The sequence below is a fragment of the Mustela nivalis genome, assembly GCF_964662115.1.
Source record: "Mustela nivalis genome assembly, chromosome: 17".
Classification (NCBI taxonomy): Eukaryota; Metazoa; Chordata; class Mammalia; order Carnivora; family Mustelidae; genus Mustela; species Mustela nivalis.
Genome location: NC_139036.1, coordinates 9938489 through 10008823, shown reverse-complemented (window position 1 = coordinate 10008823; position 70335 = coordinate 9938489). Strand labels below are relative to the sequence as shown.

Sequence of the window (70335 nt, the reverse complement as noted above, 5' to 3'; positions counted from 1 at the left end):
GTTCTCATCTAATCTAAGCGTTTCTTTGGGTAGACCTCTCAGATTTCTAAGTTGTTCTTATCTAGAAAAAAAGCATTCAGGGAAAACAGGTAGTCTGCATTGGTGAACCCCACCTCGAGAACTCGTGAGGAGGTTGGAGTGTATTCTTGTAAATTAAAAAGTTCTATTCTCTACAAAAGTGCATCAGTAAGAGGGAAAAGTCAGGAGAAGCTTCATGAAGGAGTTGATTTTGGAGATTCCTGGTAGATAAGTCACATCCTCACCAGGGATGAGAAGGACCCATGCCTGTTTAGAAAATACTGATAAAAAAGCTTTTGCACAGCAAAGGAAACAGTTAACAAAATCAAAAGACAACTGACAGAATGGGAGAAGATATTTGCAAACGACATATCAGATAAAGGACTAGTGTCCAGAATCTATAAAGAACTTAGCAAACTCAACACCCAAAGAACAAATAATCCAATCAAGAAATGGGCAGAGGACATGAACAGACATTTCTGTAAAGAAGACATCCAGATGGCCAACAGACACATGAAAAAGTGCTCCATATCACTCGGCATCAGGGAAATACAAATCAAAACCACAATGAGATATCACCTCACACCAGTCAGAATGGCTAAAATCAACAAGTCAGGAAATGACAGATGCTGGCGAGGATGTGGAGAAAGGGGAACCCTCCTACATTGTTGGTGGGAATGCAAGCTGGTGCAGCCACTCTGGAAAACAGCATGGAGGTTCCTCAGAATGTTGAAAATAGAACTGCCCTATGACCCAGCAATTGCACTATTGGGTATTTACCCTAAAGATACAAATGTAGTGATCCAAAGGGGCACATGCACCCGAATGTTTATAGCAGCAATGTCCACAATAGCTAAACTATGGAAAGAACCTAGATGTCCATCAACAGATGAATGGATCAAGAAGATGTGGTATATATACACAATGGAATACTATGCAGCCATCAAAAGAAATGAAGTCTTGCCATTTGCGACAACATGGATGGAACTAGAGCGAATCATGCTTAGCGAAATAAGTCAAGCAGAGAAAGACAACTATCATATGATCTCCCTGATATGAGGAAGGGGTGATGCAACATGGAGGCTTAAGTGGGTAGGAGAAGAATAAATGAAACAAGATGGGATTGGGAGGGAGACAAACCATAAGTGACTCTTAATCTCACAAAACAAACTGAGGGTTGCTGGGGGGAGGGGGTTTGGGAGAAGAGGGTGGGATTATGGACATTGGGGAGGGCATGTGCTTTGGTGAGTGCTGTGAAGTGTGTAAACCTGGTGATTCACAGACCTGTACCCCTGGGGATAAAAATATATGTTTATAAAAAATAAATTAAAAAAAAAAAAGAAAATACTGATAAAAAAATCAAATAAAAGAATTTTAATTTCTGGCCAAGAAGGAGTGATAGGGACTGGATTTACCTTCTGACTAGAAACAACCAAAAAAAAAAAAAAAAAAAGACATTGATCCTAGAAACCCCCTGTATATAGAGAGACATAATGAGAAGGTAAAGAAAGGGAAAAGACATGATATACCAAGACTAATTTTCAAAAAGCTGAAGTGATTCAGTTAATATTATACGGTTCCTATGAGACTTCAGAGCAAAGAGAATTTATAATCACAAAATGATCAATCCATTAAGAGGACATAATAATCCTAAATGCTTACGCACATAATAGAACTCCAAAATAAATTAAGCAAAAACTTGTGAAACTGCAAAAAGAAATAGCCACAGTTACCACTAGAGTTAGATGTTATAACACCTTTTTTCAGAATTTGACAGGAGAAAAAGATAGACAGAGGGGTACCTGGGTGGCTCAGTCAGTTAAGCGTCTGCCTTTGGCTCAGGTCATGATCCCAGGGTCCTGGAATTGAGCCCTACATAGGGCTTCCTGTATTGTGGGGAGCCAGCTTCCCCCTCTCTCGCTCCGTCTCTCAAATAAGTGAAAAGAAGGGCCATCTGTACCCCAATGTTTATAGCAGCAATGGCCACGGTTGCCAAACTGTGGAAAGAACCAAGATGCCCTTCAATGGACGAATGGATAAAGAAGATGTGGTCCATATACAGTATGGAGTATTATGCCTCCATCAGAAAGGATGAATACCAAGTTTTTGTAGCAACATGGACGGAACTGGAAGAGATTATCTTGAGTGAATAAGTCAAGCAGAGAGAGTCAATTATCATATGGTTTCACTTATTTGTGGAGCATAATGAATAGCATGGAGGACAAGGGGAGATGGAGAGGAGAAGGGAGTTGGGGGAAATTGGAAACAGAGGTGAACCATGAGAGACTATGGATTCTGAAAAACAATCTGAGGGTTTTGAAGGGGCGGGGGGTGGGAGGTTGGGGGAAACAGGTGATGGGCATTAGGGAGGGCACGGATTGCATGGAGCACTGGGTGTGGTGCAAAAACAATGAATACTGTTACGCTGAAAAGAAATAAAAAATTAAAAAAAATAAAATCTTAAAAAAATAGAAAATCAGGAAGGATGCATACAGAAGACTTGAACTAGCACACTATCGATGAAAGGATCCAATTAACATTTATAATTGACATTTTTCCATCCAGAAGCAGCAAAATATGTAAACTTTTCAAGTGTACATGGCACGTCAATCACAATAAGCCACAGGCTGACCATTAAAAAGTCTCAGTGAATTTAAAATGATTAAAATCAGACAGAGTATGTCCTCTTACTACAAAAGAATTAAATAAAAAATCAGTCATCAGATCCGGGAAAAGTCCTTGCATATTTATGAAGGAAATGACATACCTCTAAACAATCCATAGGCCCAGAAAGAAATTAACAAAGAAAGTATTTGGAACTGATAGAAATAAGCAGTGCTGATCTAGACAGCACTGATCTAGAGGATTTTTTTTTTTTTTTTTTTTTTTTTTTTTTGCAATTCTGGAAGACCTTGAATGGCTTTTCCATCTTCTGATTGATACTAAGTAGCTCCTGAAGGCTTTTAGTCTGAGGGTCTCATTTTAACACAGAGCACAAGGGGGGAAAAACGGACCCTTAATGAACCACTTTCAGATTGTCCCATACAGGTAAATTCTAGTTTATAAAGCTGTGACAGCCAGAAACATTCCTAAGTTGGTGGCTTGCCCTTGAAATGCCTTTTCCCATAGCATTGGTTGGACGTTTCATTCCCAGCTAACCCGCAGGCAACTGTCTCAGCCCCAAGCAAGAGGGGGTTTCAGTCACATTCTGTGTTAAGTTGGTTGTGCGGCCTCATTTGGAGACACAGTCACCATCGTATACATTGTTGCCTGGGAGCGATGCTGGGTGACAGGTTGAGAAAAGACACTATGTTTGTTCAAAAAGTCCTTTTACCAGCAGCCAGATGTCTGTTGAAATAGAAACAGAGAGGTGTGGGTGAAAGGTTTGGCCTCTGGGAACAGCTGAGCGTCACTTTTGTCTCTGCAACACGTGTGTCTTGGTCAGTGGATGGATGGTTTCTCTAAGGGCTTGGGGGATTTTCCACCCTGGGGACACCTGTCCAAGGCTCCTGGCTATATCTGGCAGCAACAGTTCTGAAGGAGGAGCTGGGGTATCCTTATGGACCCAGAGGAGGATTTCTAATTTGATAAATTTCCTTTTAACCCAGGGTAATCGGATGAGCCAACAGGTGTAGGATGATTAAGGACAGTGTCGGGAGGTAATAGAGTTTACAAATATTTGGCAAAACAGAGAGCTCTGCCTGTGTGCCAACGAGACACTGAGTACTCTGTTGCACTGAGTCTCCTTCACGGTGCAGCTGGGTTCAATTGATTCATTTTGGCCAGCGGATGCTGGGTGGTTCTGTGCCAGCGTGCCTCTTTTCACCTCTCCTGCCTTCCCACAGTGATCTTGGGTGCTTCTTAGTTACATGATGTTTCATAAGAAGAAGCAGAAATCCTGGATCCTTGGGTCATCAGTGGGACTAGGGCCCTCACCGACTCCGACTGGACTCTGAGTAAATGATAAACGATCGTTGTTGGGTTAAGCCACTAAGATCTGGGATTTTATTTGCCATCTCATGAAAGTCCGTTCCATCTTCGTTAATACACGATTTACGTTTGAGCCGCTACTCACTGCGAGTGGCTGCTGCTGGTCAGTGATGTGGGCTTGGTGTTGCCAAATGTCCCAGTTTTTCAAGGCCAGCCCGAAATAGAGATTTTCACGGGACTCCAGGTTGGAAGTGCGGGCAGTGAGTTCAATCTGAGAACATCATGGCCTTATGGCGTGTAGACCAAACATCCCTGGGCGGACGTCAGCCTATCATTTGCTTATTTTCCTATCTCGGAGGTCTCTTCTAGTGTATGTGAGTATTTTACAAACTTAGTGTCCTATTATATTTGTAATTTCAGACAACAATTATGTGGCACAGTGGCGTGGTTGTAAACGTCTCAGAAACTTCAAGCTAAAATGAACAAGATTACCCAATGGAGGATAATCCAAAGTGAAAGGATTTCTCATTCTCGTCCCACACCTCCCTGTCTTTCCTGCCCTTTCCTTACCTGCCACCTTTCAGAAAAAGGTGCCTTAGATTGGGTTCTCCAGAAGCTGACATTGGGATGGGGACTGGTGAGCATGTGATTTACTGAGTAGATCTCCACCTCCCCCACCATAGCAGACTTGGTAAAGGATGGGGCAGTTGAGAGAAGCCAAGAACAGGTACCACCATCTTGGGCAACATCCTGTGGAGAACAGCTTTAGCCTTACCCTATAAATACTGGAGGGTAAGATGAACCTCAGAGTCACCCCAACCCAAAGCAAGGGGTCTGTGCTTTCATTCTCCTTAATCTGGCAGTCTTGTTAATGGCCAAGATGGGGGTGGGAGACAGGCACGTGAGCACCCATGCATCTCCAGCTCTCTATGCCTACAGGTCGAGAGTTCCAAAAGGCCAAGGGCAGCCCTTCAAAGAAGAGCCTGAAGGTACTGGCCATGGGAAACACAATGATGGAGGAAGGTTGAGGAGCAGGTGCCCAGAAATGATAAGACAGAATTTGATAGTATTTTGGTGGAGCACCAACCTTATCCACTTGAGGCATAAAAAAGATTTCTGGGGGAAAAAGTTCCAAAACGGCACCATCAATCAGTGGAAAGGACTTATTTTGTTGGGGGCTCATGTAGAAGTAGTGATTGCAGTTCTTTACAAACAGTTGCTAACTGCATGACTCTGGGCATCTCATTTAATTTCTCCAGGTCTCAGTTATCTTGGGACTGTATGGGTGCTGTGAAGAACACAGAAATCATATATCAGCCACTTAAGGCCTGGTACCTTCTGGTGCTCCCTAAGTGTCCTCAGAATCTTCCCTCTGCATGCTCCTGGCACCCCTATCCAATGCTGCAAGACCATCCCCCAGGAAAATGCTCCAAGGGATACTCCTTAAAGCACTCCAGATTTTTTCCTGGGATTTGCTTATGCTTCTCCTATCTGCAGAAGAAGAAAGTAGGGGCTCCATCAAGGAGAATGGCTGTTCAGAGTCGGAGTTCATCATCTCATTGGCTGGAGTGCCATTCCTGCAGCTCCTGGGGCAGACCGTGCCCAGCAGACCCCACACTGGCATTCAGGGTAGGGCTGGCAATGCAGACTGGCATCATTGTCAAGACCATGACTCACCGATGGTCACAGAACAATGTCCTTAAGACATCTGTATCTTCTGGCCAGTGAGATGTTAAAGGTTGAGAGTTATTATTTTATTATTCAGAGCCTCTCCCAAGTAAAGATTCTGTTCTTTACAAAATTTGTCTGATTATTTGACTTTCAATAGCGTTTGCACCAGGGGTTAAAGAAATGACACCTGGCTTCATGTCCAGAGAAAAACTTTATAGTTAAGCTCCAGCTGCAAATGAAAGTTCAGGGTTCTGGGCCAGGGGCTGTGTGCACTGTAGGGCCAGCCTCAGCCTTCTTTGCAGAAATTCGACTAAAGCGTGGTACATACATGGGACCAGACCCAGCTCACTGATGTTACAGGATGGTGGTGAGGTCAATACAGAAAATGAGAATAAGAATTTAGATACTTTTGTGGCAATTTTATGTTGCATGACATCCAAGTACACAACCAGTGGGTGCACCCATCTTGCATGTCCATCATGCAGCTGACAGCAATGGCTCAGGAATAAAGGAGAAACAAGCTTTGCTGCTGTTAGTTTGAGCAGTCCTGCTTGACTCTGGGTCTCGGAGCACCATACAAATCCACAGGGCTCTTTACAGACCTTTAGCACCTCCAGAGAATCAGAAGACCCTCGGAAAATGCCAGAGACTTTCCAGAGAGGCCAAGCAACTCCCACAGAGCCCCAGGAATCTGTTCGATCTCCCTGACTGTGCCACTTTCCTCCCTTAGAGAATCCGTTGAGCCAAGTGTGAAGGTCAGTTTTCCAGGCCCCAGAGCACCCCAAGGGAGTGCAAGTCCATTGCCTCTGTCCTGCTGGCACAGAGCCCTGTTCCTAAAGCATGTATTTGGCATCTAACCCCAATTCTAGGATTGTTAATGTAGCAGTAAGCTCTTTATGTGTAACAAAGCACCCCAAAACTTAGTGGCTCGAAACACCAAATCATTGGTTTTCAGCAATGAGTGCTGGCTCGGTTTTGTGTGGCATCCCTTATGGTCTCAGCCAGACTCAGCTGCTTTCCAAACCCCCACATCCCACCCCAGGCTGGCTCACATTTCCAGGGCCTTAGCTGAGATGGCTGGGATGGCTGGGCTTGTTCAGATGATGGAGGAATGTCCCCAGCAGGAAAAGGGCAAGCCCCAATGAGAAAGCACCCTTGAAGCTTCTGCTTCTGCTGAGAATGTTCCATTGGCCCAGACAGGTCACCCAGCCAGGTCCAGAAGCAAAGAGTGGAGGAACAGGCTGCACCTTTTGATGGAGAAAATAGAAAAGCTACTTTCAAAGAAGCACATCTAGGAGAATGGGAATCTTTTGCCTTCTAATGGAGAAAGAAGGGGTCAAGCAATGTTACTTGCTTCTGGTCTAAGCAGTTGCTCAGTAAATCCCTGTTGAATGAATTTAGTTGCAAGGAGTCTTCATTTCCCTTCCCCTCACATAGCTGAGGTTAGGATGTTCAAAATACACATCGCCCAGAGTCTGGTTCTGCCTGTGGATGGCCTTGGATGCCAAGAACACTGAGTCATCATCTGTTTACTCTCTCATCATGGAAGAAGCCAGCAAAGTCCAGTGACCTTAGTGAGAAGAGAGATACGGCTTTTGTTTCCCTTATAGAAGCAACTGATGGTGTAGACTGGGAGCTGATGTCTTAGTTGTGTGGTTGTTAAGACCACACCAGCTGTTTTCAGCCCTACCAGGTAATCATACATAGCCTTGTAGAAAAGGACCGGCTGCCTAAATTGCTGGATAAATAATGGGTCCATCAGTCACCTGAGTGGGAGTCCACCTAATGGTGTGCTGTCTGGGTGCAGGGCTCTTGTGGGCTGCCACCAGATGACATACAGGTCTATTCTTTTTCCACAGCTGCATAGCAGAACAATTCATGCCTTCAGCTTCGTGAAAGTGTTTTCCCCCCAGCTTGAGACTGAGAAGGGTCTTCCCGTTGGCAGCCCACCACTGGCAATCCATGTCAACTCCTTGCACCCTGAGCTCTCTGGAAACAAACCAACCAACCCACAAAGCTGGGTATTTGAGGAAGCTGGAGTGGCCAGTGTGATGTTATCCCTGGGATGCTTTGGCTTCCCTGGAGGATTTTCTACCCTTCTGTGCGTGTGTGAATCCTAGGGCCATTGCTGGGTTTCTGTGTGCTGGCTCAAGGATTCTTCTGGATCTCACATCTGTCCATGTTTATGTGGAGGTTAATCTGAGGGACTCTGGGGTGGACCTAGAGGGAAAAGATATGACCAGTAGAGGGAGTGACAGGTAACATACTTTATTAGGTGGTGCTTGGCTAGGGTTACATGAGAGACGAGATCCCTCCTAGCATGAGACAACCAAGAGGCTCTGGTGGGTGGGCACACAGGCTACCACCCAAAAGGAAGAGGGAGAAGGAAATCCTAGAATATAGGATTCTAAAAGTGGGCTTACATGTGTAGGCGATGTTGCTCATCAACGTGCTGGGAAGCCTCTGGAGTGGAACTTGGCCTCTATGTCATCAATGGCCTAAAGATATGCAGTGAGGTTTCACAGGGTTTGAAATGGATAGGAATCTGCTTATTTGGGCAATTTTTAAAACAATTTGATGTGTAAAAATTTGACTTAGCAGCAGACTTTTGAGCTCATGGGTCTCAGTCTGTAGTGAGAAAAATGAACCTAGGGACCAATACACAGAGGCCACTCTTGGGTTATGAGTCCATATAACACCATAACTGTTTTCTGCGGTGTTCTTCCAAAGACCACAACGAGGCCACCCTCTGCGCTGAAACACAGTGGTGTCTCCAAAAGGAGAAAAAAAAAACACATGACAAGGGAGGGGCTGAGTGGCCACTGGAAGTGACATGGCATGGCATCACCTCAGAAGACATCCACTCAATTCCTCACTCAGGATCACAGGGACAAATTTGGTGACTGACCTCCATGGATGTTTTCTCTTACCTGCTTGGGGAATGTTAGCTGGCCTAGAGTCCCTATCTGAAGCCTCCTGCCTTCAAATCTATCTCTTCATTTCTTGAAATGTCCATAGTCAGTTTGAAGGAATGCCATTTTTTTCTCTTTGGGAAAGACGAGAACATCAGAGCTGGAGAGGTCATGAAGTCCAGTGTTTCAATAAAAGTCTTCTCAAGGGTGAGTTCCATGGAACCTATGTCTTGGAGAGAATTTAGTAACAAAAGTTCAATGGTCCAATAAATTTAAAAAATGCTTCATAATCTAGTTCCTGCCTAAGGGTTCTCAAGGCTCAGTTATATATTCAATGATCCAAGATTGTATAGGAATGAGGCACAAAACCATATCCAGTAGACCACCCATTGGGAAGGCTCTTATAAATACTTTACTTGGAAGGTCTCTCAGTGGTTGAGGTCTCCCAATGGTTGAGGTCTCCCAATGGTTGAGGAGGTCACAAGGTAGTGAAATTCAGGTAGTAATAATATTTTGACTGCATTATGGTTGCATACCATAATGGATGGATGAGGCATGAGAAGGAGAGAGAGAGAGGGAAGAGAGTGTGGTTGGAGATAGAGCATTGACAACCACATAGGGCTTTCCCCCTTGGTCGATGGACTATAACTGGTCAGTGCACTTTTACTCATCTGAACTACATCTGACCATGTTTTTGCCATGAGTCATAGGGATTATCAGATTCAAAGTCACATACCTAGACCAAAGGACTGTTGTTGGCTCATTCATGGTCCCTCAAGATCCATAGGGTTCAGGATACTTCCTTTGTTTTCTTTGAGTCTCCTGATGTATTTAAATAAGTACAAAATAAGGTTATGAAACTCATGGTCCATGGAAATGCTTACATTATACCATCAGCATTGTAAGATGCACAATTGAATTCAATACTGTCATACTACCTCCGGGTCTGGATGTGTCACTGCATTTGGAGACAGCACAAGAGTTGAAGCAAGGCCTGGCCTGTGCCTCTCCTGATCCCTCCCTGGGGCAGGCCCGGTGCCCATTTCCTCCACTTAAGCCAGAAATCCACAGATTCAGCTGATGGAGGCACAAGACTCAGATGGGTGGTTATTACTCACGATTGGCTCTGGGATCAGTTCAGTTCCACGCAAATGTATTTTTCCCATGTGATGTTGAACTTGGAAGCACAGTGTTGCTCTGCATTCTCAAACTTGGTGGGCTTTCAGATTTTGCTTTCATTTTTTTGTTACCGTGGAACTTGGGATGTGTCTCCATTTGTTGGAGTCTAGGGATTAGGAACGCAGGGTCTTGCCTTCGGATTGTCAACATTTGTATTTTGGCTCTACCTTTCCAGCTGTGTGACCTTGGCACTACTAAACCTTGTAGCATCCTAGAAGTCAGTGATATTCAGCCCTCCTGGGATTGTTGTAGGTAAAATGGGAGGGCTAACAGACTGCCTGGTAAGCACCCCGTAAATCACAGATATATTATTTCCTAACGTTTTCCTCATTAAGTACGCATCATTGAACTTCCCTCATTTCATTAAATAGCCTTCTTCAATATTATTATTATTTTTTTAAGATTTTATTTATTTATTTGACAGAGAGAGATCACAAGTAGGCAGAGAAGCAGGCAGAGAGAGAGAGAGAGAGGAGGAAGCAGGCTCCCCGTGGAGCAGAGAGCCCGACGCGGGACTCGATCCCAGGACCCTGAGATCATGACCTGAGCCGAAGGCAGCGGCTTAACCCACTGAGCCACCCAGGTGCCCTTCAATGTTATTTTTAATGGCTACATGATATCTCATCTTCCGACTGCAGCAAATTCCCCCAGTCATTTCCCCACGATTTGAGATTCAGGACGTTCCCATTTTCCTTTGTGGTAAAAAGAGTTCTAATGGCCAACTCATTGCCTATCCATCACTCCTGTGAGATATACTTTTAGAATTTTAATTTCTGGATCAGAATTCTAACGTAATTGTCACAGGAGACCCAGGCTTACCACTGAAGTCCCCTGGATCGATATTCCCCGGTCTTTAACAAGGAGGAGTAAACATGTTTGAAGCTTTGCCCACTTCTGTCTTGAACCTCTCAAAGGGATCTGGCCTTTGTCTGTGAACTCCCCTGGCTTGAGCTGAGGTTTCACACTTGATAAGTGGTTCAGGGACTCAGAGATGAAGAAAACATCTGTGTTCAAGTTCATTTGTAGTGCTACTGCTGTCCCTCCAACTCAGAGGCACTTGTTGGATGATGCATTGCAAGGACAATGATGCATCCTGGGGCTTGTTCACTCAGATTGTCTTGGGGATGGCTGGTGCACACTTCGTTTTTCTTGCAGGAGATTAATGCACCCATAGCTCAGTGTAGCCTTGTCTATTGAATCCAGCATTCCCTTGGCTTATAGTGGACTCTCCTAACCACCTCCCTGAGAAAGGAGAACCTCCAACTTGCAGCCTGGGCTGCCTTCCTTGGCACTATTTTGCCTGGTCTGTGGGGCTCAGAAAATATGTTCATTCCCACCTATCCCAGCCCTATCCGTGTGGCCAGATTGACCACCTTCTTCACCTCCATGAGCCTGACCCTGGCCCGAAGCAGAAAATGTCCCGGAGGAGTTCAGAGTCTTAGGAAGGTTTCATAGTTTTCCATCCCAAGGGCATGTCAGTTTTGGACCCTCTTCTACTTAAATCGCTCCCAGATCCCTCGTCCACTAGCTCACGGGATGTCAGAAAACCCCACTTTCTAACCCCCCCCCCCCCCGCTTGCATCTATGGAATCTGGCTTTCCTAAGCAACAAACTTTCGGGAACAAAGAATTCTTTGTACTTTGTAACGTTCCAAGGGCACAGCATAATCGTTCTGTGCTCTCTCACTTCCACAGGTGAAGGAGCTTAAAGATGAAATTTGCCCCCAGAAAAAATTGTGAATTTTAAAGACAGTAATTGAGGTTAACGGGTCCTGTGCCAACTTGAGTGTGTGTGTCTGCAGGTGGTTTTCTACCTGCTTCTGCTGGTCACAGAGAACATCTTCTGGAGGCTTGGATTTGCCATCGTTCTGATGTGTATTTATAGGGATCTGCTCAGGGAAGTCAAACTGGCCCCTTCCATTCCTTCTCTATTCTCTTCTCCTCCTCTTTCCTTTGTCCTCTCATTTTCCCTCCCTCCTTCCTTTTTTCCTTCCCCTCTGCCTTTTTTTCCCCCCTGTGCTTGAGCTTTTAAAACTAAGCTGCTCAGAAGAGTCAAGAGGAGTGTAGATGAGGCAGTAACCTCACTTTTGAGGACCTTTCCAGACCAGATGTGTGCAGGCCTCGCCAAGAACGCCCACACAGGCTGCTGACTGCAGTGAGACAGGAAAGGCTTCATTTATGGTGTAAACACCTCACCAGATACTGACCCAGCGCCTGGAGACACCGAGGCTCTGATGACAACTTCATCAACGGGACAATTGCCCAATTAAGACTCACCTCCCCCCCCCCCCTTGGGGAGTCCACATGATGGAAAAATCACAGGTTTGGAAATCAGAGGAACTGCGTTGGGGCCCAGCCCTGGCACGTACGCGCTGGTGGCTAGAAGAAACATGGCAAATTCTCCAAGCCCTGCCTTCTTCACATAGAAGATGGTCAGAACCTGTCCCCCTGCCACTATGGGTGGCAGCATTTCCACAACTCAAAATGCAGAGAAAAAGGGGCCGCGTCACACTTCCAGTGCCTGCTTAAGTCCCAGTTCTGGTGAGGATGACCGCGATGGTCTTATCAAATCAAACTGTCAGCAGCGGAATGCGGGACTCGACGGGTGTGTGAGACACAGAGGCCGTGCCCACAGAAGTAGGCAGGACATCTGCAAGGGGAGCTCATAGGACTGGTGCAAGCCATGGAGGTGCTGGAATATTTTCCTGGTTTTTTTTTTTTTAATGGAAAAAAGGAATGCAGATGTAGAAATAGATAGGCTATACCAGGAACTTTGGTGGAAAAAGGAAATTGAATTATTTGGTGTGTATGATGTGTATGATATGATTATATGATGTGACAAAGGACAGATGTTCTGTGAAGGCCAAAGTTAGGGTACAAGATAGCATGGGGTACAGAGTATGGGCTCTGTAGCCGGGATGCCTACTTCGCGTCTGGCCTTTGTTGTTTTCTCGTGGGGTGGGGTGTCCTGAGAAAGCCACTCGGTGTCTTGTTCTGTGCCTCAGTTTCCCCTCAGATGGAAAAAGGATGATCAGAGTGCCTATTCATAAGGTTGTTATAAAGAGGGATGCCTGAGTGGCTCAGTTGGTTAAGTGTCTGCCTTTGGCTCAGGTCGTGATCCCGGGGTCCTAGAATCGAGCCCCATATCGGGCTCCCAGTCTGCGAGATTCTCATCATCCCTATTTATAAAATGAACAGAAGTAATAATAGAAGTAAAATAGGACTTGATCAATATGCTATTCCTTTTTATCGCAAGTGACCCTGGGGGATATTCTCCATGGCCCCAAGGATGCAGTGCTCAACACAGAAGGACTGGGCTTTCTTTTGGGCAAGGAGGGCCTCCAGATCAGGGAAGGGAGAGGCCCAGGAGGAGACAGAGAGCCTGGCCCAGGTGTGTAGGGACAAGTGTGTTGGTGCCCGAAGGCGGACACAGCAGGGACCAGCTCTGGTGCCTGAATGCCCCAAGGAACTCCTCAAACAGGTCTCAGCCAAAGCCAGCAAGTTTTCAGGGCTAAGTTGTAGGCGATAGGGGGATTGGAGAAGACAGAGGGCCAACAGAGCTGGTCCTGGAACAAGCAGCTCTGGGGAGGATGGAGGGCTGATCCGATTGGCACTATCCAGCCAGAAGAAAAATCCATGCCTGTCGCAGCCGGCACGACAAATCGACCAGGAAACGTGAGGGTCAAGAGGATGGTGAAAAGAAATTAAGAGACAAAGAGATGGGGGCAGGAGGGACACTGAGGAGGAGGTCCAACAGTGCCGATTTTATTCCACCTCTTACAAACATTTATAAGGAAGACCACAATAGAAGGAGTAATACATCAGTACCTAGTCAGATGACCGCAAGTTTCTATAATAAGTTTACATTAACTACAAGCAAAACCTCCTGATGCCAGGTAGTCTTGGCTAAAGCCATTAGCAAGACAATCAACCAGGGAGTGGGTTATGGGAGGTAAAGGAACAAGGACCAACTAAGAATTCATGACCCTGACCACATTATTCCCTTCTGTAGGGAGAGCGTGTGGGAAGTCACGTAGGTGAGCGCACGACACATAGCACAAACCCTTCCTCAGTGTTACTCAACTTTCCCATCCTTAACCCCTTGTCAAGCTGTCCGGACTTTGAAAGAGACACAAGTCAGGGCCCGGTTTGATTCTCAACTCCATCCATGCCGTAGCCTCCAACACATGCTTCCCACCTGCACACTGGCCTACTCTTTTTCCTCTGACTTCTTAGCCCTGGAGCAGATATGATGTCAGATGTCTTCAGGTTTAGTCTGGCCTGAGGGGCAGAAACCTCATCCTGCAGTCTTTAGGTAGGATCACAGGCCGGGGTGGGGGGTCAGATAGGAGGGGGGTTATCTGGAAAAGCTCACTGGGCACTCCCTCACCCTCTGTGTCGGGGAGGATTGAGGGAGCAACTCTCTGTCTGTCTGTCTCTCTTTCTCTCTCTCTCTCACACACACACACCCTAGATAGACACACACACCCCTGTGTTACCTGGTAAGACTGAACCATAACTTGTCTAACCCTACAGCTCACACTGGGCCTCACTTCCATGTGGGCTCCACGAGGGAAAGCAGCTAGAAGGACACCGGGGACCACCTGACACCTTGTGACAGTCTGGCTGGACACAGGAACATTTCGAGGAATGTAAAAAATGGCCCACACCTGAGCTGCATCTCAAGCCACTGACTCAGTCGCTCTGTACACAAGGCCCAGGCCAGGCCGTATGCAAAACTCTCTGTCGTTTTAATGAGCAGTCAGATCTAATGGGACCCAAGGCTGGGTTACACTGTTTCACCGGGACCGGAGAGATCCTGGCTGGGAGCAGAATGGGGAGAGGGCCTTTGGGACCCCCTTCTGCCTGCGGAGCCCAATGAAACATAAAGTGTTTGTGACAGAGAAAGGCTTCCCCAAACTCTACAGAGCACTACAAGGGGCCTCGCCCTCCCCGGACATAAGGGGTGGGGAAATTGCCAGAATTCCAAGAGACTCCTTCAAAACAACCAAGTGTCCTTGTCTCAGTGTTTCTACCCAGGAGAACTTGCTAGAGATGCAGGACACTTTCTGAGAGCCTGAAGGAACAGTGCAAAGAGCCCGAAGAAGATGGCACCTTCGTGTGTCTGCCTCTTTGCGACTTTTGCAATCTGCAATCTAGCCTGTCCTGCCGGACGGGCTGGAAGAGCTTCATCAGAGACTTGTTTACTTGAATAGGATTATCTCAGGAAGGTCAGCATTATCTGTGTGCAATGTTGGGGCTCCTGCAAACCATGATGTTGATTAAAAATGAGACTCATTCTGCAGGTAACACATATGACACGATGCACACCGACCCTTTGCATGGTGGATTTCCTCCTTGCGGAATTCCCCGGAGGGGTGAGAGGTGGGGTGCTGGGAGCTGGCACACAGGCTGGCACAAGTGGGAGCAGGCTTGGCTTCCCAGGTTGCAGGCAAATCCCAAGTCCTTTCCCTGTTGAGCCCAGGTTCTCCATGCTCCGGGAGGCCCCTTGGGATCACTATGTTTTGGCAAGTATACAAAACAGGACGCTGTCTCTTTAAGTAGTAGAGGCTGAGAAGCTCTCAGGCCACCATGACATATCCCAGCATTGGACCAGCCCCTGAATAAACTGGAAAGGCGCCTGGTCTGGCTTCAGTTACAAGGAGCACCACCAGGGAACATCTCGGGGATCCTGGTTGCAAGCAGTGGGGCTTAGAGTCTGCCTGCCCGTCTCTCCGTCGCCCTGCGGGGAGGGCCTTGCCTTGGCGTCCCTTGTGTTTGACTGCAAAGAAATCCGCGTGGAGGAAGGGGTTACACCGTTTGGCCTGGTGAGTCTTCTTGGCAAACTGTCCCTCTGGATAGTATGTGCTTATGCTTCTGGGAGAGCTGCCTGATCCCCCACTCGCTGCAAACCACGACTGGAAGGGATTGCAGTGGAGATGGTGCATTGTGTTGGAACTGACAGAAAATCAGAGGATGTTTTAAATCCCTGATGAGGAACTGGCTGTATACTCCGGCTGGGGAGGTGAGAAGGACTATCTGAGAGCATCTAGAAAGACCAGCCCTTCCAGATGTGAAGGGAGAAAGGGGGCCCGATGCTATTTCCCTGATGGGAAACAGCTCTGTACACACAGCTGGCAGGGAGACCTCGGGTTGGGAAGCAGGTCAGGGAGAAGTTTCCACCTGTAGCAAAGCACTGACTGGTCCTTGGGTGTGGCCAAGCCCCAGGCAGTGTTTCCTTTTCTGCCCTGGGAACCGGACAGGCAGGAGGCAGGCGAGAGGCAGTAAGGGCTGGACCAAAGGATTCAGGTTCACATGCTCTGAAACCCACCACGCGGTACTACCTGCTCATTGACTAAAATATTGGGTTCAGGGAAGAGGAAGGAAACATGCCGTGCTTTACAATGTGTGTGCTTTTCTAGATGTATGTACTTCACGAAAAAGGTTATTGGGAACAAAAAAAGGAAGAGAAAGAAAATCCCGAGTTCAATATGCTAATATTTGTGAAGTGCTTAGAATAGTCCTCGGGACAAAGTGACCGCATAAATGTTGGTTAAATAAATAAAATAAAAGTCTGAATGGTATAAAGTGAGGCCATGATTCCTGGGGCACTGCTGACCTATAAAATGACCCAGGAGGAGAGAACACAGTGATATTCCTCTGGTTGTTTTTTCTACTTGCATATGAACTTCAGACCTGTGGGATTTCTAAGCTATTTTAGCTTGGTGGAGGGGGCTGTGTGTCTGCCTTGCCTTGAGGGCTAAAGATGATATAATAATAACCATGGTGACAATTTACTGAGTCCTGGTCCCTATGTTCTAGGCATTATGCTAAGTGCTTCACACACCTCATTCCTTTTACTCAACCCCATAAAATAGGCAGTACCAGATCTGCTTGGGGATAGGAAAGCAGAAGCTCATCCAACTTCACCTACTGGCTCAAGTTCACAATCCTGAGTAATCAGGTTTGTCTGAGCCCAGAACCAGAGTCCCTAAGCATTGCCCCATACCCCCCTCTCCCAGGGCGCGTGTAAAGTCCTGTTAAAGTTCCTGCCACGTAATGGGCCTTGAGTGAAATTTTTACATGTTACCTTCTTTTTAGCCTCATAATATAAAAATTTTAAAAAAACCATTGTTTGAAGACTATTTCAGATAATGTACTTTTACTTAAAGATAAGAATATGCCATCAGCTACCCCAAGCAGCTACATTCAAAGAGTAAAGTCTTATGGAATCGTTTGACTCATTTAAAGCGATAAGGTTTTATGACACAGGACACTAGCAGGAGCGTGTGTGCCCGTGGGTGTGAAAGGGCTGCATTAGTAAGCAAAGACATTTAGAATCCACATTAAGTCTCCTTGTTGGTGCATCAAGAGTCTCCCATGGGAGAGCCTCACTAGGGCCCACCTGTGCCACGCCCAGAAGGGCTAGCCTCTCTCCCCGTGACGCTGGGCGGACCACGTTCAGGCGACTATGAATCAGCGGATTTCCCTGGCCGTTCTTCCCCGACCTCCAATGGCCAACTCCCCACCCTATGGCCGGGATGCCAGCCGAGGCTGGGAGCCTGGCCAGGAGCTTACCCACTTGTGGTCTGGTTTTGCCCAGGTTAGGAGGAGTCAGACCCCCGTCCCACCGCACCGCCCCCATCCCGCACCCAGGGATGCTGTTCTGTGGACGGCGGGACTCTCCCTCCTCCCGCTAATTCTCACCCAAGCAGGGCCCGCCAGTGGGTCCCCCTGTGTCCTCGGAACCCGGCACACCACCTAAGTGCAGACACTGACAGCGCGGGCACGCGGGCGCGGGGCAGGTGTGCCCCGGTAAAATGCCAGGGCAGGTCAGGCGCGCCCGCACCCTAGAGGAGGGAGAGGCCTTCCAGCGCTTAAGTGCCTGCTCCCCCCTTCCTGGAGGAGAGGAATCCAGCCTTGGCCCCCAGCGTGGGCGCAGTCCGCCTGCGCGCACCCAGAAGCCCAGCGCTGGGCACCGGCGGGGGCGACCTCGGGAGGGCTCTTCCCACGTGGCTGAGGGGGCGGAGGGACCAGTTTATTGGCCAGCACTTGGTTCCAGGAACTCGGGGAGCCAGAGGAAGCGGAGGTGAGAACGCTCAGCTGCGCCTAGTTGCGAGTAAAAGTCGCAGCGGTTTTGCAGGGATCGACTTTCTCCTGGGGCGGATTGAAGGCCGAGTAACTGTCTCCTGCCTGCCCTCCCTCCCTCCTGCCCTCTCTCCTCCCGGAGGCCCGCCCCCCTGCACACGCGGACCCAGGGACACACCCTACTGCAGCGACGCAGACAGGGCGTTGTTCCCGTTAAAGGGGAACGCCGGGAGCCTCCCCCTGGCCCCTCGCTTCGCGCGCGCAGCCCCGCAGCGCAGCTGTCTTCGGGGACACCAGCAGCCGAGCAAACGCACCGAGAGTTTGTGCCGGAGGCAACTTTGAGGATCAGGGACAGCCATCCCCTTTGGGCTGTAAGTGCTTTGGTAGGGGAAAGTGGATGAGATGGAGGAGAAACGTGGGCTTCTTCCGTCGATGGTGCCAGAAGGCGCGGAGCAGGCGCGGGCTTTGGGCTGGCTGGGTCTTCGAGGTGTCTTTCTGAGCTCAGACAGACAGACACGTCTCACGGTCTATCTTGCATAGTTCTTACGGGACTTGCAGGGATACGGCGTGGCCTGCCTTATGGTACATAAATCATAAGGGGCCGAGTGTTGGTGTCCGGAATGTGGGGCAGGGACTGAGCAGCTTTCCTCTCGCTGGAGAAGCGCCTACTTGGGGACTCATTGGAAAATCGGTCCCTGCGGTGGACACCTTGGGAGAGGGCTGCTGGACCCCTGTGGTCCCCCAATTTCTAGCCACAAACCTCTTTCCGATTAGCCTTCTCTGCCCCTCTCTGGCTCTAGGAGCCACTGGATTTAATTTAAACCTTCTGGGAGACATCGGGAAACCGGGCTTTCTTCTTCCCGGACATTCCAGGGCTCTTTTGAATGTATTGCTAACGGAGCGCAGCGGAGGGGCCTGGTACTCTGGGTACTTTAAAAACGGAGTTATTGAAATGTCGTCTCTCTGGCCCAAGGCCCTGTGCTGAAACGGTCCCCCCAAGTGCAGCAGGGTTTTCACAGCCATACGTATCCTCTAACGGGTCACCCGGGTCTTCAGTTCCCCAAGGTCTGTAAATATGAGGGACTAGGACCGCACAACTGCTCCGAGATGTCCTGCCAGCTCTGGTAGGCTGCGGTTCTCCTGGGACTCAACCCTGCGTCCTCCGCCTCTCCCTCCCACCGGACGTCTGGCCCCCTCCATGCAGGCTCCTGGGCGCGCGTCCCGGAACGCAGAGGCTGGACCGGATTGCGTCTGGGCTGTGCATGCCGGGGGCGCGGCCGGGACCCCGGCGATCGGGCAAGTGGCCAGCCCGGGAGCGCTGGGCCCGGCCCGCCGGGTCCGCCTGGGGAAGCGCGCGGTGGGCGGGAAGCGTAGGGTCGGGCCACTCTCTGGGCCACTCTTTCCTGCCCACACTCCCCCGGTCTGCGCCTCCTCTCCGGAGCCGCCCGTGTCGATGCCAGGCGGAGCTGGGGCCAGGACGGCTCCCCAGCGCTGGCAGAAGCGGGTGGAAACTCGGAAACTAACGGAATGCGGAGCGCGCCGGGTCTGGGCAACCAGCTTCCCGCCGCGCGCTCTCCCTCACAGCGTGCCGCCGGTGTCCCCAGGCCTCCGGCAGAAATCTGGGCGCCTATCCCCTGACCCTCCACCTCCTCCTCCGTAGGAAAAGGGGCAGACTCTTCTTCTGTCCCCTTCCCCACGTGGGGTTGGGCTCGCAGGCAACCCCGAGTGGGTGGACATGTGCCGCGGCCTCCGCTCGTCCTTCGGGGAAAACCTCTCTTCCCGGGATGACTTAGACGTGCGTACCCCTTGTTTTGTTCCCAAAGCGAAGGGATTTTTTGTCGCAGGCAGGCCCCGCGGCTGCCGGGCGGGGATGCTGCGGTCGGCTGCTGCCCTCTCTCGGCCGGCCCCTGGGAGGCGTGCAGGCGCCCGGGCCCGGCCGGGCCAGGCGGGCGGGCGGGCGGGCGCGGTGCCAGCCCCCTGCATTCCGCGGGCGCTGGGACCCTCCCTCCGCGCGCTCCTCCTCCGTCGCTCGCTCGCGCCGGTTGGTTCGGCCTCACGTCCAGCCTCGGCTCTCTTTCCTGGCAGTCAGGAACTCCGCTGAGCCCAACTTGCCGCCACAATGCTCCTCCTGTTGCTGGGTATCATCGTCCTCCACGTCGCGGTGCTGGTGCTGCTGTTCGTCTCCACCATTGTCAGCGTGAGTGCCCGGCGGGCGGCGGGCGGGGCACCCCGAGCTCCCCTCTCCTCCCCACCCATGCCCTTCTCTCCCCCCAACCCCTGTCCCACTCTTCCCCCCACCCTTGTCCCAAGGCTCCGGCCTCCCCGGGGCGACGATTCTGGCCCGGCTCCCTCTAGTTCAGCGCCGCGAGACAACGTAAAGTCTCAGACGTCCCCGCGGGACGTTTTGCAGTTTCTGGCAATCCGCTCCCTTTCAGTTGTTTTGAGAAAACCGGAGCAGAGTCAGGGGTAGGAAGGAAGCAATCGTTGGCCCAGGTTAGCTGCGCAGGCCTCCGGATAATGTCGGTACGGAGCCAGAGCTCTCCGTCTTTCCTTTGATGAGATTGCGTAGCATTTCCCCCCCCCATCCCTCGCTGTAGATTCATGGAGGAAGGAAGCAGAGTATTAATGAAGTTTTGTTTTACTTCACATGCCACAGGTCAGCTGGGCAGCTAAGTTCATAAAACACCCCTGGAGGGCTGGATATTGGAAGGTTAACATGGGCTCCTCCAAAAAAAGAATTCACAGTCCTGGGTCTGCTTTATGATGGGGACCCAGAGCCTTCCTCTATTAAGCCTCCAGTATAGGAACAGGTCATCAGGGTATAACTGATGTCACACACCCTATCAGACATCTAGCACATTCGATTTGAGACTTCAGGCAGTGAGGTGACTGTGGCTTTAACTTTTTTAGGTAGGGGCAAAGTCCAGGCATGCGATTTTTTTCCCCTCTGGTTGAAAGGTTGAGAGAGAATTATGTCGGAAGGAGAAATATTGATGTTGGGGACTTGTGGGTTGTGCTATCATTTATAAGCGTCTTTACAATGTCTTAATTAATCTTGTTGGATTAGTAGGAATTATGGGTAGGGAGACAGTCTCCGAGGGGTGGTGGTTTTGGGGCTGCTGACACTCAGGAGATCAGGGAGGGGAGCTGGTTTGAATGTAGGTGTCCTGGGCTGAGTCCGAGCCTTGTTCTTCTATGGTACATATTTCTGCACATACTAGCTCACTCGCATGTGCTATTTTTTTAAAAAAACAAAGTGCTTTTCACTTGCAAACACTGCCCTCTGGCAGCACCATGTCTGAGCCAGCCCCCATCTCTCCCATTTCCCCCACCCCCGCATGACTGTGGCCTCTGGCCAGGCACAGCAGGCAGGGCAGGGGGCAGGCTAGAGAGACAGGTGGGTGGATGAGGCTGCTCTTGCCTTCCCTTGGTCTTCACCCTCCCCTTCCCTTTGCTCCTCCCCAGCTTGTCTGATTGATCATGTCTGGTTCTTCCTAGCAATGGGTCGTGGGCAATGGACAGGCAACCGACCTGTGGCAGAACTGTAGCACCTCTTCCTCGGGCAACGTCCTCCACTGCTACTCATCATCCGCGAACGGTGAGACTGGGGTTTTGCTTGTCCAGATCTGCGGGTGCTGTGTTTCTCAGTCCAGACCTGGAAACACTTGTTCTTAGAAGACACAGCTCCAGCGATTTTGCTGGGGTGGGGCGGAATGCAATGGGGACCAGGAATCCAAGATTAAAGGAGAGAGATAGCAGTTTCCCTGGCTAAGCCAAGACCCTGGTTATCGTTGTACATTATCTCTGCCTGGAAAGATGCCCTGGAATTCACCCAGGACTGTGAATTCTTTTTTTGGAGGAGCCCATGTTAACCTTCCAATATCACTTGATGTAATGCTCCTTGTAAACAAAATAACTCAGATACAGATAAGTTAGCTCAATGGCAAGACTTTAGACTAACCCCATTGGGACTTTGGCCCCAACCGGCATCTTTGGTGGTTGCTGTCTCTATCCAGAAATGTCTTGCTTCTGCCTTTTTCAGTGATGGTCCCAAAGGTAGTTGTTGGTCCAGCATTTGGTCCTCCATTTACAAGACTGCTTTTCTAGGTCGTGGGTCTCACTCCTGCCATTTAGCATCAAAACCTTAGAGTGTTTCCTTGTGGCAAGATGGGGACTCCAAGCTATTTGCAGAATGCTAAATTCTGGGAGGGTCCTTCATCCAGAGGATTTTGTCTCTTCTCTGTCCGCCTCCCACCCCCGCCCCCGTGTCTCGCCCCCCATCGCTTGTGAGATATTTGAAACCAGGCGTACTTGGAATCAAGTGAAGGGGATAATTGGCTGCGAAACACCCACTAGACACCTTAAGTACTCAGAGAGAGCATTACAGGGGATCAGGGAGTCCTGTGTCTGGATGTGGAGAGGCCAAGGTAAAGAGAGTGCATTCTTTTGGGCAGCTAGGCGCTGTTTAGTGGCATCATGGCCCCTGAGAGGGGCTGTAGTGCTTGGCTTTGAGGATATAGTGGGCGTGGCTTGGCACAGTCTCGGGTTTCAAAGGAGGTGCCCTCAGCCTGGAGAGGGACATCCTAGTAGGATGGGCAGAGAGAGCTTTCTGGACATCCTGGGTTTTAAAAGACCAATGAAGTACGGCTCTCATTGCTGCTGAATGACTGTTCCTCATGATCCAGTTTCCCTGTTGAAGATGCTACAACTGATGAGAGAAACCAGTTTAGACCCAGGGCAATAAAGCAGGCAGTGAAGGGAGCCTTCGTTCTGGCTTTGCACAGTGCAGGTTCTTGGCTGGGCTTTGCGTCCTGTGGGCCCAGCACCCGATAATACCCCAGCTGTCGCCAAAGCATTACAAACCAAACATCTCCAACCTCCGTATAAAGAGAAAGTGCTAGAACCGTTATTTGGTAGTTTCTGTGGGGAGGCTAGGCGAGGAGTAGAAAACCCTGGTTTATGTTGTCACTTTCTTAGGTGGGGGGAGGGAAGAAAAGAAAGACCTCTGTCCTTACTGATGCGAGCAGCCCTGAATCTTTTCTCGGAGCGTGTGAAAGATAGAGCATTGAAAACATCCCAGAGGGTGCACAGTGAGTTTGCAGGGTGAGTTGGCAACCAGGAAAATGGATGAAATACTCATGCGTGCCTGAGAATGTGGCCATAGCCCTGCTTGTCCCCAAAGCCACAGCATCCCTTGTCTACCCGGCTTCAGGGTCCGGCTCAAGTTCCCCAAGCCTCAGGATGGGCGGTGCCTCGCTCGCTACTGACACCTGGTGGCCACAAGTGATGATGCGGCCTGAAAAGGTGGCTTTCCCCGAGGGGTGGGGCGTGTCCACAGGCGCCCTTCCCTTAGTGGCGCCGGGACCATGTGGGGTTGGCATGGAATCCTGGAGTCTTAGAGCCGGAAGGGGGCAGAGGAGCAGCCATCTAAACCGTGCTCAAACCGGGGAAAAGAGTGGTCTTCACGTTGGGCCTGTTATCGGCCCTTTATAAATGGCTTTTCTCCCAACTTAAAGAGGGACCAGTGTTACTTTCATTAGGACACCTTTCGTCTCTTAATTGGCTCTTTATGTGCCAAGCTTTTTCCTTGGGTTCATTTACAATAACTTCGGGGTCTCTCTTGTGGGCTCCAAATCCATGTGGTTGCTTTGCCGTAGGGAGGCTGGGGGAGGGGCACCGAAGAATGGGTTTTCTTCTACGTCTGTCTTTTCCGATGTTTTGAGGGAATCTGGGGACACCCTTAAGTAAGCTGGGGTTGTTTGGACTTGAGCTTCTTCTATTTTCTGAATGCGTCTACAAACTTTCTGGCTTCATCCTGAACCTGGCTGTAGGTGGAAGTGAAAGAGGCTTCCTGGGGTGGATGCCAACAGGACCTGGCATCCAATGCCTGGCATGGAATGCTTCCCAGGCCCAGAGAATAGAAGGCCTCGGAAACTGGGGGCCTTGCCCTTGATGGTCCTGCGCCTCTTTGAGGATCCAGGGGATACGTGTGCAGGGGTGAATCACTGTGAAGGCAGCAGAGGCCAGATGCCCAAGGAGTGGGGGCAGGCAGGCAGCGCCAGAGTTCAGGGGAGGAAGTGGAAGGGGAGTCTCGTGTGGGAGGTGGGATTTGATCCATCCTTCAGAGGATGGGCAGGATTTAAATAAATACAGGCAAGGAGGAGCATATTCCCTGTCCAGGCAATGACGTGACCGCCAGCAAGGGGACAGCAATGTAGGGGATTTGTCGGACCAGTTGGCTAGCATTCTGGTTAGGATTAAGATTGACTGTACGTAACAGAGCATCTTCAAGGAGCAGTGGTTTAAATAAGATCGTTTATGGCACTTTATGAAATTGTCAGAGGCCCAGGCACTTTCTAGCTCCTTTCTTTGCCCTCTCTTTCATGTGGTCCTCATCCTCATAAGACTAAAGGGCTGCTGGAGCTCCAGCCATCTAATATATGCTTCAGACAGCAGAGTGGAGAAAAGAGGAGACGAATGTGTGCCCTTCCCTTTTCATGAAGTATCTCCAGATGGACGACATACTTCTCTTTCTATCTTTTATAGGAACTTAGTCATGCCGCCACACCTAGTTAAGAAGGGAGACCGGGAATATAGTCATCTGGCCTCGTGGGATGCATGGCTTCCCAATTCCTAGAAATTTCATAGCAAGCATCTCCCACTAAGCCTGGTTTGAAACACATCTCTCCAGGGCTTTGACCATCCCCCCCGCTCTATACTCGGTCCTACTGTTTTACCATAGTTCTGCTGGGTCCTTTGCAGTTTCTGAGCAGACCTCCATTGTTTTAGGATTTTTCAAATATTTCATCTCTCCTCTGTCCTGGGTTCCATCCACCATCCTGCCTTTCTGACAAAGCCCCATGTCGGAAAGTGTATAACCCTTAGACTTCCCTCTGTTTCTCTCCGTCTCCAGTCATTAAGTCTTTAGACTTATTGTTTCATGACGTCTTTGGGATCTTTGTTTTTTTCCAGCCTCCATCTCTTGTGAACTCCAGACCTGCATAGCCAGCCATTTACCAGACATTTCCACAGGGATGTCTCAGAGGCACCCCTGAACTAGTCAGTCTGTACCTTCCTCCACCAAACCTACCTCTTTGATAGTTTCTAGGATTTTATTTTATTTTATAAGATTTTATTTATTTATTTGACAGAGAGAAAGATCACAAGTAGGCAGAGAGGCAGGCAGAGAGAGAGGGGGAAGCAGGCTCCCTGCTGAGCAGAGAGCCCGATGCAGGCCTTGATCCCAGGACCCTGAGATCATGACCTGAGCTGAAGGCAGAGGCTTAACCCACTGAGCCACCCAGGCACCCCAGTTTCTAGGATTTTAGTGAACTCGGCTCGTGTCTGCAGCCGGCCTGGATGTGTTCCCTCCTTGCTCCTCATAGCACCCTCATAGCTACCCCCTGCCCGCCTCCCCTGCCCTGGCCACTGGCTATTCCCTTGAAGGTCACCATGCCTCCAGGACTTATCAGGGCCACCGAGGAGGCCCCCAAACACTTCACCTTGCTTGTTTCTTTGTAACTAAGTTTTCACATTGACTCCAGGGTGATAATTTTTAAAAATACAAAGCCATGCCTATGACTCTGGATTTGAAGAATTTCAGAGTCCTCTCCTTGGTCTTAATCCTCAGATGGAGATCTCTCCCCAATATCATAGGAACCTACCTGAATGATCTATTCCCGTGAAACCTCACTGCTTATTTCTTCTTCTCATCTTGGAACTTTCTTGATCATAAACTTCCCATCTCGGGTCTTTCCCTTTCTCCCCTCCTTTGTTCTTTGTGTACAGCTACTCTGTGGGTGCCTGTCCTCTACCAGATACCACTGTAGACGCTGAGGATGTCAGAGTAAACAAGAGCCTGCATTTTACTGGGTGAAATGAACAACCAAGAAACTTGGATAATTTGGGGCAGGGAAGGGAACTATAAAGAGAACAAAACAGACTAATGTGTCATGAGGGATTGGGGTGGGGAAGGGAGCCTCTTGCAGGAGTGACCCCTTGGGGATGACCAGGAGTCAGCCGTATGAACATCTGGAGAAGGTTCCAGGCAGAGGGGCCAACCAGCGCAGTCTCTCTGGGCAAGGAAGGGGCCTGGCAGCATTGAGGGACAGAGGGCAGACAAGATAGTGGGAAGACAGAGGCGAAGGGTAGAATAGCATGCTGGCCTGTAGCTCGTTCCAGAGCCTAGTAAGCAGTTTGGTACATTCGGGTGCATTTCTACCTTTTACTGTCCATTTAGACCTGCTGTGTGTTACGTGCATCTTGATCCATTTTTTTCCAAGTTGGAGCAGCAGTCCAGATCATCTGAAAGGCAGAACACATCAGAAACTTTGCATGGTAGAAAAGCACTGATGCATATCTGGCCATTGTCCCGAGACAAGAGATTCTTACTCAACGTTGCTTTCTTTTCCTCTGCTGCTTTGCCCATCTTTCTCATTGAGAACTTTTACTTTCACACGAAATCCCATAGGGATCTATCCATTTCCCATCTAATTTTCAAAATAGCTAGAAATGTTATTTCCTGGTAGGAAATTAGGATCCAGTAACAAATAGTTTCTTTCTGTTTTGAGTAAGAAAGCGGAGCCTTGGGGTGAGGCAGGCAGGACCCGTGGGGGTGGCGTCTGTATAAGCTACATCCATCCAGAGACAGAGGAGGCCAGTTCCTAGAGCCTTGGTTTTCAAATTAATGAGATCTGAGCAGCTCCGGCTGGGATCTGGGGAGCAGGGGCGATGCACCAACCTTCTCCCCAAGTCCCGAAGGCGCCTGTCTCCTTGGAGCCCTTACGCCATGCGTGAGTTTAAAATCTACTGACCCAGAAAGTTTGGCAAAATGTGTCTTGCGTTGACCGAACTAATGCTTTTTGTTTTGAATACTCCATATTGTGCACATTTTAGGTCCCAGTGCACACAGGCATTCTCCCAACGCTTTGTTTTATCTGCATGGACCTGGTGGGTAGCAGAATGAATCAGAGTTCTGGAGTCGGGCTATCGGCTGCTTGGGGCTCCGGGAGCTGGAAGGGCTCAGACCTGACCTTGCCGGCCCTTTGCTTGGCTAGCTCTTCATTGGTTGCAGAGACATGATCTTTCCTAAAACCCATCCCCCCATGCCCTGCCCCCACTTAAAAAGTCCTTCTTTGTCTCAGAACGGAACTGACCATCCGGAGGTGTTAGGCACATAAAACGTATGCATTCTTGAATTCTTTTCATTTCGTTCTGAACACAAAAGTGTGATGGAAAAAACCAGGCTCTCTTTCAGTCTGTCCCCAGAACATCCAGGGCCACCTCGGTGGTCACTTGTCTGTGTCTTCCCTGATTCCAGATTTCTCTCTCTCTTTTTTACATCCATTTGGTGGCCTTCTCATTTCGGCAAGGGCATCAGACCATTTCCTTGTCTGTGGCTCAGCTCTTGGTCAGTTTGGAGAGAACACAGGAGACCCTCTGCATTTATGGGTTCATGTTTTGCAATTTAAAATCTTCCTGGCTCTCTGGGCCAACCCACAATCTCTGCCCAAGTAACGGCTCTTGATTTTACAGGCCCCTGTGGGTTGCCGAGGCCCTGGCAGGCAAGGGAGGGGCAAGGAAGGGGATGCGGTGTCAGAATGCTCATGTTTCAAGCCTCGAAGTTTCTCATCAGACGCCAACGTCCAGGAGTTCGCCCTGCATGCGTGTTCAAATCTGGGTCTGAACCACACGGCCCTTGAGGCTCACGGTCTTTGCTCTTTCAGAAATTTAAATTGCATTTCCAGGAACCAGCAGAGTCAAGAAAGCGTCTCTTATATTTCAGGAGCAGGGATTGGCCGTAATGGGGCTGAGGTTGTGGGTGTTGGTTTTCAGGGCCCGAGAGAGGGATGTCTGGCACAAAGCCTCCTGGGTGTGTTGTTGTGGACACACACGTAGACTCCCAATGTTGGCAGGGACCTGGGAGGTCATCAAGTCCATCCCTCTTTCCCGCTGCACCTTGCTTCAGACACCTTTCTGCTACGCCCATCCCATGTTCATCCTACCAGTGACGGGGACCTCACTACCTTTCAAGAGAGCCTCTTTCATTTTTTTTTTTAAGATTTTATTTATTTATTTGACAGACAGAGATTACAAGTAGGCAGAGAGGCAGACAGACACAGAGGAAGGGAAGCAGGCTCCCCACTGAGCAGAGAGCCCGATGTAGGGCTCGATCCCAGGACCCTGGGATCATGACCTGAGCTGAAGGCAGAGGCTTTACCCCACTGAGCCACCCAGGCGCCCCTACCTCTTTCATTTTTAAAGAGCTAACACCACAGTCCTTTCATTTATATTCCTCAAATATGTTGAGCGCATCCACAAACTGACCCCGTAGAGCTGAACAAGAAGGACTGAGTCTCTGCTCTAGTGGGGCTCACGGTGACTTTTAGGGGGACACCCAGAGTATACAATAAATACTCAAGGGCAGAGAGAGGAAAGGATTCTGAAGGAGACAGAATGATGACCTAGAAAGTCGCCAGGGTCGGGGGAACTGGTTATGGAAGGCCTCTTCCCTTCCGGTTTTGTGGCTGGAGACAGGAAGGACTGGTCATGGGAAGAACCACAGGAAGAATATTCCAGGAGGTAATGGAAAGAGGCCAGTGTTGGCTGAGTGTGCTGACTGGAGGAGTAGGGGGTGGGGGGTGAGGCGAGAGAGGGGAGAGCAGGAAGAAAGGCACAGGGTCTAGAGCTGAGTGTTGGGATATCCCAGTGATTAAACGGGGTCCGGAAAGGAGTTAGCCAAAGGGGCTGGGAAAGAGTGGCCAGTGATCCAGGAGGGGAGCCGTGAGTCATTGTCATAAGTGGTGTCACTGTTAGACCCAAGTCTGTCCCCTCTTAGGTCTGCTTATTTCCGACGGTTTTCCTTCCTGCCTGATGGGCTGGACTGGGGTTTGACCAGGTTGCCTGGTTTTAAACTTCTGAAGCGTCCCTAGGCTGACTTCAAATATTCAGAGAGCCCAGTTTTGTCTTCGAGGCTCTCCGCTTGTCTGGGTGATGCCTCCTTCCTTCCGTGGCTTCTCCCGGACTGGCTAGATTCCTCAGAAATCCCAGCTATGTCACGTTCTGCCTCTAGAGAGCGGGCATGAGCCGCTTCCTACCCCTCGGAACCTGGGGTGGTGGTTTGACTACCACGTAGATGAACGGAGAATGGGGACCTCATTACCTTGCCACACCAGTCTCGCTCCTCCCTCCCTAGCTGCGGTGACTTCGAAAGCTAAAGAAAGCAGGCTCGTTTAATTCATCAGATTTCAAAGGTATTATTCAACCTCTCAGTAACCTCTGTGTATTGTGGTGGAAAGCCCAGTGCAGTAGACCTCAGGACTCCTTGCTTTTCTTTTTTTTTTTTTTGCCCTGGGCCTGCCTCTAACGACCTGAGAACCTGGGACGGTGTCTGTGTTGCCTAGCAGAGCAAGCATGGAGGTATGGCCTGGAGTGGGCACCTACCACATCAGGTCCTGAGTGGGGGTGGCCTCTGAGACGGGCCTTGGAAATTAGGTAGAATTTCAATAGCTGTGCAGGGGAGAGTAGGGTGTTGTGCTAGGGGAAGGGAAGGGGCGGTGGTTACTGTGCCTGGCGGGGTTACTGTGCCCACTCTAAGTCTTAATCACCGTGATGCTTGGCTTTTCTGAAAATAATTCCAGGATTGGAAGGAGAGGGGGCTTCTGGTGATTATTATGTGGGGAATGCCTTTCAAACCCAAAGATCCCGAGAACAACGCAGCCATTCCTGCTCATCCTCTGTGCTCTCTTGAATAATACAGTTCATAAACAATGGCTTTTGGTCCTCGAAGGCCATTTTTCTGGCCAAACCCAGTGGTTCCAAGAGGCCTGTTCTTCTTCTTTTTCTTGTTCCTCTTCTTCTTCTTTTTTTTTTTTTTAAGATTTTATTTCCAAAAGGCCTGTTCTTAAAAAAAAAAAAAAAAAAAAAAGGTTTTCTGTTGAATCAGTTTGAAAAACACGAAAATTCTAAAGTTAAAAGAAGGCTTCTCATATGGCAAGAATTCCTTTCCCCTTTACTGTGTTTCATTACACGTTATAATTAACATCTAAGGAAGGAGGTTAATGGACTTGGCCATGGAACCCATCTCCTCTCTTTTTGTTTTTTTATTCAGCCCTTGGGTCCTGTAACAATTTTTTGAGAAACACGGCCTAGCCTAACCTGAATCTCTGGTTACTAGCGTTTTCCAACCGGAAAATAAGGGAAGCCTCCAACAGCTTCCTATTTTCAGGTACTTTCTGTGCTATATTATATTCCCCTTTCAAGCCCCAGGATTAGTCAGCAGAATAAGACTTTTTTGGTGTCAAACCACAGATGCAAGTTAGGCTCTGAAAGACTCCTCCTTGTGTCTACGACTAAGCCTGTTAATCAGGAGTACGGTTTATTCAGATTTAGCTGAAACACCTTGACCTGCAGTTTCTTTCTGTGGATTTTGCTCTGGTTAACATGCCCCCTCCCATAACTATGTGTTGGAAAATTTTTCTCCCTGGTGGCCTTCCTCATCTCTGTGAGCTCCAGGCGGCTGTCTGTGGGCTGAGAGGCTACACTCAGCTTGCTTCCAGCCCGAGACCTGAACGTCCTTTCAAAGCCGTTGGCTGGTCAGAGTGGGGATGAAACTGAAGCCTCCCCACCCACCGGGGTGGGGGACCCAGGCTGGGCTCTGCATGTGCTCCGGCTGGTGGGCAAAGCCCAAGGGCAAAAGCCACATTGTTGAGGATGGAGGCCTCTTGGCAGGTCACCTATTCCTGGAATGCCATGTAAGGAAAATGGCACTGTGATGGTAGGGGAATGGGAAGGTTTGAGGGTGGGGAGCCAAGCCTTGTTGAGCCTGTGTGTTTTTTTTTTTTTTAATTATCATTATTATTATTATTTTCGGTCACATGCTTTTGAAAGCAGCCCAGTGTTATGCACCTGTGCAATCCCATCGATCTCTTGGAGTTGGGACTCATCCCCTCTGATGGCCTCTTTCTTGGAGGCTTTCTTCTCTCCTGGCCTCCCCGATGTCTGCGGTGACCTTCCCGCCCCTGTCCTTCCTCTCCCTTCCAAGAAAACCGGTTCTTTTGTTGACAGAGTCAGAAAGCTTTTAGGAGTCGCTCGGAGCCCAGCGGGACTCCCTGCGGGGCAAGGAGGATGGGCGGGGCAGGTGGCTCTGTGCCCCCGATGAAGGACGGACGCGGAAGGTCCCGGATGCTCTGGTACATTTCAAAGTGCTTCATCCTCTCTGAGCCCGTAACCCACTGGACTGCAGGCCCCTGGGCTAAGAATACAGCTGTGGGGGCAGATGTCCTTCCTTTACCGCTTAGCTGCCACGGCAGCAGGAATCTGACCTTGAGGCGAGCTTTGATCATTGGGTAACTCAAGCTTGCCCTTATCTGCGGGGGGAGCAGGGTCTGCCTGCACCCGCGGCCCACATCAGAGAGCTGTCAGCACCTCCTGGACCTGGCAATCTCATTAAAACCACGCCTGCAGAGAGTTTCAGGGCTCTTAATTCCTAGGCTCTGCACCAAGGTTGGAGATGAAAACGTTGCCAGGGGGAATTCCCCAAGTATTCACCCAGGTGTCCACTTAGGGCCAGCCACTGCGCTGGGCCTCCGGGATGACCGGGGGTGCTCATTACTGGCTCAGCGAGTCATCGGAAATTTGCAGTTGGAGAGACAGCGTCGTCCTGCCCTGGGGCTCGGGTAGGAGCTCAGATTTGCCCCTTGGAGTGTTGGTGTCGTGTGAAGTTTGCTTCCTATAAAACAGCTTTGCCATTGAGACCTCTGTCCCTTACATCCGTTGTCTCTCTACCCTTAATAATGACGTCCCGTACATCTGACTTGCTTTGCGACAGCAGAGGTTGGCCACTACACCCTGCAGGCCGAGTCTGGCCCAGGGCCTGATTTTGTAAGTCAGATGTTACTGGATGAGAGGCCCCGCCCATTCATTTACATAGTGACTGAGACCAATTTTGTGCTAAGATGCCAAAACTGAGTATGGCCCCAGAGACCCTACCTTTGGCTTGCAAAGCCTAAAAGAGTCACAGTCTGCCTCTTTCCACATAATTTGCAAATACTGGCAAATGCATTTGGAGTTCTGGTTGGTCCCCTAGTCATATAGCTTGTGGGAACATTATGGTCCCCATTTTTCATTATCAGAGTGACCCAGCCAGAGGTACCCCAGAAACCATACCCTGGAACAGTCCGTACATGCTTATTTGCCCTTGTCCTCCACATCAGCTTTTTAAACGGCGGGGGGGGGGGGGGGCTCATATCATCCCTGGGCAGAGCTTTCCTATCAGTTCTCTTGATCATTGCGGTAGCCCTGCAAGATAGTTGGTGTGTCATGTCAGAGAAGAGAAATCCAAGGCCAAACACATGATAACTGAGAAGTGAAGCCGGTGGTCAGCAGAAGGGGGTGGCAGAGTCATCTCCTGAGCTGCCCAGCAGTCGGGCTTGGTGCGTCCTCATACAGGATCAAACACCTGCCATGCCCCGAGTGGGGATTCCTGCTCTCCTGGTCGAGTCCCATCCGGATGAAGGATTCTGGATCCTAAGAAATGTCCTCCGCACTTCCGAATCTCCTCAGGACATGGTGGGCTTCCTTCTGAATAATCCTATGCACCTTCAGCCAGCCTGTCAGGGCTGGAATGGAGGCTGCTCCCTGCTGGCCCCGTTGGCTCTCTCCCCAGCTCCCCATCTGAGAGCATCCGAGGGAAGAAGTCCCTTTACTCTGCAGGTAGAAGACCAGTCCTGTCCCGTTTCCAAGTGTTCTTTGAATTTTGGATACCTTCTTGTGGCCTGCTGTGCTGCTTTGCCTTGGGATCTTTTAAGTTAGTTTTAATTATTCAAATGTTACAGGAAAGTATTCTCGTTATTAAAAATAAATCTGACGGTGCAGATTTGGTCTTTGAGCAGAGGCCAAACTCTCCTCCATTCTAGCTCCAGATCCTGGGGATGGCCGTGGGTATCAGTTGGCGTGGCTTTGGCTCTTTCCAGTGAACACACACACACACACCCCTATTTATAAAGCTTTTTGGTGTGTATTTCCATAATGACATCACGTTGTGTGGACACCTTAATCCTTTTGAAGTCTCGGAGATCTAACTCATGACTCTAGTAGTTGCAAAAATATTCCATTGGAGGGATTGACCCTAATTTATTGCCACTCATGGGAGTGATGGTATAGTGAGCAATCCTATTCATGTCTCTTTGGGGTATGTTTAAGTATTTATCCACAGTGTAGTGATTAAATGGTGGAGTCCTGTTATTGGCATCTAACAATTTAAATATATTCTGCCAAATTGCCAGTCACAGAAGGTTGATTATATATCATTCATCTGAATGTTCAGGGGTATCTCATACATGTACTCGGTTGACCTTAAGAACCTTTTTGATTTTTGCCAGTGTGATAGATAAACTTTGGCATCACATTCCTTGTGGATTTTCCTTGCATTTTCTTGGATATTAATGAGGTTGAACACCATTACATATGTTTATTGGCTATTCTTTTTTTTTTTTTTAAGATTGTATTTATTTACTTGACAGAGATCACAAGTAGGCAGAGAGGCAGGCAGAGAGAGAGAAGGGGAAGCCGGCTCCCTAGCGAGCAGAGAGCCCGATGCGGGGCTCGATCCCAGGACCCTGAGATCATGACCTGAGCCAAAGGCAGACCCTTAACTGACTGAGCCACCCAGGTGCCCCTCAGATAAGTTTTTAAAGCATTTGACAAGTTCCAGTTGGGATATATTTTAGGTTTGCATTGAATTTGTACATTATGTTGGGAGAAAGCGGCATCTTTAAGACTTCGAGTGTTTCTATCTGGGAAGATAGTATGTTTCTATGTCTTTAGCACTTCTTTTATGTGCTTTATTAAAATTTGTCTGCCTTTCTGAGCCCCCCGCCAAAGAACATGAGTCTTTAATTAATTGTATTTTTGTCTTTTTTTAAATTTTATTAACAATTGTGCTCCTCAGTAATGAGTCAGTTCATTTTGGATTCATTTAATTATTTCTTTTTTAACTTCTTAAGTGGAAAGTTTAGTTCATTCTTTGCCAGTATTTGTGATTTTTAGTAAATGCTCCAAGGGCGTGCATTTTCCACTGAGTACAGCTTGGACCACTGCCCACAGATTTGACATTTACTACTCTCTCAATCCCAATCCCTGCTGAGCAAAGTTTTAGTTTTCATCTTGATTTCTTTGTCCAAATACTATTTTTAAATTTCCAATCTTTTTTTCGCCAATTTGTTTTTCTTTTTTTTTTCTTTTTTTTTTTTTAAGATTTATTTATTTATTTGTATGACAGACAGAAATCACAAGTAGGCAGAGAGGCAGTCAGAGAGAGGAGGAAGCAGGCTCCCCGCTGAGCAGAGAGCCCGATGTGGGGCTCGATCCCAGGACCCTGGGATCATGACCTGAGCCGAAGGCAGAGGCTTAACCCACTGAGCTACCCAGGTGCCTCTGAGCCATGCTATTTTATAGGCATAAAGGTTTATAACTATCTTTTCTTCATAGTCAGTTGGGTCTTTCCTCACTATGAAGTATCCCTCTCTGGCTCTTTTCATCTTTTGCAATTTAAATTCTGTGTTGTTTGATGCCATTATTGCTATATTTACTTTCTTTTTATTACTCTTTGCCTGGCACCTCTTCTTAAAATCTTTGATTTTTTGACTGTTGTTTGTTTAAGGTGTATCTCTTGTATTAGACTATCAATGGGAATTATGTCATTGAAGGTGAAATTCTTCATCTTCTAACGAGTGACTTGAACCCATTTACATATATTGTGATTGATGATATAGTTGGACTTACTGTCTTCATGTATGTGTTTTATTGTACTTATGGTTGAAAAGCTTCTTCACCCTTGTATCCCCAGAACTAACCATAGCGCTGGCCTCAAAATAGTAGGTGTTAAGCAAATACATACTCACTGAATAAAAATTTCCCTGAGCCCCTAATTCTGATATAATTTGACACCTTAAGGCAAAATAACTCCATTGTAGTGGGGTTGGGACTCAAGTTCAAATTATTGGTAAAAGAAGTTTCAAGAAGGCTTTAGTTGCATTTCTAAGTCTAAGGAAATTCCTATTCCTGTAGATTTAGCGTCAAAGATTATGAGTTTTTTCTAAACGTGAGGTCTGTTGTTAGTGGTAGGAGAGGTAGAGTCAGGTAAAGGTTTCAGAATTGGAGGAGGAATCCAGGTTTTCATCTGCACCAGCCACACTGCCTGGGAGAGTGTACCCAGAAGAATGTTTCCTAGTAAAAAAAACTCAGTCACTGTTTTCGTTCTGGATTTGGGTCTCATGTTATCTTTGTTTCCAGCCTCACCTACCAGAGTGCTGGATAACTGGTTTACCTTGGAAAAAATAACATTACGGCAACATTAGCTTTATTGCAGACTGCTCCCTTAGAGGAATTACTAGGCTGGAGAAAGACAAACAGATTAAATTAAGAGCTATATAAAAAGTGAAGTCAAGATAGCTCATAACCCGGGACATCATTTTCTTACCTTAATTGACCAAGACATTGAAAACGTAAAAGAAGCAAATGTTCTGTCATGGTAGAAAGAATACTAGACTGGAATCCGGGGCCTCCCAGATTGGCCTCGCCAGCTGGGCTCCTCAGAACATCTCCGGAAATCTCTGTCAGTACAAAGGGGCTGGACTGGTGGATCTCCAACATTTCTTCAGTTAACCCCCCCAGGGCCCTTAAAACTCTGCCATGATTTCCTTGTGACTCAAACGATGTTCATGGTGTTCTGGGACTGAGTATAAGCCATGTGGATTTCATAGCTTGGAGTACTGTGTGAAGCATGGATGTGATTCTTGAAGCTTTTACACACCACCCAGTTACTGGGCTGAGAGGTTAGAGCCCTGTGGCTTCTCCTTCTCCAGTTGCTTCGCCTTGCTTAGAGTAACACCTTCTCCCAATGGTTGGCACTTGGAGGAAAGGACGTGAGTGACAGGTGGACAAAGCCAAATGCGGCTCTCCTAGGTGGGCGCCATAGGTTCCCTCTGTAGGGCTGAGCCCAGGCTGTGTCGTCTTCTCTCCTCCCTCCCAAGATGACATTCTCTTGCGGCAGACGGTCAGCTACAGAATTCCCTTTCCTGCCTGAACTTCAGGAGGAAGCTTGGGGATTTGATCCAGTCTTGGGGCAGGAGGGGTAAGGGTGGGAATGGGCACAGTTCAGTGAAGCTGTGGAAGTAGAGCCCAGCGTCCCATCTGGTGGCATGACCGAGCACAGACCACTCTGAGCGGAGGCTCACGACTGGGGTTAAGCTTGACCAAGACATGGCTTGGCTGAACAAGTGGATGTTCATAGCACGCTCTTCTCTACTATCGTTTTCTTCCAATTTACTACAAAATTGGTTTTGGCATCAATAGTGTCTGTTCTTCTCAGCCATCCTCACGATCCCAAACTCTCCTTGGGGGGATGTTGATATTTTGAACAGTGGTTTTAAATTATTCTTGGAATATAGGGGATCCAAGAAGCAAGCCCTTGAAAACCCCTTGAGGGCAAGAAGAGAGAAGGCAGTGGGCGGGGCTCGGACCCTCTTCAACCCACGTACTTATGTGGGAGTAACTCATTTGGCAAAAAGACTGGGAAGGAGTTCAATATATTTTAACTTGAGTTTAACTCCTAGTAGTGGGATTAGAGCTGTTTTCCTGCAGCCCTTATTATACAAGTGAATGGTTTGAGTTCTGCTCATAGAAAAAAGGCTTCTGTCACCTGGGAGGACTGTGGTTTTCAGGGGTCATGGTGCACCAGGCGCCATGTTCCTCATGGCACAGCTTCTCCCCTGGTCCTGTCTGGCTTTTCCTAACCTGATGTCTCTCCCCTCCCAGAATGGCTGCAGTCTGTCCAGGCCACCATGATCCTGTCCATCATCTTCAGTGTCCTGTCCCTGTTCCTGTTCTTCTGCCAGCTCTTCACCCTCACCAAAGGGGGCCGGTTTTACATCACTGGAGTCTTCCAGATCCTTGCTGGTAAGTTGGAGATGATATCCAGTTCATTTGGAGACTGCCTGTACAAGGCTGGGGAATGATGAGTCCGTAGAGGGACATGGCCCCGGAAGGACAGATGTTTGTGAGTCTTTTACATAAACCTTGAATGGTTTATGTAAAATACAGATATGTGTGAGTGTGTGTGTGTGTGTGTGTGTGTGTGTACCTACACCTTAGAGTTTGGGAACTCTCCCCTATGCCATGGAATGAGATCCATAGGAAATAAGACTTAGGGGCTCTGGTGGGAAGGTCCCTAACCCAGCCAGACCTGTCACCAGGAATGAAACTATACTCTGGACCCAGAACCAGAGGCGAATGCCAAGAATATGAGTAGAGCCAAGGCCAGTCTTGAGGGTGTATCCCCGTACATGTTATCCCCCAAGGAGCTGTCCTTGCTTCAGCGTGGAAAGTGGTCTCGATGTGCTGCTGAGCTCTTGTGTCCTTCCTCTAAGCTGTGTTTCTTACTCTCCTTTATTCCCCCTCCAGGGTTCTGGTGGGCTTTGATTCACTGTTGTCATCCTCAGGTGTCTTCATTTTGACACCTCCGTGTAATGTGCCATCATTTCCAACATGGGGCCATGATGACACATGAGAGGTTTCCTTTGTCTCTTCCTTAAATTGCCTTCATGTCCCCCCACTGGACAGGTTATCCATATGTACAGTATGCAGAGTCTGAGAAGCTCCTGTTATACAGGGTGATGTCTTCCAACTTGGTCTCCATATCCTGAGCAATGTCTTTTTCCATTGACTCTTTATCTTTCTGCCTGTTGACTCCTAGTTGACTGAGTCAGCAAATACTGGAGAGAAGTCAGGGGCAGATGGGGTGGTGGCTTCTAGAGTCCATGCTAATAAGTCATAAACTCCATATATACCAGAATACATCCATGTCCTATGGGATGTTCTAGTATCTGGCTGAGTAGGCAAAGGGCTATGCTATCTCTTAGTTGGTTGTTGGAATGTCCATGGTGCTGAATCACCATCCTTTCCCTGGAAGCATCATTGGAAGGTTGTAACAGCCTATATGTCCTGGATGGATGGATGGGTGGATGGATATGTGGATACAATGGCTTACACATGGCTATATGGTAAGGCACAGCCTGAAGCTGAATGCTGATGACCTTTTTCTAGAAGCTGGAGAGTTTACCCTTTCCCAGCAGAAGGAATTAGACTGGACAGCTCCTTCTCATTAAATCCTTAAATACAGCATTTCAGTATGTACCATTTGAGGATTTCAAAACCGAAGAGTGCTTTGCTACTTGCATAGTTTTATTATACCAAGGAAGGCTCCTGGAGTGTTGCCAATTTTGGTAACTCACAGATTATGGAGTAAGATATCATTCCTAGGTATGTAAGAAGCAGAGCTATCATTAGTCACTCTGCTTCCAGAAATAATACGCAAAACTAGAAAATATTCTGGGATTTCTTTTTTGGCTTGTTATTTACAGTTCGATATCAAATCAAATGATGATCATACTTTTGCATCAATGGATGTGTCCTCAAGATAAAACAATCCAGATTTAGGAAACAGAACTTTCATCAAATGTGTTACTTTACTGATAAATTGAGACCAGGAGAGGATCATGAGCCACCAGGGTCACCCAGCTCACGCAAGAACAACATATGCCTCCACTTCCCCTCATTCCACAAGAACTCTATATTTAGTTAGGAACCTCCTTCTCATTAGAGATGCTGAATCCACCAAAACTGCCACAGAACCCAACACTCAAGGCAGAAACTCTGCTTCTTCAGCATGGATTTGCTAACCCGTCCTGTTCTGGCTCTCCTCTGAACTCAGTGTAAGCCCGTTAGAATTCTGCTTTAAAAAAAATCTAAAAGCACATGATTTGTTCTTCATTTTTCCCCTTTGAATGTAGCTTCTTATCTCTCATGGGACCCAATTTTCAGTTTATCAGTTTGGCAGCCTGGCAGCCCCTATTCAAATAGGAAGTTGTCTTGAATTAGCTGTGTCGAGCCACAGGAGTGGTCATAATTTATAAGCCTGAAGAATGTTCTGTTCCTAACTGTGAGTGGCCAGTTCACGTGAGCTGAAAGGATCCTCTGGTAACCCCAGGCTCTCCAGAAAGTTGCATTTGATCTTGCTCTGAAGGGTCTTGCCACTCAAGTGGAGGACTAAAAGAGAAAGGGTCTTCCCTTAGAGATTCCCATACTTCTTCAAAGCACCAAAGCATTTTATTTTATTTTATTTTTTATTATATTTTTAAAAGATTTTTATTTGAGAGAGAGAGAGCACACACAAGCAGACTCCCCACTGAGCAGGGGCTCCCAGGACTCTGGATCATGACCTGAGCCAAAGGCAGATGCTTAGCCAGCAGAGGCACCTGGGCACCCTGCACTGAAGTATTTTAAGTGGAAGCCACTGGTCTCTCCCAGGCGGCTGTTTTGGGCTGCTCTGCCCCTGCCTAGCATCCCTTTGGAGGGCCCAGCTGTGGTCTTCATAGATCACACCTGAGCGTGTGGGAAAGGCAGGTATAAGGTGCGGGGGGCTGTCGGGACTGACTGTAGCTTTAGGAGCCGTCTCTGCTTGCTCTAGATTATACCTCTGTGGGTGCTTATCCGTCCGCCTGCTTTGCTGCCTCATCGCCTTCTGCTTTTCATAATAAGCCACAAGTCTCACACTTGATTACATACTTCTTGGGTTGGCTGCTTCCTGGAGACGGGTCAAGAGGCTCCATCTAGCTCATTGTTTTTCCATCTTAGCTGTGCATCAGCATCCTCTTTTTAGGGGTGTCACCTGGGTGGCTCAGTTCATTGAGCATCTGACTCTTAGTTCCAGCTCAGGTCCTGACCTCAGGGTCGTGGGATGGAGCCTCGTGTCAGGCTCTGTGCTCAGCGGGGAGTCTGCTTGAGATTTTCTTCCTCTGCCTTTTCCTTTGTCCCTCCCCCTGCTCATGCACACACGCTATCTCCTTCCCTCTCTCTCTCAAATAAATAAATAGTAACTTTTTTTTTTTTTTTTAAAGAATCACCTTTTTAAAAAGAGCTTTGACAAGCACACCAGCTCTCAGGCTTCATTCCTGGAGAGGTCTTGGGTGGGACTGTGCCCTGGGTGGCTCTGATGTTCATCCAGGGTTGGGAACTGTTGGTGTGGCCATCATACCATCCCTAATCTCACTGTAAGGTCTTCTAGGAATTTCTCTGCCCACCATGCATCCCATTCCTGGACCATCGATTCTTGTAAACCGCCTTCTTAGAGAAGAGCCATTCTTGTCCTCTCTCTGGATTTTGCAGTCTTTTTTGTCTTCAGAACCGGTACCCATGTTCTCAGACAGTGCTTACCCTGACCCCAGGCTCGCTGGGCTGGGTTACGCTCCATGAGAAAGCATCAGGAAATTCACAGAGATACAGACCTGAAAGACAGAGCCCCTGTTTGGATTTCTATTTAACGACTGGGGACCCAGCACCGGGCTCCGGGCACGCCACATAGAAAGCCCTGAATAAGTCGTTTGTTGGATGACTGGATAATTGTACTCCGTCTGGCAATTGTTCTCCAACTGGCAGAATCAAACGCGGGTCACATGGGTTGTTACTATATATTGTGATTAGCGTGAAGCACAGAGAAGACGGTAAAAGGAGACCCCCTGAGTGAGTGGTTCTGTTTGCTCTGTTTCTTCTGTCAAACAGACGGATACAGATGTAGGGCTTTAGAACGAAAGACTTTGGGGGATGAATAAAACAGCACAGGGCGCTCCCTATTCCAAAGGGGTCAAGGGCAGCAGCAGCCAGATGTCACGTTTAGGAACCGCCCCCATCGGGGTGAACCGTTCTAGACGTTGCATTCACGGTGCCCAGGTCGGAATCCGGGAATGCGGTCGGCAGCTTTCGAGGTGGTGAGAGTTGCTTGGATGCTGAAATCGGAAGCTGGGCCAGCAGGGCAGAACTCAAAGGTGCTCACTCTTCCAACCAGCGCCACGAGGCTCCTTGTACCCCCCGTTTACTTTCTAGCCAGGTTCCCTCTGGCTTCTGCGGAGGTCACTGATCTAACTCCCTGAGTTCCTCTGCTCCTTTCGATTCTGTTGATGGCTTGTTCCTCCCAGCCATTATCCTGTAGCCCTTCAGACATCCCAGTTTTCCCAGTGAGCTAAGTTAGCTCATCAGGGGGCCATGCCAGGCTGGGTCCCCTGTCTCCCTTAACCCAGATCCAGTCCATTCCTGTGTGGAAGTTGTGTCCATTTCTGTTCTCTTCTTATCCTGACTGACACCACAGCCATTGTGCAAAAGCCAACTTGGGCACCTTCCCGTCCCCTCTCATTGCCACCCCGAAATCCCTTTCCCACACTTCTCCCAGAGTGACCTTTCTGAAGCCCACCGCAGATCATGCTTCCCCCCGGCTCAGGACGGTCTTCCCACCACAACTTCCTCAATGTGCCACTCAGGGCTCTCCCGCCTCCCCTCACGCTGCCCTCTCCGCATCCTGGGGCATTCTTGTCAGGACCTGCTTCCCCTGCCTAACTCTTCCACACCCTCTAGACTCGGGTCAAGCACCGTCTCCCCCCATCAGGCTTCCCTGGGCCCCCCAGTTTGGACTCTGTGCCTGTCCATCCTCTCAGGACATCATCTGATACATTTCTCTCTCCCTCTCTTGAAATCATGTCAGGCCATATTGGAAGTTTCTGCGGGCATGTCTGCTCCTGAATGACAGTCCCCCCTGAAACTAGGGGCCATGTCTTATCCATCGTGGTGCCCTCAGTAGCCAGAACAGTGCCTGCACACAGTAGGTGCTCAATACATGTGTTCGGAGCCAAACACAATGGAAATAAGGAAGTTTCGAGACCTCCTGCCATTTCTTGCTTTATCTTTGGCCCCTTGGTTGCTCCCGTCCGAAGGTGTGGGGCTCTGATTGCTCACCCGTGGTTGCTGTTGCTATGAAGGCGGCTTGAGGCCTCCTCTTCAAGGGGTCTTTAGGGAGCTGGTTCCAGAGCCAGCCACCCTGATAGGGAGAAACTCGCGAATGTTGTCTGGACAGGGTTGGTGGCCCCCACTGATAGCTGACTGCCCTTCAGGACTCAGGTGCCTATCAGGAGGTCCCTGTCACTCCCAGAGCACAGATGGCTTGTCCATGGGGAAGGAAGGCACAAAGCTTGCTGATGTGACAGCAACCTTTCCCGTGGGGGACCTTCATCGCCACGCCCCCACCTACCGGTGGGTGAGGAAGCCAGTTACCACCCACTTACCGGGACGAATGTTTCGGGACTGTCGTGTGGCATCAACTACCCTATATCCCAGGGCTGTACAGACAAGACAGCCTTGTAATAACATATCCCCTAAAACATCAGTCTCCTGACGACAGTAATTACAAAGCACGGCTTTGTGAGTTAGCTCAGCTCACTGCAGATCCTGGCAAAGTGCAAATTCCTCTGCCTCTGAGGTGTTCCTCAGGCAAATTTCATGTAAACTAGGCCATCTGCTTAGTCGCTATGCTTGTGAATCCTGCCTCCCTCGGTCCCTCTTGGTCACAGATGGAATGCTCACTCCTTCCCAGTGAAATCCAGGCACGGCTGGTCTGCACAGCTCTCGTGGCCTTTTTTCAACAGGCGGCTAGTTAGGCGCATGGCCCATTTGGAAGGCTGGCCAGCGTGACAGGCATCGGCCTGGCCTTCTCACACTCTGTTCCCTCGGTCACATTTCTCTTTGCACAGCCCTGCCCTCGTTAGGTAGGTCCAGCCGCCCTGATAGGGAGAAACTCTCGAATGTTGTCTGGACAACATTCTCCCAAGAGACAACCGCAATCTTTCTTAAAGATGCGAATCTGCACTTGGCTGAGGTGAGCCTTGGGGGGCCATGGGGGATGGGAATTGGGTATCACGGGCCTCAGGGCAAATAAAGCGTGTTCCTGACAGATCAAAACGGCTGTCTTCCCCGAATGACAGTTTGCCTGCTCTGGTCCCCGCCCCCCCTCCCCCCCACCAAGCAGGCATCTTGGCTGTCTCTGGAACTTTCTGTAGGTAGTGGATCCTGGATCGCATCCCACTGTAGTTCCAGGACCATTGTGTGGCTTTCTTAGCGGGGGCCAGCGGAGTGGGAGTTTTCTCCTCTGACTTGGAGAAGGACAGTCTTATCAGGGTGGTGAATGTAACATAGTCCCACTTATGCACTTTGTTGAAACAAAGTTGCAGTGTCCCTTGGAACAGCAGCCTGAATAGCAGTGAGGTTAGATGTAGGTGGTCTGGGGTACTGGGAGCTTTGGAACCACAGGAATCCCGCAGAGCATGCTGGATTTATAATAAAGCCACTCAGAGCCTCTCACAGACCCTGTTTTCAGGAGGGAACAGAGGGAACAGGGCAGGCTTTGTGCAGCTCCGGGCTGGGGTGCTGGCATCACCAGACCCCCTCCCTTCAGGGGGATGCAGATTGCCACTGTGGGCATAGACCATCACTCTTGAATTTGCCTGCTTCAAGAGCTCCTAGGTAGAGCTTTTTCTTGTCCTTCCCACACCAGAAGGGTGCAGACGTAGGCAGGGGAAAGTTCTCCTTATTTATCTGTGTATTCAATAACCTTCCTCTCCTCTTTGGGGTTCAGACCCAACCTTGAGGGCACCAGGAACTGTTGGAAGGGACCAAGCACAACGATAGTTTCCTCCTCTCTCTGCCTCCTGGTCATATCCTGTCCTTCCTCGTCCTCTTCTTGTTCCTCTATATTCCTTTGTAAGCCTAGCGATGCCCATAGGTATTGATCACTCGATCTGATACAATGCAGTCCTGCTAAGGGGCCCTGTGTTCTGCCTGGAGCCCCGTGCTCTGGCCCTCGCGCCACTCAGGTGGCAGAGTGTCATTTCACTTTTCTGGTTCAGATGGCATCACGGCCCACTTGCAGAGCAGTTCACAGGGTCCCGAGGGCTCCCACCCTGGGAGCCGACTTCCCAGCCTTCCCTGGAAAGAGCTAGGCAGGTTTATCCTACAACCCAAATTCTTGCTGTCGACTAGGAATTGGTGACAGTTAAAGGAACAGAGACGGGGCAGAAAAAATGACAAGGGACCGTGGAGATGCTGGTCTAGGTCAACATAGATCGGAACCAGAGAACAGATCACTTTTTGTGTTTCTAGATCTTTGAGCTCCTCCTCTCAACCTGGCAGTGGGTTCCTTCCCGAATCAGATATGCTTCTCTCTCTGTGTTGTCAGCCAACAACTGGGCAACCCGGTGTGTGTGTGTTTGTGTGTGTGTGAGTGTCTGTGAGTGTGTGTGAGTCAAGAGCAGGGAGTGGTGTGGGCAGGTACACCCCCAGTGTGGGATCCGCACTGGGGGTGTTGGACCGGGGACCCCTCGCCTTGACCTCTCCCTCACCGCGCTTGCCTCTATCTTTCCCCAGGTCTATGCGTAATGAGCGCGGCCTCCATCTACACGGTGAGGCACCCGGAATGGCATTTCAACTCGGAGTACTCCTATGGCTTTGCCTACATCCTGGCCTGGGTGGCCTTCCCCCTGGCCCTTCTCAGTGGCGTCATATACGTGATCTTGCGGAAACGCGAATGAGGCGCCCAGACAGCTGGTCTGAGGCACTGAGCATACCTAGGGGAAGGGAGGAAGGAAACCAGAAACCAGAAAAAGAAAAAAAAAAAAAAAAGAGCTAGCCAAAAAACCCAAACTCAAACCAAACCAAACAGAAAGCAGTTGAAAGGGGGGGGTTAGTGTTGACTGAAGATGTATATAATATCTATGGTTTATAAAACCTATTTATAACACTTTTTACATATATGTACATAGTATTGTTTGCTTTTTATGTTGACCATCAGCCTTGTGTTGAATCTTAAAGAAGTAGCTAAGGAACTTGACATCCTAACCGTGTAATCGAGCTCAGTATTTTCCGTTCTCTGTTTTTCGTTCTTTTTGTTTTGCCCAGACATGAAATAACTCCCTCTTGCCCCTTCCCTTTTATCTGAAAGAAGATACCTCCCTTCCGCTCCACCTCATTGAGAAAACCAAAGTGTGGGTAGAAACCCTGAATGGCCAAAACCCTTAAATTGTGGGTGGCCCCGTGCTTCTCCCACAGAGACGGGCGCTGCGCACAACCCCGTGCGAAGCCTCACGCTCACGTGCGGGAAACCCCCAAACTGGAGCCCTTGGCAAAAACACGGCTTGTGGCCTCGGAACGCTTGCCCTTGACGGTGGGTGTCTCGGTCACATATCGAGATGAGAAATCGGTGACAAGAAACCCATGAAATGGTGCTATATATCTACCATTCCTTAGTATCACTAATCATCTAAACCACTCACTGGAAATTCAATTAACGGTTTTACAACATAAAGTAGAATGAAGACCTGAATAAATAATTCTCTGTAATATAAATGGTTTATAACTGCTTTTGTACCTAGCTAGGCTGCAGTTATTCCAATAATAGATAAATAATAAACACAGCCTTTATCGCTCCCACATTCTTCTTACGGTCGGAGCATCGGGACAAGCTCAAGACCCTCCCCCACCCCCACCCCGCCCGGGACTGTGCGTTTCCAGGGCTCAGCTGGGTCTAGACTGTTCTCTGCCTCCAAGGACTGTCTGGCAATGACTTGTACTGGCCACCAACTGTAGATGTAAATATGGTGCCCTTCTGATGCTAAGACTCCAGACCTTTTTTTTTTGCCTGTGCTTTTTTTCTGATTTTATACCAACTGTGTGGACTAAGATGCATTAAAATAAACATCAGAGTAACTCACTGATCTCTCTTGGAGTTTTTTTTGGACCTTGGCTTGGGGGTGGGGGTTGCCTTTCAGAGTGGAGGAAAGAGATGCTTTGGCGGAAACCAAGATTGGGCTCATGGTCTAGGTTGGCTTTTGGCTTTCTTGCAGGTGACAGGGAGCACATCGTGCCTTCTGTAAGCCTGTGCAGATGTCTGCTCTTTGGGGAGGACGAGGAATCGCAGCTGAAACAAACTATAAATGGGCTGGAAGGGACTTGAGTCTTCATTAACTCAACCCTCTCTCCCGCGCTCTCTTCTCTGATGAACTGCACAGGGGACTGTGGAAGCATGTCATGCATTCACCTAACATATGGGAAATGTTGGCATGGGCTGTGCACACCCCTATCCTCTAAAAGAAGGGGGAGGTCAGATGAAGGAATCACTGGATGATGACTGGAGGCCAGACTTTCAGATAAAACATTAGTAGGCATTGGGCGCCTGGGTGGCTCAGTGGGTTGAGCCTCTGCCTTCGGCTCAGGTCATGATCTCAGGGTCCTGGGATCGAGTCCCGCATCGGGCTCTCTGCTCGGCGGGGAGCCTGCTTCCTCCTCTTCTCTCTCTGCCTGCCTCTCTACCTACTTATGATCTCGCTCTGTCAAATAAATAAATAAAATCTTAAAAAAAAAAAAAACATTAGTAGGCATCAACTAAGTTCCTGATGGGGTCCTGAGGGAGGGCACGGGCTGACCATGTCATCTAGCTCCGGGGTTCTGGGCTGTGTCTCACCTGTGGATATTTTTACCCATCAATGTTATATCGCACACGTGCATAACATCAAGCTTACGATCCACTCGGCGTTGCTCTGATACTCATTAAGCACCGACACTGAACTAGGCACCAGAGGTCAGGAAATGATCACATATATTTTTTTAAAGATATAATTTATTTATTTTAGAGAGAAAGAGCATGAGTGGAGAGAGGGACAGAGGGAGAGACAGAGAATCTCAAGCAGATTCCATGCTGAGCATGGAGCCCAACACTGGCTTGGATCCCAGGACCCAGAGCTTAAACCAAGAGTCAGATGCTTAACCAACTGAGCCACCCAGGGGCCCCTAGGATCACAAAGGGTAATATTTTTGTGAGAGGCACAGGCACACAACTATATTGTAATGAAGGACAAACTGATTAGTCTCCTTGGATTTGAACCTGCCCTCTCTCCCTTACCAGCTGCAGAAGACTGGGGTCAGACCAACTCTAAGATTTCATTTTCTCATCTATAAGATGGACATGCCAATGCCCAATTTATGGGATTGTAGAGATTAAAAAGCGACGGAAAATATAAAGTGCTTATTAGTGTAGTGAGCAGTAGACAGAAAACCCTCTGTAAATCAGTGATTATGACAGATGCGATGTTCGAGGTGTATTGAAAAGAGATATTGATTGTTCCGGGGAATTCGAAATCCCAGGCCCCCACATTAGAGTCTCCCATGCAAGGGCTACCCCAGAGATGTGGATTCTTTCTGTCTGTCCTTTGACCCATCCCGCCTCAACAGATTTAAAGGACCCTGCAGGTGATCCCAGTGCATAGTGGGGGATGATAAACCAGGAGCCTGTGAAATGTTTTTTAGACTTCACTGTGGTTATGAATCACCTGGGAATCCTCCAAATGCAGATCTGGTTCCGTAGGTCTGGGATGGGGACTGAGGTTCTTCATTTCTGATTTGTGCCTAAGTGACGCTGATGCTGCCATTCCACGGACCACACTTTGAGGAGCAAGGGTATGAATGAACCCACCTTCAGGAACTTCATGCTCTTGGGTCTTTGGACAGCTCTGACAGGAGGGCTTCCCCCTTTCTTCCTTTTCAGTAGTGATGGGCTAACTCTGCTTGTGACTTGCATAGACAGGGTTGGGTGACAAGATGGCCACCAGGTGCACGTGAGACATAGGTGATTGGGAAAACTAGGAGTGTCACTTCACAAGCTTATATATTGAAAAGTACACTTTCATTTCACAAACCTTCCTGTATAACATTGACCTAACTTAGAAATTTATATACATAAGAATAAAGCAGAAAACCAAAAGTGGCCCAAATGTCCCCACCTGGGAAATGCTCTTGGCATTAAAAAAAAAAAAAAAGTAATACATATCTAGGATCATAACATCCTAGAGACATCTGGAGGGGAAAATAACATGGGAAAACCTCTTTCCTACCTCCCCATAGTCTCTTGCCAAAGATAACCCATAAGACATGGCTTATGATGTCTTCCACATAAAAAGACCATGACCACATATATACACCCATCTAAGTATTTGAAAAATGTGCCCCAAAGGGACCAAGTTACTACTACCATGGTGTTCTTTTCATTTAATAACATACATTAGAGATCTTTCTACATCAGCATATACCTCATTATTTTTAACGAGCTTGGTTTCATGCTTTCAGAATTATGCATCATATTTTGCTATGTACCTACACCCTCTTCACTGAGCTGAGCCCTGGCTCAGAAATTTTTGCCTGGGTGGAGAAACATCCACAAAAAGATAGTTTCTCCTCTCTTTCCCAGGAGCAAACCACACCTGCTCCAGAGAGTGAAGAAGTTCAGGCCACAAGATACTTTCAAGGATGGTGGAGGTGCTTAGGGAAGGCAGTTGGGAGGAGATTCAAGATACAGGCTAAAATGCTGGCCGCCTGGTTTGCAGGAGAGAACAAGGGAATAGTCTGGGTAGGAGGAACCCTCTGGGATCAGAACAAAAAAATCACACCCTGGCTTCAGAAACTGTTCCTTCCAAAGAGTTGGAATGGGACTGGATTAATCGGTAGATCAATTTATGACTCAGGGCATTATTGGAAACAATAGAGAAACCAGCAATAAATTAATGGGGTCTAACAGTGTGACATGATCTGGGAAAGAGAGTAAGAAAAGCCTGCTGAATCCCTGTCATCCCAGGATGAGAGTGAGGGTTCCAAAGCTGTGCCTCTCTGAGGAACAACATCGGAGGCTGAGCACTGCTGGGAGGAAAGACAGACGCCTCACTAAAATGATCTAGTTATGGACGTGAGGGCGATCTGGCTGCGATATCTGTCACCCCATTGATCGCCAGGGTTGATTTGGCCGATCTGGCTGGCTATGCGGGTGTCCCCTTTCTCCCTCACCGCTCCACGTGCGTCCCTCCTGAAGCTGCGTGCTTGGTCAAAGAGGGCGACCTTCCCTGATAGAGGAGAGGACCGTTCTTCGGTCAAGGGTATACGAATAGCTGTGCTCCTCTGCTAGAACCTCCAAACAAGCCAAAAAAAAAAAAAAAAAAAAAAAAAGATCTAGTTAGTTACCAAATACAAGCATACCTCGTTTTATTGTGCAGATCTTGTATTTTTTAAAAACTGAAGCTTTGTGGCATAGAGCATTGACCAAGTCTATTGGCGCCATTTTTCCAATAGTATTTGCTCACTTTGCATCTTTGTGTCACATTTTGGTAATTTTAGCAATATTTCAATCTTTTTCACAATTATATTTTTTTATGGTGATCTGTGACCAGTGCTTATGACTTGCTGAAACCTCAGACGATAACATGTTTTAGCAACCAGGTATTTTTTTTTTAATTTTTTAAAAGAATTTTTATTTATTTTCTAAATTTCAGTGTTCCAGAATTCATTGTTTATGCACTACACCCAGAAAACAAGTATTTTAAATTAAAGTATATACATTAGGTTTTCCAAACATGATGTCGTCACACACTTAGTAGACTACAGTACAGGGTAAACACAGTTTTTATATGCACAGTGAAACAAAGAAAAAACATTTGACTTGATTTACTGTGACATTTGTTTTATTTTGGTGGTCTGGAACTGAACACATTGTATTTCTGAGATGTGCCTATAATTAAACAGTAACAAACTCCTGAGTAGGGACAATATATTATCTAAAATATCTCGTCTACAATAAATTATCTAAAATATCTAGTTTTCAACAAAAAAAATATGAGGCATGCAGAGAAACAGGAAGTACTACCCATACACTAGAAAAAAGTAGAAAAACTTATCTATGAGGGGCGCCTGGGTGGCTCAGTGGGTTAAAGCCTCTGCCCTCCGTTCAGGTCATGATCCCAGGGTTCTGGGATCGAGCCCCGTATTGGGCTCTCTGCTCAGCGGGGAGCCTGCTTTCTCCTCTCTCTCTCTGACTGCTTCTCTGCTTACTTATGATCTCTGTCAAATAAATAAATAAAATCTTTTAAAAAAAAAAAAAAGAAAGAAAAACTATCTATGAATGAGGCCAGTGTCAGATTTATCAGAAAAAGGCTTTAAAGCAGTCATCGTAAACATATTCACACAACAAAGGAAATCATGATTAAAGAAGTAACTGAAGGTATGATAACAATGTTGCACCAGATAAAGAATATAAATAAAAATATGGAAATTATGAAAAAGGACAAATGGAAATTACGTTGTTGAAAAGCACAATAAGGCAAAAATCATGACACACCAATCAATAGACTCAGAGAAAGCATTTGACAAAATCCAATGCTCTTTTATGACAAAACACCCAAAAAACTAGGAATAAGAAAATATCCTCAACCTCATAAAGGACATCTATAAAAAAAAAAAAAAACCCCACACCTAACATCGTATTTATTGCTAAAGTATTGAATACCTTTCCTCTAAAATCAAGAACAAGACAGAGGTCTCTGTGCTTATAACCTCTATTTAACATTAACTTGGAGGTTCTAGTTACGACAGTTAGGCAAATTAGGTAAAAAAAATTGCACCAAGATTAAAATGGAAGACTAAAACTATCTCTATTCACAGATAAATGATCTTGCATATAGAAAATCCTAAGTAATCCAATAAAAAATTTAGAACTAATTCATGAATTCAGAAAATTCATGGCATGGTATTGGCAGGACACAATACCAATGTATAAAAATTGATTGTATTTCTATATTTTCAATGAATAATTAAACAATAAAAATAAGAAAACAATTCCACCTAGAATAGCACCCCAAAAAGGATAAGATGCTTAAGAATAAATTTAACAAAAAAAGTGAAAAAGTTTATAGTTTGAGAATTATAGAACATCAATGAAGACATTGAAAAAGACCTAAATAATTGAAAAGATATCCCATGTTCATGGATCAGATAATTTAACATTGTTAAGATGGGAATGCTCCTAAATTGTTCTGCATTTTCAGGACAATTACCATCAGAATCCCAGCGATTTCCTTATAGAAACTCATAAGCTCTTTCTAAAATTCAAATGGAATGACTGGAAATCCAAAATAACCAAAATAATCTTGCAAAAGAAAATGGTAAGAGGAATTCTCACTTCCTGATTTTAAAACTTACGACACAAGCAATGGTAATCAAGATAGTCATTACTAGCCTCAAAATAGACATATTGATCAATGGAATCAGGTTGAAAGTCTAGAAGTAAACCCACATTTCTATGATCATATATCATAAGCTCACATATATTTGACCATGTTCTATGATCAACTGAATTTTGACAAGGGCGCTCATACCACCTACTGGGGAAAAGAATGGTCTTTTCAACAAACAGTGCTTGAACAACTAACTATCCACATACAAATAATTAAGTTGGACTTTTATTTAACAGCACATAAAAAATTAAAAAAATATTTTATTTATTTATTTGACAAACAGAGAGAAAGAGAGAGAGAGCACAAGTAGGCAGAGGGAGAGAGAGAAGGAGGCTCCCAGTTGAACAGGGAGCCTGATGCAGGGCTCAATGCCCAGACCCTGGGATCATGACCTTGCTCTGAAGGCTGTTCAGAGCCTTAAATGACTGAGCCACCCAGGCACTCCAACAGTGCATAAAAAATTAACTCAATATGGGTGAAAGACCTAAATTAAAGATCTAAAACTACAAAACTCTTAGTAGGGGAGAAAATTTAGGAATAATCTTCATGGCCTTGATCTTGGCAAAGAGTTTTAGATATGACACCAAAATCACCAGCAACAAAAGAAAAAAAAATCAATAAATTGGATGTCATCAAAATGAAAAACTATTGTGTTTCAAAGGACATTATCAAAAAATGAAAAGACAAACCACTGAATAGAAGAAAATATTTGCAAGTCATATATCTGATATGGAGCCTGTATCCAGAATGTATTTATAAAGAACCCTTATATTCAATAATAAAAAGACAAATAAACCAATTAAAATATGAGTGAATAGAAATTTGTCCAAGGGGGGTACCTGGGTGGCTCAGTGGGTTAAAGCCTCTGCCTTCGGCTCAGGTCATGATCTCAGGGTTCTGGGATTGAGCCCCAAACCAGGCTCTCTGCTCAGTGGGGAGCATGCTTCCTCCCTGCTCTCTCTGCCTCTCTGCCTCCTTGTGATCAGTCAAATAAATAAATAAAATCTTAAAAAAAAAAGAAAAGAAATTTGTCCAAGGACAAAATATAAATGGCAAGCAAATACTCCACACTCAAATGCCTAGCATTGTAAGTCATTGAGGAAATGAAAATCAAAACCACAATGAGATACCAGTTCACCCCTACTAGGTTAGCTAAAACCAAAAAGCCTGTTAATGACACATGCTGGTGAGCCTGTAGAGAAATTGTAGCCTCATAGACTGATGGCAGCAATGTAAATGGTGCAACTGGTTTGGAAAACATCCTATCATTTCCTCAAAGGATTAAAGATAGAGTTACCATATGACCTAGTGATTTCTGTCCTTGGAATATACCTGAGAGACATCAACACACAAAAGGCAGACATATAAATACATGGTTGTTTATAGCAGTATTATTTATAACAGCCAAAATGTGGAAACAGCCCAAATGCCCATTCCCTGATGAATGGATAAGCAATAAGTCTTATACCCACCTGCCGGAATGCTATTTGTTCACACAAAGATATGATGTTCTGCTATATGCTACAACACAGGCGAACCTTGGAGACCTTATATGGGATGAAAGAAGTCAGTCACAAAAGACTATAAACTATATAAGTCAATTTCTTCAAAAGTCCAGAGTGGGGAAAGCTACAGAGACAGAAAGATCAGTGACTCTTTAAGACCGGGGAAGGAGGGATGAGAATGTAATGGGGTAGGGTTGGAATAACTCCCAGGTACCATGTTTCCTCTTGGGGTGATGAAAATGTTCTAAAATGGACTGTCTTTCCACAGAATTGAATATACTAAAAACCAAGGAATTGTACACTGTAGTGGGTCAGTTGTATTCTAGGATAATTATATATCAATAAAACTGTTAATAAGAAAGAAAAGAGACCACTGTCTGTCCCAGCTGTTGGTAGATCTCTCATTAAGTCTGTTCTTCCTGTTTGAAAAGTAATACAGCTTTTATTTTTGTGTGTTTTTTTTTTTTTTTAAAGGGACAAGATTCTTGGGTGCCTGGGTGGCTCAGTGGGTTAAAAACCTCTGCCTTCAGCTCAGGTTATGATGCCAGCATCCTGGGATCGAGCCCCACATCGAGCTCTCTGCTCCATGCAGAGCCGGCTTTCTCCTCTCTCTCTGCCTGCCTCTCTGCCTACTTGTGATCTCTCTCTGTCAAATAAATAAAATCTTTAAAAAAAAAAAATTCTCTTAAAAAAAAAAAAAAAAGGACAAGATTCTTATTCCTTCCGAGCACTAAAAAGCAAGACAGGATATTGAAGATGGACAGTTAACATATTTCTTCACTAACAGAATCTCGGGTTTCCCCAGGGGATTGTTTGGATGACACTTATTTTCCATCCTGGAGCTCTTCTGAGAAATATTTTAATCTCAGGAATTGATACAAATGGAGTTTGGATCAGAAACCATCCTCTTAGCTGCTTTCTGCCTGTGGGCTCAGGCTCAGGGTGTGAACCATTTACAGAATGTCAAGTGCACAGAGTGGGGATAGCAGTTTAAGATGTGGGAGTCCTTGTTCCCATTTCTTTTCTCTCCAGGGTCTTGCACCCTCACATCTTAGTAAACGCTAAACTCCAGTTGTCTGCAATTCTTCAAAGTGCTGAGAATGGCTTAGTCTTTCTGCCCTTAGCATCTGCTTTTAGACAGCTTTTCAATCTCTTGGTCTGCTGCTGCTTATTAGTTTGCAAACCTCTTAAGGGGAAATTCAGAATTAGTGGTGGGTGCACCTCACTGGGTTTTATTTTCTCTGATCTCCTGGCTCAAATCCTGGTGGCCTTGGTGTCACAACAATGCTTTCAAACAGATTCTGAAAAATTTTATCCAGATTTTTCAGTAGTTTGCAGCCAGGAGAATGGGGCTGCTAGAAGCTGCTGTACATGAAGGCCCTTTTATTTTGAAAACGATTATTTACTTTGAAAGAGTTTATGTTAAATTTATAAATTTTAGTTGGGAGAAAATCGCTATCATCCCACGCAGGTCGTAGGAACCAAGGCCAGCCAGGCTGCCCCCAAATGTGCCACTTCGTCATGTTGATTCTTTTATTTTATTGTTTTAAAGATTTATTTATTGATTTGAGGGAGAGAAAGAGCATGCACAAGCCGGAGGGGCAGAGGGAGAGGAGAGAGGATCTCAAGCAGACTCCACGCTGAGCTCAGAGCCAGACATGGGGCTCAATCTCGGGACACTGAGATCACAGCTTGAGCCAAAATCAAGAGTCAGATGTTTGATGGACTTTGCCACCTAGGTGGCCCTGGCATATTGATTATTTTTAGTAGAAGTTACTTAAACAATAGCCCATAGAGGAAGGACACGCAGACCCTTCTCTGTCACCCTGAAAGCAGGAAATACATCTCCCATGTGAAAAGCTCCCTCCCTCCATTAAGGAAAAGACATCCTTACCACCAGAGATAGAGACTTTAAAAGCTAAGAAATCTGTAAAAACAAACTTTGTTACTTTTTTGCTAATCTACTAACTCAGCCCAAATTCTGCATTAGAATTCCTTAATGATGTTCCTTAATGAAACTCCCTATACCTGTTTTCCTTGTTCTATACATTTCTCACAAACTTACTGTGTCTTTGCCTCAAATGTATAAAAGCTGTCTGCTTTTGTCATTTCTTTAGGTATCAGTGTTATCATTGGACCTCCAGGCATGTGTAATAAAACTTCGGGTTTTTCATCTATTGTTAACCCATCTCATCTAAATTTAATTCTTAGTTCTGCTGGAAGACCTCGGTTAGCGGGAGAAATTTTTCTCCCCAACAAAGTGCAGAGTATGAGTGAATGCTAATCATTCAGTTCTTAGTTTATACTTTAATAACATATTTTGCTTTCTTTATACTGATCCTACATTTTTATATGAATTCTATTTTTTTACACAATTACATGTTTTCTAATTTTTGTGAATTATTTTAATTCCACTGTATTTTATTGTTGTTTTTTGTGGACATTTTGGAAAACTACTGACTTTTCTTCTCTTTCTTTTTTTTTTTTTTAAAGATTTTATTTATTTATTCAACAGAGAGAGAAATCACAAGTAGGCAGAGAGGCAGGCAGAGAGGGGCGGGGGGGGAAGCAGGCTCCCCGCTGAGCAGAGAGCCCGATGCAGGACTGAATACCAGCACCCTGACATCATGACCTGAGGTGAAGGCAGAGACTTTAACCAACCGAGCCACCCAGGTACCCCAAACTACTGGATTTTCTTAACCAGTTTTATACTTGGTTCCCTTGCAGAACTGTCTTATTATTTTCAACATTTCTCAATTGGTTATCTTGACTTTTCACACAGGTAATCAGTGCATAGGCAAAAATAGAAAAATGAGATAATGTGCCTCTTTTTCCCTTCCTGTATTTATAGTTCTTAGATCTTTGATCACATTATTGATCATCTAAAACTTTCAGAACATGCCAGATAAGAGCTGTGAAGTAGACATCATTTTATTTTTTTCTGAATTTAATGAGAATGCTAGTGCTTATTGTTAATTTATTTAAAGATAATTTATTTCAATAAGTACATATTTCTTGGTTCTCAATAGGAATTTTAACCAAGAATTTATATTAAATGTTACTAAATATTTTCAGTCTTTATCAAGAACCCTGGTTTTTCTTCAGTGAGATACCACCTCACACCAGTCAGAATTTTAGTACACTCTGCTAAAATTAACAAGTCAGGAAACAACAGATGTTGGCGAGGATATGGAGAAAAGGGAATCCTTCTACATTGCTGGTGGGAATACAAGCTGGTGCAGCCACTCTGGAAAACAGTATGGAGGCTCCTCAAAAAGTTGAAAATAGAGCTACCCTATGACCCAGCAATCACACTACTGGGTATTTACTCTAAAGATACAAATGTAGTGATCTGAAGGGGCATGTGCACCTGAATGTTTATGGCAGCAATGTCCACAATAGCCAAACTATGGAAAGAGCCTGGATGTCCATTGACAGATGAATGGATAAAGAAGATGTGGTATATACATATATAGTGGAATATTATGCGGCCATCAAAAAGGAGAAATCTTGACATTTCAATGATGTGGATGGAACTAGAGGGTATTATGCTAAGTGAAATAACTCAATCAGAGAAAGACAATTATCATATGATCTCCCTGATATGAGGAATTTGAGAAACAAGACAGAGGATCATAGGGGAAGAGAGGGAAAAATGAAACAAGACAAAACCAGAGAGGGAGACAAACCATAAGAGACTATTAATCTCAGAAAAAAACCCTGAGGGTTACTGTAGGGGAGAGGGGTGGGAGGGATGGGGTGGCTGGGTGTTGGACATCAGGGAGGGTATGTGCTGTGGTGAGTGCTGTGAATTATGTAAGACTGAAGAATCTCAGACCTGTACCCGTGAAACAAATAATACATTACATGTTAATTAAAAATAAATCTGTCAAAACAATTTGTCAAATGAATAGTGAAAAGGTAGCTTTTATTCCATTAATAAAAATGGACAAGTCAGTACTAAGAAAACTATTTTTAGGATTTATCATAGTAATTAAAGGTAGAAAAAACCCACCTCCCAATTTTTTAAAATTAACATATAATGTATTATTTGTTTCAGGGGTACAGGTCTGTGATTCATCAGCCTTATGTATGATAAAATAGTTAAAATTGGTTAAAATAGGAAAGAGGAAAAATTCAAAAAAAGTAGAAAAAGAGAAAAAATAATGAAAATTAAGAACATTTAACTTTGAAAGACTAAAGAATCATGGGGGAAAAGGCATGAATTCCATGTATTGCTTTCCCCTAGCGCTGGAGTTCTGCTGTTCTCACTGATGGGTGAACTTGGTCTTGGCTGGATGTTCTTGCTGGTCTTCTGGGGGAGGGGCCTGCTGCCGTGATTCTCAAATGTCTTTGCCTGAAGGGGAACTGCACCACCTTACCAGCGGCCAGGCTGAGCAATCTGCTTGGGTTTGCTATCAGGAGCTTTTGTCCCCTGAATTCTTTCCCTACTGCTTTGGAGGACAGGAATGAAGATAGTGGCCTCCCAATCTCTGGCTAGAGGAGCCAAGAGCTTGGGGCCCCACTCCTCAGTGTGCCCTCGAAGAAAAGCAGTCAATCCCTCCTATCTCCCTGGTATCCAGCCACACTCCGTGCTCAACCGGCCTGTGACCAAGCATTTCTATCTCTGGCGCCTGGCCCCATTTGGAGTCTCCAAACCCAGCTGCTTCCTGCATTGCAATCCCACGCCGCTCCTCCCGAAGAGGAAGGTGAGGCTCCCGGATCTGCCACTTGTGGGGTCACTGCTCAAAGGGTAGTAGCCAGGCTGTGCCTTGGATCATGGTTTAAGGTAACCTGGAGCTGAGAGCTGCCCCTCAGCTCTGTCTCTGCTGCTGGCTTTCCTGCTCTGATACCTGGGAGCTCTGCCACACTCAGATACCCCCAGTCTTTCTGTGACCTGGTGGGTCCTGAGACCAAACTGTCCCCAGGAGGGCTCCACCCCCTGTTTAGCCTCTGGAGTGACATCCCTCTGCAGAGCAGACTTGTACAAGTTCTGATTTTGCGCTCTGCTGCTCTGTCACTTGCCAGGAGTTGGCCCCTCTCCCTGTGGTCTATGTTCCCAAATATTACCTCTGATTGATTCACTTCTCCCCATGCCCTGCCTTCCAGAAAGTGGTTGTTTTTCTGTTGATAGAATCGGTGCTTTTCTTTTCGATCTCCTGTTGAGTTCATAGGTGTTCAGAATGGTTTGATAACTGTCTAGCTGAATTCCTGGGACCAGATGAAATTTAGTCTCCTACTCCTCTGCCTCACCTGCTCCTCTCCCATCTTGACAGATTTTAATAGCATTTTATCAAGGCTTTTTTGGTGTTCATATTTATAAATTAAATTGATTTTTAAGTTTCTTATGTGCTTTCTTCAATAAGTTTTAATCTTAGGGCTATGTAAGGGCTGTCACAGGAATGAAGAATATTATGTTTCCTTATGGGACTTCTGTAGTATAGGTGTTACTGGTTTTTTTTTTTTTTTGAAGATGAGATGTACTGAACAGCAAAAATTCTCTGGCTCTTGTGAAGAGATCCTACCAGTTATGGAATAGCACTCTGCATTCTTCCTTAAATTTCTGTTTCCCAATTTGTTTCCTATTTCAGTGTTTGAACTCTTCATTCATTTTGATGATTTATACATTTTCTTGGAATTGTCTATTTTCTTCAGATTTTCTAATTTACTTTTTAAGGTTAGACAGGCTTTTCTAATAAAAATTTAAAACAGCCTGTATCAACTGTCTTAATTTTACACATGTGTGTTTTCTTTTCTTTGATTAGTTGTGGTGGTGGTTTCCCTCTCTTATTTTCTTAAAAAATATATTTTTTAATCAATCTGACATAGTTTTTTCTAATTCAAGAGGATTCTTATTTTTCTTGCTTTTCACTTCTTGTTTTCATTCACCCAGTTTCTTATTTATTTTTGCCAATTCTTCTTCAGATCTCTAATAATTTCTAGCTTTATTTACATTGATACTCTAACATTTGCTGTATAAAGAAGTATTACAGTTATATCTCCATCTGAATTATACTCTTTAGAATATAACACAACCCTATTTGTCCTAATCAATTTTTTTTTTGCATTGGATTCTATTTTGTATGAATAGAGCATTTCCATCCTACTTCCTTTTAGTTTTAGTCCTTCAAAATAACCTTTGCACATGACTTTACTTTATCTTTAATATCTAGCATCTTTTCTTAATTAAGATTTTATTTATTTATTTGAGAGAAAGCAAGGGAATCTGTGGGTACGTGTGTGCACAAGTAGGGTAGGGGGTGTGTGGGGAGGGGCAGAAGGAGAGGGAGACAGAAAGTCCCAAGCAGACTCCATGCTCAGTGGGAAGCCTCATGTGAGGTTCAACCCCACTACCCTGAGATCATGACCTAAGCCAACATCAAGAGTTGTTCACTTAATGGACTGAGCCACCTAGGCGCCCACCATTTAGCATCTTTTAATAGCCCCTCTTGGTGTAGACTACGTATTCTTTACAATGATCTCTTCCTAGGTGTTGGGATGCTTAATCGTGCTTATTATTTTTAACAATTATTGCTCTGGAGGGTTTTTTGGAAGTTGATTTTTGTAATTTTGAAACTGTATCAGTAATTATTTGTGACTGTTCTCACGGTTTTTGAGCTCACCCAATATTTTTATACCATGCCTTCCCCATTCTTGAATTCATCAATGAGGTTCACTTTATGGTTTGTTGGAGGACATCTTCAACTAACTTTTCAAGGGGACATGGGCACAGTGTTTTCTGAAGCTGTGAATAACAGAATGACCTTCTGTCACCTGAATACATAAATTGGCTGTATAGAAAATGCGTGGTTCACAGATTTCTCCCCATAATGTTAGATATACTGTTGTCTGCTGGTGTTCATTGTGGAATCTTAGGATCCTATGAGCAGGCATATTTTTTCATCCTTTAAAGACTACTGATTTTTTTCTCATTTTGCTTATGGGGTTTAGTATATATCTTTGCACATAGTAGGCACTTACTAAATATTTGTTGCATGAGTAAATGAATGGGAAAATGTTTCTAACACATGTCAATGGGTTCTTATTTTTGATGTTGCATACAAAAATTTCTTGCCAGTAGCTAAGAAATAAACACATCAAAATGGGTGAATGTTATAAGCACATAATTTGTAAATAAGAAGTAATAAAAATGCTAAATATGAATAAAAAAAAAAGTTAGAGGTGCCTGGGTGGCTCAATCAGTTAAGTGTCCAACTCTTGATTTTGGCTCAGGTCATGACATCAGGATCATGAGATTGAGCCCTTTGTGGGGCTCTGCACTGGCTGTGGAGCCTCCTTGAGATTCTCTCTCTCCCTCTGTTCCTACCCCTGCCTTTCCTCCCTCTCTCTCTCTCTCTCAAAAAAAAAAAAAAAAAAAATCCTTACCCCCCTTTTTTTGACCTACAAAGCTGGAAAAGAGAAGTTAGTATAGAATCATAAACTGGTACAGCTTCTCTGGGAGGCAATTTGCTAATATATATCAAAATTATTACATATGAAAATATCCTTTGCCCTGGTAATCCTACAGTATGGATTTTACTCTTAAAAGAATAATCAAAGCTGTGTGCAGATTTAGGGTCAAAGATATTAATTTGACATGTATTTATAGTAGAAAACTTGGAAAAATAAGAAACTGTAAATAATTGTGACACATCCATAAGCTAGAATATCAGCTATTAAAAATGAAATGTTGTAATAGAAGAATATTTATAAAAATGAACAATCAGAATACATTGTAAAATGAAAAAAGCTGGCTATAAAACAGTATTTTAATATAGTTCTATTCATTTCAACTTTTCACATTTTTGTTTATTATCTATTATAATAGATGTAGGGGAACAAGTCTATATTCTTTGTGAGGGAGAACATTTCTCCACAACAAAACTGTTTTGTAACCAAAATCAAATTGTTAATAGAGTCATGGGTCTCCAGTTCAATGTGAAAATGAATAAACTCCTTAACTCACACTCAAAAATGTTATTTTTCTGTGAGCACTTCTTACCCTCTTTCCTTTTATAGTCTTTTCGACTTTGCTTGCTTACAAATTTCTCATGGAATTGACAGAAGGTACCCAGTGACTTTTTTGAATTGCATTGTGATTTTTCACTTTGGGATGTTCAGGGTTGTTCAGCTGGTCAGAGTGCATGAGTGTTGTGTGTGTGTGTAGGATGAAAACATGGTATGAACTCAGTCTGTCCAGAGAGAATGTCAGTTTGTTCTGTTGCTCACTATATGGGAAGACTGGCTTTCTATGCATTTTGCCATGTTCATGGTGTGTATACTTTTGTGCAAATGACTGCTGGGAATTGTAAGACAATGTACAGTTGACTGACCTATTGATTTGACACAATCAGTAATGACTTTTTTTTTTTTTTAAGATTTTATTTATTTATCTGTCAGAAAGATAGAGCCAGAGAGTACAAGCAGGGGGAGTGGCAGAGGGAGAAGGAGAGGCAGGCTCCCCATTGAGCAAGGAGCCCCATGTGATCCCAGGACCTGAGCCAAAGGCAGGTACTTAACCAACTGAACCACCCAGGTGCCCCTTGATAATGTCTTTTAGACTCAGTCATTCACAATCTAGTAAGTGGATTCCAAAATTTAACTCTACATGTTTACAATATCCAATGGATATTGTCTGGAATTTGTATTGGTCCTTTTAATAAAAAAATTCCAAATGGAGCCAAGAAGTAGGCAACATATGATTTTAAAGTGCCTGTGCTTTATGACTACAGCAGAGGCTGATGTATATATAAAACCTTCAATGTGCTGATCCGTACTGGGCAGGCATGGAGGTTTAAGAGTTGGAGATGTATAGCAATCACCTTGGGGTGCCTACACCATTAGTCAAGACCTAAACCTCTGAGAAATATACAGTAAGTCCACATCTCATATGGACTGCAGCCAAAAAAGCATTTCCTTCATTGCCCATGAGGGTGTTGAGTGAAAAATTATGCCTTTCAGTCATTTTGTTCCTTTGGGCTCCATTAGGTATTTCCCAGGATGATTTTATAGCTCTGCCAAATTAAGAATATCAACAACAACAACAAACATTTTTAAGGAGCATTTTCCTAAGATTTATAGCATCTTTCTGTATTCCTCTTATTCACCCTAAAGAAAATGAATATTCTTTTACTAAATCAGTGCCTTGGCTTCAAAAGAATGTGAAAAGCTATCATTACCTAGGTAGACAGGTGATGTCAGTCTTGAAAGTTTAAATTATGGGTGCTTTTCTTGTTTCACCACGAAATAGGCATTTCAAGGAATCAGTTACAACTTTACCAGTTTCAAAATCGATTTCCAGTAGAGGGAGCCCTTGCTTGGGTAATACAAGGAGGGACCATTTTCTTCATATGTAGTTCTTCTACCTTCTTCAAAAACTCACACCCTAAAGATTTTGAATAGGATTTGTTTTCATATTTTTTCCACCCCAGCTCTATTTGCACATTGAACACAAAATTATTTTGTTTTTTCATTTGAAATGAACCAGATTACTCTTTCTATGTCTAGACCCCAGGTCAGGAATCCCCCAGCATTCTGGATTCTGGATTTGATGCCTGGTGATTGACCATAAAGCATGGAGTATTTAGGACCTGTCCATCTGTCCTGGGGGCTTGTTGGTCTTACTGCACTTATTTTGCAGTTAAATGATACATGTATATATATATATATATATTTTTTTTAAAGATTTATATATTTATTTTAGAGAGAGAGAGTGCATGAACTGGGGAAAGACAGAGCAGAGAGAGAGAGAGAGAGAATACCAAGCACACTTCCCTCTAGCCTGGAGCCCAAAGCAAGACTCGATTCTATTACCCTGAGGTCGGGACCTGAGCCGAAACCAAAAGTTGGGTGGCTCAACCGGCTGAGCCACCCAGGAGTCTGGATATATACTTATTAACACACTAAGAGGCTTTGAATGGGTGATTGTTATGCACTTTGGAATCACCCAAACCTTAATCATCATGCAGTTTTCAGACAAAGCCTCAAATGAGTAAAGTGAGGGGCAGGACCCATCCTTGGTGAGGACTGGCGGTAAAGCCTCAGCTTGGGGCTCATCCTTTCTCTTGGGTGATTAAGCATTCTAAACACTGTCTGGGGAACAAAATCAAAGTGGCTCCTTCGTGATTTCTCTGAGTTAAGAGGAAAAGAATGCCTACTCATCCTAAATTCAATCCTGTGGTTGTCTCTATAATGCCAAACAATGGTACATACTTGTTCTTTTCCTTCTCGAAGTGACCTGTTTTAGGGACTGATCAGAGTTGCCATTAAGAGCCATGCAGACTCAGTGGCAGCCCAAAGAAGTGGAGATTAGGGTTAGGATTAGGGTTTCAGAATCAGGGGGTTCCTGGGGTTTAGAATCAGGACCCTACATTCAGACCCAGGGTCTTGCCCTCACTCACCATACAAGTGGGACATGTTGTCCAACCTTTCCAAGACAGTAACAGTATTTACGTCACAGAGTTGAGTTTAAGTGACATAATCTTGGCAAATGACAGGTGCCTAATGTACGTCAGGTATCACTGTTATCGTTAATCTTGTTAGATGTGGTTTGTCTTTGGTGTCCTAAATTCCTTCATTTCAGACCTCTAATTCCTTCCCAAATTCCTACCAGCTCTACTTCACCCTTACCAGCTTACTAGCAATGGCAGAGCTCATAATTAGGCAATCGTTGTACTTAATACATATATAATTTTACAAAATATGCCCAGGCCATTTCATAGCCTGGGCATATTTTGTTTATGGAGTATCAGTGGGAATTAAAGAGTACCGTGCCATTTTCTCCTCCTCCCCAAACCCTCGACGGATTTGTGTTTCAGGGGGGTGGGAATGGACATGGTTGGGAGAATGGACACAAAAATCTCCTTTAATTATTGAAGAAAATGTCTTACAAAATGAAACCCACAGAGCGAGCCCCCTTGACCAAGCCAACAAAGCAGCTCCAAGGATCATTCTCACTTCAAGGCATCAGGAGAAAAAAAAAAAAAAAAATATATATATATATATATATATATATATATATATATATTTTAATTTTTATTTTATTTATTTTATATATATATAAAATAAAATATATTTTTAATATATATATTTATATATTTATAATATATATTTATATAATATATAATATATATTATATATATTTATATATATTTATATATATATATTTCCTGGTGCCTTGAAGTGAAAAAAATATATATATATATTTTTTAATTAGGGAAAAATGAGAGGGAAAAAGCCCTTGTCATTGTATGTACAACAATGTAATCTTATCAGTACTCATCTACTAAAAACTAAAGAAATAAGCATAACTCTCGACTTTAAGGTTTAGATTTTAATTCAAGTGATCTGGGCTTAATGGATTATCTTACTCTAGCCTCTATTTACTGGATTTCTCCAGAGTCACTCACACTTCTGATTCTGCAAGAGAAAAGTTTGCTGTTGTAAAAGCTTATTTTTAAAAATTGGCCGTGCTCTTTTTCTCCTATACCCTTTTATATAGTCTGCCCTTTAGATGGAAGGAAGTTCCAGACATCTGTAGGGAAAAGAACAAAACAGGGTTTGCAAGAGGAGGGGTTGTTGAGTCCTGAGATTTTTTTTTTTTTAAGATTTTATTTATTATTTGAGAGAGAGAGAGAAAGAGAGAGCATGGGTGGGGCAGGGGCAGAGGGACAAGCAGACTCCATGCTGGGTGAAGAGCCCAACTTGAGGCTCAGCCCCAGGACTCTGACATCATAACCTGAGCCAAAATCAGATGCCAACTGAGCCACCCAGGGGACCTGAGATATTTTTTGTAGATATTTTTGCACCCCTCTTAGAATGAGAGGTGGGGAGGCTAGGGGAACCCAAGGTTGCAAAAATAAACTCTTTTCAGGGAACCTGGAGGCTTCCAGGGATGAGGAAGAATGGGTCAAAAGGACTAGGACCAGTTGGATACATTGACCTGTTCTCGAAATGCCACTTGCATCTCTTCCTAAAAATGCAATGTTAAGTCATGGAGAGGGGAGAAGAGATGACTCTCTCCCTTTTTGCTGCTCTAAACGGGAACTCCCGTCATTTGTTGTAGGTGGGTCTGTAGGTGGGTTGAAAGTGTTTGAAAGATTAAGTTGACCTTTGATTTTTGCAGATACTGACCACAGAGAAACTTTAAAGTATTCTTGAGTGGTCTAGACCTGCACTCTCCTCACAATAGCCATTAGCCCCTGGTGGCTATCAAGCCCTGGAAATGTGGCTAATGAGATGAGGAAGTGAATTTTTAAGCTTATTGAGTTATAATTAATTTACAGTGATTTAACCAAAGTGTTTATATGTAGTTATTATATGTTGAAATGAGAACATTTTAGATATATTGGGTTAAATATAATACATTTTTGAAATTAATTTCATCTGTCTCATTGTAGACTTTTGAAAGTATTTAAAAATATATTTTTTGATTGTACCAATAGTTCATTCCTTTTTACTGTGAACAAGTAAGTATTCCCTTGTGTGACTAACACATTTTGTTCATCCATTCAGTCGTTAGTGGGCATTAAGTTGTTTCCATTTTGGGACTACTACAAATAAAGCTGCTGTGGACATTTGTGTACAAAGTCTTTGAATGAACATATGTTTCCTTTTCTCTTGGGCAAATATCTAGGAATAAAATGACTGATTCCTTTGGTCAGTGTTAAGTTTAACATTTTAAGAAACTGCCATTCTGTGTTACAAAAATGAAAAAAATTGATCAATGGGGTTTTACCAAAATTAAAAACTTCTGCTCTTTAAAAGACACTGTTAGGAGAATGGAGAGGCAAAGCACAGACTAGGACCAAATATTTATAGATTCTACACAGATGTTGGTAAGGATGCAGAGAAGGGGGAGCCCTCTTGCGCTGTTGGTGGGAACGCAAGCTGGTGCAGCCACTCTGGAAAACAATATGGAGGTTCTTCAGAAAGTTAAAAATAGAACTACCCTATGACCCAACAATTGTGCTACTAGGTCCTTACCCAAAGAACACAAAAATACTGATTTAAAGGGGTACATGCAGTCCATTGTTCATAGCAGTATTATCAACAATAGTCAAATTATGGAAAGAGCCCAAATGTCCATTGACAGATGAATGGATAAAGAAGTCATGGTATATACATACAACGGAATATTGCCCAGCCATCAAAAAGGATGAAATCTTGGCATTTATAACAACAGATGGAGCTTGAGAGTATTAAGCTAAGTGAAATCAGTCAGTCAGAGAAAGACAAATAGCATATGATATTACTTATATATGGAATTTAAGCACCAAACCAATGAAAAAGGAGAGAGGCAAACCATAAACAGACTTTTAACTATAGAGAACAGAGAGTTTCTAGCAGGGAGGAAGAGAGGAGTGGGTTAAACAGGTAATGAGTATTAAGGAGGGCACTTGTTATGATGAGCACTGAGTGTCATATATAAGTGATGAATCACTAAATTCCATTCCTGAAACTAATATTGCACTGTATATTTACCTACTGGAACTGAAATAAAAACTCAAAATTTAAAAAAAAAAAAGATACACTGATTGGAAACCAGCACATAAAATGTGCTTGACAACCCTCATTTGAGGGTGCAAATTAAAAGCACAATGAGATACCATCATATAAATATTAGAATGTATAAAAAAAACACCCCAAAAACAAAAAACCACACTCATTTCCCCTCTCCTGTGTGGGGAAAAACCTAGTTCTTCTCTACTATATACTTCTTTCCTGTGAGTCTCCTTTACTACTTATACAGAACACATTCTGACACTTCTGGTCACCAAATGTAGGGTTACTCCACACCAAACAATTCTCTGCAACACCAGTCGGGTGTCCTACAATTAACTCAATTCTGACACTACCTACCCAGGGGCAGCATCAGATCCTACAGGTTAAGACCCACAAGATTGCCCCTAACCCCAACACGCGCGCGCGCGCACACACACACACACACACACACACACACCCCAGCAGACACCAGTTGCAATCACCTGTGGGGTTTTGATGAGGGTTGTATTGAATATATAGGCAAATTTGGGGATAGCTGATATCTTAACAAAATTGAGTCTCCTAGCTCATGAACAAGTGCATCTCTCTATTTAGTAAGATGCTTTTTAGTTTTATACACATTTTGTCAGAGTTATCCCTAGGTGTTTCACAGTTTTTGGTATTGTTGTAAATGGTATTTGTTTTTTTGTTTCAATTTCCAAAAATTTAGTATATGAGAATACAATTAAATCGTTTGTCACGTATACTTTCCAACCTTGCTAAGCTCACTAATAAATTCTAGTAGCTTCTTTCATAGTTTCCCTCAAGTTGTCTATGTAAACAATCATGTAATCTGTGAATAAATACTGTTTTACATCTTCATTTCTGACTTTGATGCCTTGTATTTCTTTTTCTGGTCTTAGTGCACTGGCTAGAACCTCTGGGACAATGTTGAATAGAAGTGGTGAGAGCACACGTCCTTGGCTTATTACTAAGCATAGGAGAGAAGAATTCAGTCTTTTACCATTAAGGATGATGAAAGTTACACATCTTTCTTTGATGTCTTGTATCAGGTTAAGGAAATTTTCTTCAGTTCCTACTCTGCTAGAGTTTTGTTTTCTAATGTTTTGTTTGGTGGCGGCGGCAGTGGTAATTGGTTTTGTTTTTAAAGCAAGAATCCATGTTGGATTTTATCAAATGCTTTTGAGCAACTATCAAGAGAATTGTATGTTTATTTTTATTTGTTAATATGGAAGATTACATTGATTGGCTTGCAAATATTAAACTAACCCTGAATTCTTGGGAAAAAAATATACCAATCCTGATTTATATTATTTATTTAATTTGATAAAATAGTCCTTGGAATTTTTACATGAGGAATATTGGTGTATAGTTTTCATTTCTTTATAATGTCTTTGTCTGGTTTTGGTATTCAAATAATGTTGGACTCAAGGAATGAGGTGGGAAGTGGACATTACTTTGCAATTTTCTGGAGAGTTTGTATATAATTAGTGTTATTTACTCTTTAAATACATAATAAGTTTTCATCATTGAAACTTTCTGGGCCTAAAGATGTCTTTCAGAGAAAGCTTTTAACTACAAATACAATTTCTTAAAATATTTATAGACTTATTAAGATTTCTATTTTTGAATGAGTTTGGTAGCGTGTGTTTTTCAAGGAGCACTTGGTCACAACTTCAACATTACGCAGTTTATCAAATTTATAAATTTGTTTACACATTTTCTTATTTTCCTTTTATTATCTTCATGATGTAATGCAGGCTGTTAGCCTTCTCATTCCCAGTGTTGGTTCCTTGTGTTCCCTCTCTTCCAGGTAACTCTACCTATCCTAGAGCAGGTATTGGCAAACTACAGACTGCAGGCCAGTCATGTGTTTTGCAAATAAATTTTTATGGGTACACAGTCTAATTTATTTGTTCATGTATTATATATGGCTGCTTTCTTACTACTATGTTAAGGGTGAGTAATTGGTATGGAAATTATATGTCTATAACACTAAAATATTTACTATCTGGTCATTTAAGAAAGAGTTTGCTTTTGGGGGGATTAACCAAATATTTTTTAATGGTTCCATTTGTATCATTCAGAGTTCAACCAAAGAAGCAGAACCAGTAGGAGAAACATGCATATGAACAGATGATAGATTGATAGATAGATGTAGATAGATAGATGATTGACACTTATTACAGGGAACTGGTTTAGATAATTATGGGGCCTATTTAAGCAGCTCTGAAGTCCATGAGTCTGGCAGTCAAGAAGAGATCATGAGTAGCCTAGAGCCCCATGGACATGAGCCAAAGCTGTTGTCTGCAGGCAATTAAGAAGGGAAAATCAAGAAAACAGAGAACAGTTGTAGGGTCAACTCTTGTTAGTAACTGGCTTAGGGACTGCCTAAGCCTTCAAGGGGTTTCCACTGATTAAATCAGGCCCACCAGGATAATCTCTTTTACTTAAAGCCAACTGATTAAGGACATCAATTATATCTGGTAGATTGGATCTACCTCACTGCAGCATGCCATCGATGTTTGACTGGACACTGGGAGAGGTACGTACATGTCACAAAATGACTGCTAGTCTACCTCTTGTCCTTGGAGTTTAGTTCAGCCAAACTGACCCATCAAAAACTATCACAGGGTTTTATATCCTTTGTGGGCATATGTTATAGCTCTTTGTTTCATATTTTAGTGCTTTAGGGTTTCAACTTAAAATATTCCAACTTAAATTAATATTATGCTTTTCATGTATAGTATAAGAACTTTGTAATTGTATCCTCAAATTTCACTCCTTCCAACTTCTGTGCTATTCTTGTTATCCATTATATTTTTACATATATTATCAACCTCACATTATATTGTTAGTGTACCTGTCTAAACAATAATCTTTCACAGTGTTTCCCCCCAATTTTTATTGTGGTAAAATACACATAACATAAAATTTACCATCTTAGCTGCTTTTAAGTGTACAGTTCAGGGACCCCTGGGTGACTCAGTTGGTTGGACAACTGCCTTCGGCTCAGGTCATGATCCTGGAGTTCCAGAATCAAGTCCCGCATCAGGCTCCCAGCTCCATGGGGAGTCTGCTTCTCCCTCTGACCTTCTCCTCACTCATGCTCTCTCTCACTGTTTCTCTCTCAAATAAATAAATAAAATCTTAAAAAAAAAAAGTATACAGTTCAGCAGTATGGCATCCATTCATAATGTTGGGCAACCATTACTATCATCCATCTCCAGAACTCTTTTCATCTTGTAAATCTAACACTTCATATCCATTAAACAATCACTCTCCATTCTTCCCTCTCCCCAACTTCTGGGAACCACCATCTTACTTTTTGTTTCTGTGGATTGGACTACTTTGAGTATCCCATGTAAATGATAGCACACAGTACTTACTTTCTTATAACTGGCTTATTTCACTTGTCATAGTTTCCTCAAGGTTCATCCATGTTGTAACCTATGTCAGATTTTCCTTCCCTTTGAAGGTCATTTGCCTGTACCACATTTTGCTTATTCATGAGGGACATGGGTTGCTTCCATGTCTTAGCTATTGTCAATAATGCTGCAATGAACATGGTGTGCAAATATTTCTTTGAGACTCTGATGTCGGTTGGTTTGGGTACTTATTATAGTGTTTTTATATCTATGTTTTTTTTAGTGTATTCTCTGGGTATTGAAAGTCGCATATATGACTTTTTACTGATATAAACTGATATCAACATCTCACCACTTGAATGATATGTGGAGTCTTTACTTTTATTTAGGTCCTTTTACCTACCCCATTTAAGAATCTTGAATATCAGATGATGTTATAATTTTTGTTTCAGTCATCAAAAATAATTTATAAAACTCATGATGAGAAGAACAGTGTGTTATATATACCCACGTTTAACCATTTTTGTTGTTGTTGTTGTTGTTTTTAATCTTCTCTCCAGGTGCTTTAAAATTCCTTCTTTTGTCACTTCTTTTCTGTTGGCAGAATTCCTTTTTCCACTCTTTAAGGGTAGGTCTGCCAGAAACACATTCTGCTAATTTTCCTTTGTCTGAGAACTTCTTTTTTGTCCCTTCATCGCTAGTGGGTAGTTTTGCTGGTTATAGAATCTGTTGTTGGCAGTTCTTGCCACCCAGTACCTAAAAAATGTCACTTCCTTTTTTTTTTTTTTTAAGATTTTATTTATTCATTTGACAGAGAGATGGGGAGAAAGAAAGAGCACAAGCAGGGGTAGTGGCTGGCAGAAGGAGAAGCGGGCAGAAGGAGAAGCAGGCTCCCGGCTCAGGGAGTCCAATGTGGGACTGGATCCCAGGACCCTGGGATTATGACTTGAGCCAAAGGCAGACACTTAATGGACTGAGCCACCAGGCACCACTTTAAGATTTTATTTATTCAGATGACAGAGAGAGAATGAGAGAGAGTGAGCACAAGCAGGGGAAGCAGCAAGCTGTCTGCTGAGCAGGGAGCCTGATGCAAGGCTTGATTCCAGGACCCTGGGATCATGATCTGAGCTGAAGGCAGAAGCTTAACTGACTGAGCCACCCAAGTGTCCCAGATGTTACTT

General features: G+C 45.2%; 1 protein-coding gene across 4 annotated transcripts; it reads left to right on the top strand.

The window, feature by feature from the left end:
• Positions 1-15353: 15353 nt before the first annotated feature.
• PMP22 (peripheral myelin protein 22) lies at positions 15354-45440 on the top strand. 4 transcript variants are annotated; one of them, XM_082705798.1, is made up of 5 exons: positions 15354-15537; positions 19883-19994; positions 21296-21395; positions 36614-36754; positions 44099-45440. In XM_082705798.1, the coding sequence occupies exons 2-5, from the start codon at positions 19917-19919 to the stop codon at positions 44260-44262; spliced, it is 483 nt and encodes a 160-aa protein (XP_082561924.1). In that variant the 5' UTR covers positions 15354-15537; positions 19883-19916; the 3' UTR covers positions 44263-45440. The 4 variants fall into 4 exon arrangements, with proteins under 4 accessions (XP_082561924.1, XP_082561926.1, XP_082561923.1 ...); XM_082705800.1 differs by lacking the exon at positions 15354-15537 and adding an exon at positions 17781-17798; XM_082705797.1 differs by lacking the exon at positions 15354-15537 and adding an exon at positions 17783-18168.
• The last annotated feature ends 24895 nt before the right edge of the window (positions 45441-70335 follow it).

What these genes read in the sequence shown, in the direction of transcription:
- PMP22 (XM_082705798.1), top strand. Translation starts at nt 19,917, where the DNA reads ATGCTCCTCCTGTTGCTGGGTATCATCGTCCTCCACGTCGCGGTGCTG. An exon ending in CTACTCATCATCCGCGAACG is followed by an intron (nt 21,396 to 36,613) that starts GTGAGACTGGGG and finishes CTCCCCTCCCAG; the next exon opens with AATGGCTGCAGTCTGTCCAG. An exon ending in AGTCTTCCAGATCCTTGCTG is followed by an intron (nt 36,755 to 44,098) that starts GTAAGTTGGAGA and finishes ATCTTTCCCCAG; the next exon opens with GTCTATGCGTAATGAGCGCG.